Here is a 72,089-nt window from a genome sequence, read left to right as displayed (position 1 = left end):
TCGCCGCGCACTGTCTCCTATCTGCAACGTAGTTATTCCAAGGACATTTATTTCTCATCAGAGCCTGATCTCTCCTGGCCACCCGTTCGTATATAGATCTATTTAATAATATTTTCAGTTATAAAAGATTAACATTCAATTGCTTTATTTTTAGGGGTTATTATTAGAGCATTCCTACAGTGTAAAGTGATCTATGTAAAGTTTTAATTAGATGAGTTTATATTGAAGTTCTCAGAGAGTGTAAAACGTGGACTCTTATTTTTATTAGATTTATTTTGAATCTTAATACAATTATTAAGTACTCAATTTTTGTCATTGTTTACAAACATATATAATTTCAAGTTCAGGTTTAAAAATCCACTGGAGAATCTGATATTTTATTGTTTTAATAATAAAAGAACATAATCGATTATTTAATTAATTCCTTTGTTTACATTTGTTGATATTTGTGTTGTCCCAACCGATTACTTTTTATTTTTGGAGGTTAAACACGAAAGAATATGTATTAATATACTGGGTAGTTTAAAATCCTCCACATTGGTGACCCCGACGTGATCGGTTGAAAGACACACATATCTAATATTGTAAACTAGGTTCAACTGTATATCATCTGTACATTATCTGTATATTATCTGTGTAATATCTAGTCTCCTCTAGTCATGGCTCTGCCACAACAAACCAATGAGACGACTGCAGTCGTACAGCCTGCAGTAAGCTATGTATCAGTTAAGCTGCCACCTTTTTGGCCAGCTGATCCAATCGTTTGGTTCGGTCAAGCTGAGGCTCAGTTTGCGACCCGCAATATTACTAGCGATCAGACGAAGTATCACCACATAGTTTCGGCTCTCCAGCCGGAGATAGCAGTGGAGGTGCGTGACCTCATTATCAATCCCCCTGTTGAAAAGCCATACGCCACTCTTAAGGCTGAATTAATCAAACGCACAACTGCATCAGAACAGAGGAGAGTACAGCTCCTTCTCAGTGATGAAGAGTTAGGAGACAAGAAGCCGTCTCAGCTCCTACGCCGAATGCGCCAACTGCTAGGAGAACGTCACCTCGAGGAAGGCATTTTCAAGGAGCTTTTCCTACAACGCTTACCTCCGAACGTACGAGTTGTCTTGGCGGCATCAGTTGACGCAGTTTCTGTTGACGCTTTGTCGAATCTAGCTGACCGCATCATGGACGTGCACATTCCTCAAGTCGCCGCGACGGCACCTGTGACTCATGAGGAGCCTATGGCAGTCAACATCAGCAACAACGTAAACCTTGAAGCTAAGGTAAACGCATTAGTTTCAGCAGTTGACAGACTTCAGGTTCAGCTAGAAGGACGCTCACGCTCAACATCACGAGGAGCAAAGTCAGGGCGTAATCGTAGCCCAAGTCGAGAGCGCAGTCAGAACCAGGACCGCAAGTCAGTCGGAGACTTGTGCTGGTATCATTATCACTTCGGCGCCCAAGCAAAGCGATGCAATCAACCTTGTAAATTCCCAGTGATCGACAAATCTTCCCCGGCGGGAAACGCGAATCCCAGCCAGTAGACGCGGCAATACCAGCTGGGAACACCGCCTGCCGCCTGTTCTATGTCAAGGACTATTCCTCACAGACGAGATTCCTAGTGGATACCGGAGCAACTGTGAGTGTACTTCCTGCTTCTGAAAAGGATCGCAAATCCCTTTCTCATTACACTCTACAGGCGGCGAATAAATCTACTATCAGAACTTATGGACAAAGATCTCTCACCCTCAACCTAGGCCTTCGGCGAACTTTTCGGTGGATCTTTGTTGTAGCAGACGTAACCACACCACTGCTAGGAGCTGACTTCTTGCATCATTTTGGACTGACAGTGGATGTTCGTGCACGGCAACTCAGGGACTCAACGACACAATTGACTGTTGCTGCTATAGGTCCAGTTACCTCGCCTGGCACTCATCTCACGTTGAGCCCGGTTGAACCGACGAATCCATACGAGGAGATCCTGACTGAATTCGCCGACATCACTCGTCCGCTATACAAGGACGTACCCATCAAGCATGACGTGACACATCATATCGTCACCAAGGGCCCACCATGCGTTGCTCGCCCTCGTCGACTAGCTGATGATCGACTCAAAATAGCCAAGGATGAGTTTCAGCACATGCTGGATCTCGGCATTATTGAGCCGTCTGATAGCTCATGGTCCTCCCCTCTGCACATGGTCCCAAAGAAGTCAGGAGACTGGCGCCCTTGTGGAGACTACCGTGCCTTGAATCGCGTTACAGTGCCTGACAGGTATCCAATACCACATTTGCAAGACTTTGCAATTAACTTGGTCGGAAAAAGGATCTTTTCAAAGATCGACCTGGTCAGAGCTTACCACCAGATTCCGATTGATCCGGCAGATGTACCAAAAACTGCCATCACTACTCCGTTCGGACTCTTCCACTTCAAGCGGATGCCATTTGGCCTACGTAATGCAGCACAAACCTTTCAAAGGTTTATCGACCGTGTCACAAGGGATCTCTACCTTTCGTCTATGCATATATTGACGACCTCTTGATCGCTAGCGAGACACCAGACCAGCACCGTGAACACTTGCGGCAACTCTTTGCACGCTTACAAGAGTATGGTGTGGTCATAAACCCTAAGAAATGCGAGTTTGGCAAGCCTGAACTTCACTTCCTGGGCCATCATCTTGACTGCCATGGTTGTCGCCCTCTGCCAGAGAAGGTGAATGCAATCAAGGACTTCCCTCAGCCTACCTCGTTGAAGCAGCTGCGTACCTTCCTTGGTATGTTCAACTTCTACCGACGTTTTGTCCCGCATTGTGCTGACGTCCTTGCACCTCTGACTGATTTACTCCGCAAGCATCCTCGACGCTCTTCTAAGCAAATGCCTTGGACTCAGGAGTGTACTTCTGCATTCAGCAAGGTCAAAGAGGCACTCGCTAATGCAACGATGTTAGTACACCCTTCATCAGATCGACCAAGCGCTATCATGGTCGATGCTTCTGACGCCGCTGTTGGGGCAGTGCTCCAACAGAACTTCGATGGGCAGTGGAGACCACTAGCCTTCTTCTCCAAGAGACTCCAACCCACTGAGGTTAGGTACAGCACATTCGGTCGTGAACTACTTGCTGTCTACTTGTCGATCAAACACTTTCGTCATTTTCTGGAAGGACGCGAGTTTACGGTCTACACGGATCACAAGCCTCTGGTTTACGCCCTTCATTCAAAGCCTGATCGACACTCACCCAGAGAGATTCGTCACTTGGACTTTATCTCGCAATTCACGAGCGATATTCGGCACATCAAAGGTCAAGACAATGTGGTTGCCGATGCTCTCTCACGCATCCCAATCATGGCCCTGCATACTTCCCAGGACATCGATCTCGACAAAATTGCAAAGGATCAACAAGATGACGCAGAACTGCAGTCGCTTCTGAACGACACTTCATCCTTGCAATTGGAAAAAGTTCCCCTGTCCTCTGGAGCTGGTCACATCTGGTGTGATGTCACTTCTGGACAACCACGTCCGTACATACCTCAACAACATAGACGGGCAGTCTTTGAATCAATCCACGGACTATCCCACCCAGGCATCAACGCCACACAGAAGCTCATTGCCACGCGTTATGTCTGGCCTTGGATCAACAAAGACGTCCGCACATGGGCGCGCACATGCGTTCAGTGCCAACGAGCAAAGGTTCACAGGCATACCAGAGCACCTCTTGGCACTTTTGCTACCCCTGATGCACGCTTTGCCCACATCCATATCGATCTAGTTGGACCCCTGCCTCCTTCGCAAGGTTTTACTTACCTACTGACAGTAGTAGATCGATTCACCCGTTGGCCAGAAGCATTTCCCCTCAAGGACATCTCTGCAGAAACAGTCGCCAAGGTCCTCGTTGGAGAATGGATCTCCCGTTTTGGAACGCCTTCATCCATTACCCACGACCGCGGACGACAATTCGAATCTGTGTTGTTCAAGACATTGTCCGACCTGATAGGCAGTACCTCAGTACGTACTACTGCGTATCATCCGCAGTCCAATGGACTTGTTGAACGATTGCACAGGCAGATCAAAGCCTCTCTCAAGGCTCAGCCTGAACCTCACCGCTGGAATGAGTATCTTCCCCTCATTCTCCTGGGCATACGTGCCACAGTTAAGGAGGATGTCGGATCAACACCAGCTGAGCTAGTTTACGGAACCACGCTCAGGCTACCTGGACAAATGGTCAATCCAAGTTCAACAAAGGAACCCCTGGACGCCACAGACTATGTACATAGGCTCAGGCATCACATGACCACACTGTCGCCGTCTGACACACGCCGACAAACTACCAAGACCTTTTTTGTCCCGAAAGCCTTGGAAGAATGTACATATGTATTTGTACGTCAAGACCATGTACAAAAACCCCTTCAACCACCCTATGCCGGTCCCTTCCAGGTCAAGCATCGCACTTCCAAATACTTCGTCATTGATCAGCTCGGTAAAAGAGCTACTGTGAGTGTTGACCGCCTGAAACCGGCATTCATTGAGAATCCTTCGGGATCGAAGGAAAAGTCCCAGCAGAAGCCTAGGGAGACTACTAAAGTCTCTGCTTCTCCTGCGTCAACCTCTACGGAAAAAGGGAAAACTCCCACTCCACCTCCTCCCAAATCTCCAGTTCGGGTCACTCGATCTGGCCGACATGTGCATTTCCCAAAGCGTTTTGTTTCTTTTGCAAGATAATTTTTTTTGTTTCAGATTTAAGCACATGCTACTATTTCTTTTAATTCGTCATTCCTGGCTTTTCAGCAAGTCATGACTAGGAGGGGGCTAATGTAGCATGTTCTTATTTTTGTCCGTGATTTAGCCACAGGTATTATGACGTATGTACCTGTATTTAAGTTTTATGCGCATTCTATTATTAAGTAATAATGAGCGCTGCGCTATTTGAGGCGTGCCTCTTTGTGCGTTGTCTGAGCGCATCGCGCTCAAGTTTTAGTATTGTTATGTCGTTGCTAAGACGTGAGATTCTATTAACGCATTGTCTTGCGGACATTTTTTTTAAAGCAAGAGATAGATATCTTGTTTCATATACACACACTCACTTACTTACTTACTTACTTACTGGTCAATATTCAAGGCAGGAGATGATCCTATAATTTCCCGATATTTTTATTTATTGCGGAGAGAGCTTGCCACCGTTTTTCCTTCAGAGACACTTACATTTCGGACTTTGTTGTTCATCATCGCGCGATTTCTTTGATCTGTCTGGCAACATCTCATCTCATCTCATCTCTTCTGCAACATCTCATCTCACCTCACCTCATCTGATATCATCTCATCTCATCTAATCTCATCTCATCGTTTCCTGACTATTTCTGAACTCTCCCTCATCACTACCTTGTTTTCCTTGGAACTGTTACATCACTATCGATATTTCAACTGTTGCATCGCTACCTGTTGCATCGTTACCGGATCGCTACCGTTTATCGCCGCGCACTGTCTCCTATCTGCAACGTAGTTATTCCAAGGACATTTATTTCTCATCAGAGCCTGATCTCTCCTGGCCACCCGTTCGTATATAGATCTATTTAATAATATTTTCAGTTATAAAAGATTAACATTCAATTGCTTTATTTTTAGGGGTTATTATTAGAGCATTCCTACAGTGTAAAGTGATCTATGTAAAGTTTTAATTAGATGAGTTTATATTGAAGTTCTCAGAGAGTGTAAAACGTGGACTCTTATTTTTATTAGATTTATTTTGAATCTTAATACAATTATTAAGTACTCAATTTTTGTCATTGTTTACAAACATATATAATTTCAAGTTCAGGTTTAAAAATCCACTGGAGAATCTGATATTTTATTGTTTTAATAATAAAAGAACATAATCGATTATTTAATTAATTCCTTTGTTTACATTTGTTGATATTTGTGTTGTCCCAACCGATTACTTTTTATTTTTGGAGGTTAAACACGAAAGAATATGTATTAATATACTGGGTAGTTTAAAATCCTCCACAAGTTCATTGTGGGAGATATTTTAGATTTTACAGTGGTTGACAATCATGTGCATCTGATTTTCAGTTAATAGATTGAAAATTGTAGGCCTACTAAAAATGAGTGGGGGAACGATTTGGAATATCGAGACATGATAATATGTTTTTTTTTTTCTTGAGAAAACGTGTTATTTTATCAAGGAACAAGTTCACATAAACAAATTACATGACAGTAAATGAGCTAATATCAGGCCTATAGTATGACTTCAAACAATGTGACAGAATAGCGCCACAGTTCATATAATTCCGAAGGTTCGTTAGTAGGCACGCATTCACCGTCTTTACATTTTCGGAATAACGAACCTTTGGAATAATAATTTTGGTCATGCACCGTCCAAGCAGGAATTTGATTTATTTGTGCAAGAAAACGAATTACATACCGATTATCACTGATCATGGTGTCATCCTTTAATCCAAGTTATACTATTATGGCTATTTTTCGATTGTTTGTTTGATTATCAATAATGTTTATGCCATAACGTAACGTATAATGATGATGATAATGATAAAACAGCATAATTTATACAACGCCATTTATCCTACCTGTGTTTGTTTGTTTGTTTGATAGATACTTTATTTTCTGCAAATCAATACATAAATTACATAATCATGAACATGGGAAACATACAAAGTATATTTGAAACAGAGTCGTTTGACTTGCATAAACAACGATATAAAAGGAAATTAATGATATATACAGTATGCATGTCTATGCAGCAGGGATTACAATAACAACAAGAAGCGATAATGCAGAGGGCCGTGTGTATAATAGGTGTTTAAAGGCGCCCAGCTCCCACATGATCATGGGTGTATCTCATTCCCTTGAAGCATGTGTCTCCCTGCTATACAGTGCGGCGGGGATTCTTCCTCTCCAGTGGCGGATCCAGGGAGGACCGCAACCGGCGCACCCCCCCCCCCTTTATTTTTTTTTTGAAACAAAAGAAATAAAAAGAAAAAAAATGGGGAGGGGTGCGTACGCCCCCCTTTAATTTTGTAAACGCCCCCCCCCCCCCCTCTTTACGGAATTCCTGGATCCCCCTGCTCTCTCTGTACTATGCTGACAGAGAGTGAGAGGAAGCATTTTTGATCAAAATAAAATGCCTCCTAAAGCTCCCCTTCATACAGTGTATACGTTGAGTACACTGTAGGGCCTCAGAAAGTGGATGCTTCTGAACTATCGTTATCCCCTCGGCCTCCATATTTGCAAACAATGTTTTTTCTTTTCTTCTATTTCCTTCATCTTCTACGTTTTTTTCTTTTTCTCCCTCGTTTATTTTGAAATAGAATTATTGCAAAAAGTTGAAGAGCGCACTTCAAGACACTCACTCGAATTTCTGAATTTTCGCGAATTGGCACTTCCACTGGCATTCAACGCACATTGAAGACAGTCAAGACATTCGCGCAAGTTTCATGTACTTTTGTTGATATTATTACCATTATCATAGTCGTTGCTAACAAGAAAAGACAGTTAATTGAAAGCCGGCAAGCACCCATCGCGCCCTTTCTGCATCTTTGATTAATAGTGCATCTGCAAGGGGAGGGGGGGGGGGAGGATGGCTTTAGATGAATGATTGATTCTATCATAGTCAAGGCGAAGCAACGCTACCCATCTTTTCGGTTCAAACCGACAAAATGAACAGCAGTGAATAAAGTGGTGACAGAAGCCATGAAAATACCTGAAATCTTATCTACCAGTCACGTCCAATACATGGAAGAAGAAGAAAAAATTGAAATGGGGTAACAAATGATTATTTTTGTTGTCGTCGAATCGAATGTTTGCGCTAAAGTGATATTGTATTGTATTCTAGATTCATCGTCAATCATCGTTATTCATCGGGCAAATGGATTCTTCTCGCTTTCTGAATCAAGTCTGAAAAAAAAATCAGCAGGAATATCAAACATTCTTTACCCGTAGGCAAAATATTCATAATGGTATGTCTGAACCTTACGTTTGGCCTCATTTAGTCTTTCCTATTGTGTTTACTGCCCTCATACGATCAATGTTGCAATACTCGGCGCACCTTCGATCAACACAACTCGTTCGTTGGATCGTTGGGCCTGAGCTTTTGTGTCGCTAGCTTGTGTGTGTCTGTTCAAGGAGCTTCCGAAGCTCTTTGGTCTTGGTTCTACGTGATACGTGAATGGGGAGAATCCAAGGCGAAGGGATCGACTCGACTAGCTAGACCAACTAACGGCGCAGTCTGTGTGTAGTAGAAAAAGTTCTAGTGTTATAGAGCCAGCAGCCAGTCGGTGAAGTAAAGGTTTCTGCGATCAAGGTACAATTGTACATTTCTTGCTTGGAACGGAAAGGAAAGATGGCGGCGAAACTTTGCCTCTGCTTCTGCTTCCTAATCAGCATATGCTTGGGTAAGTTTACTTAGATAGAAGCCATTTGCCTCGTGAGTCTGTGGATGCATGGTCTGATTCTGAGTAACGCTATTAAAAGAGACCTAATCTAGTCACTAGTAGTAGGGTGTCTGGTAGATTTTTGCAACTGGAGAAATACAAGTCATTTCACACTAAAACATACATATCCATAATGTCCATAGTTTACATAATACATGTGCAAAATTTCTTTCCATAATCATGAATAATAGTGAAGTTATGAGCAAATAAAAACAGGGTATTTTTCATCCTCACGCTGTCAAAACCTTGGCGAAAAAGTGGGTCGCGAGCGTAATGAAATTCACTGTCAAGCGCACTCCAGTGGGCGGTGCTATTCACTGCGTTCATCACATTCAAAGCGCGCGTGTTTCTAAGGCTAAGCGCGCATCCTTGTCAGCTAGCACACACCTACCCAGCCAGCTGTGTTACGTGCGAGGCCCGCTTCGATCCCGCGGCACGCACTTGTACTTGCACTCGCACGCGATTTGTACACACGGGTTTACGTACGAGACCGATGACCCATCATACATACAAACGTAGGTCTAACAGCGCGGCGGAGTAAAAGCGCACACAGTAGTAGTGCATGTGCGATATGTAGTACAGTGTACATGGAGACGCGCACATGTACCGGTACTCACGTTACGTACCGGCGGTGCGCTATAGCAGCTAGGTGCGGAGGCTGAACATCGTACCTATGCATGCAAAACCGACTCGACTGTATGGAGCTTTGCGTAAGTGCGCGCCGTAACCACGAGTCATGGCGTGTAACTACGTGTCTAGACTTGTAGGCCCCGCCTCGCTTAGTTCGCTGATGCTGTTACTATGCTGACAAGGGTATCTTAATCGCTATTTCGCGGGTTTATCCTGGGGAATAAGCGAAAAACCAATGCTATTTTTGGATTCAGCACCATTGAATCCTCCTACACTGGTATGGCCAGTTTCACAGTCGGACGGAACAGCCGAGTTATAGCGATGTTTAGGCTTAAATCTGAATTTAGGTAGCAATACGTCTTGATATCTAAACTCGGCGTAGGACAAGAAGAATGAGACCACCACAAGCTTTCATATGATACCAAATTTGTGGAGATTTGTTCCCGGGATAAACCCGCGAAAATGCCCGAAAGGTGATTTTAAGCCAAAATTGTGGGTCCACTTTTTGACCGAACGCGCGCCCTACGTTTGCCCATTGCCCAACACGCACTGAACGCATCTGGTAGTCGTAAGTTTATTTGAAAATGCTAGCGCTTTTGCATTCAAAATGTGACTTTCGTGATATCATTTAGTATCGAAGATAATATGGTAGATTTCTCTTATTGTAAAAAATGTTTTGAAGTAGTTTTATGTTCTGTAGATGCATGTAGACCTAGAAAATCTAGTTCAAAGATGACTTGTGAACTCGCGACTTTTGCGTGAATTTCGAAGGGGATGACAAAGCGCATCGCGCTACCGACGCCCTACTAGTAGTAGTATGGTTGGGTGTTCATAATACCGGACACCTAACGTTTTTTCTATCAATAGAAACGTGAAAAATCTCACAATTTGACTGAAATTTTACTCACGTGTGGAGAAAATACTCCGGATTCACAAGCGCGCACTAAAAATGCGATCTGAGGTACGCGCTCTTAGATGGCGTCTTCGAACGCGTGGGGTGTCATTTTTTCCGCACTCAGTTGCCCTGCTCATTTCAACCGACCACCCTGACAATGCGTATAAAGGGCACTTAAATGCGTTTTTTCGACAGGCCGCTGTTTTTTTCTAGCCGTCATTTTTTCCCCGATAACATTTGAATATATTTTGAATCCTTCGATATTACTTTTGAAGGACTGTTTGATGAATTTGACTTGATTTTCATTAGGAAACTTTTCATCGTAATTGAAATAAATTAGATGAGTCGGTTTGTTGTTTCACATTCATTTCTCGTTTCTGCATCAACTCGTACGGTCGTAGCGGGCGACAAAATGTTTGTGTCATGTATATGTGTAACGTGTGTGCACGATTGTACAAGCGGCGGTGACAATTTTGCGGTCAAAATCGTCAAATTTATTACGGAAGGATACTCTACATCTAACAACGAGTCAGCAAAGGTAGGCCTAGTTACATGTAGTTACACGATAAACCTTACTCGATTTTGCTAAATTTCGGTAATTTAGAGGGAATACTTAGTTGTTTTCGCCACATTTTACTCGGTAGCGTAGCCCAGTGAAGAATCGAACACCGTTGCGCGTAGTCCCATGCGTACATTTTCTTTCTGTACGCGCAATGCCATTATAATGCGCGGCCGGTCGTTATGGACCCGGTCGGTAGGTTGGACACCTACCATACTAGCGTTAGTAGTAGTAACAGTAAAGTTTACTGTCTGAACTTGACTACTGTAGTCTGTAGTATCGCCGGCCGGCCATGATCGTTTGCACGACATGAATAAAACTTGCCTCGCTGGGATAGAGTCTATAATTTTACCCAACCTAGGCTATACAGTAATTTACACGAGGAGGTTGGGTTGTACTTGTACTTTTTGTAGTCCTTTGGGCGATTGTGCACTTTACGGCCCTAGGCCCTATATTTACATCGGTGCGAGATTTTACCCTAATCGAGCAGTGATGCGTGCGAATTCGAGTTCCTACAGTATCAGGCACCGCGGGTCGACAGCAAAACAAAACAAAACTAGACCTACATGTAGAGATTGTAATTTGTCATCATTGACAAATTAAGGTGATCCGATTTTTTTTTAATCAATGATTCGAGTCGTGATCGCAATAAGCATGACCATACAGGTTTCATCTCTGTTTAGAGACGTTGGCCGTGTGATGTTTGGATTCTCATTTAGAAAAGGGAGTCATATCTGCCATCTTTGGTACAAAATTCTGTATACACTAGACTAGATAACGAAGATACAGCAACAAATACATATGACCTTTGACCCACCTTTACACTCCCAAGATGGCATCTGAGGAAAAAGTGGTTATTTTGTGAAATGATTCTTGCGACATCGTCTATATTACGTGTGCAAAATATGGGAAAGATAGGACAGGTATTCGCCAAGATACAAGATGAAACATTTATGACCTTTGACCCTAATTTACATACCCAAGATGTTGTCCGATCAAGTAGTTGTTATTTTATGAAATAATGTACGTGACATGAACTAAACATGTGCTAAGTATGGAGGTGATAGGAGCTGTTTTTCTTGATTTATTGCGAAGAAAGTTGCAGAAAGAAAGAAATATCTCAATACATCGAAGATGAGCTTTAATTTCAACCAAGATTTTCGATGTGATTTCGACGTTGTATGAAAAAACGTAGGGCACTTGACAATAGCGCAAAGTCTCAGCTACAACATATCAAAATATGGGAGAAATTCACTGAAGGGTAAGTGAGGTAGTGCTCGATAAAGGCAATCATGTCCATTTTCACATGATCTAGAGAAATCCCCTCCCATAGACATAACATGTCATAACGAAGATAAAGAAAGAAGTACAATGTACATATGATCTTTGACCCCACTTTGCACAGACAAGATGGCATCTGAGCAAAAAGTGGTTATTTTGTGAAATGATCCTTGTTATATAGTCTTTGTGTGTGCAAAATATGGGAAAGATAGAACATGTATTCACCAAGATACAGGATGAAACATTTATGACCTTTGACCCCAATTTACATGTACCCAAGATGGCGTCTCATCAAGTACTGTAGTTGTTATTTTGTGAAATGATGTACGTGACATGAACTAAACATGTGCAAAATATGGTGATGATAGGGCTTGTTTTTCTTGAGTTATTGCAAAGAAAGTTGCAGAAAGAAAGAACTATTTCAATACATCGAAGATAAGCTTTAATTTCAACCAAGTTTTTTGACGTGATGCTGACATCGTATGAAAAAACGGAGGGAACATTACGATAGCCCAAAATCTCAGCTACAACATATTAAAATCTGGGAGAAATTCACCAAAGCATAAGTGAGCTAATGCTCGATAAAGATAGTCATGTCAATTTTCATTTCCAGAAAAACTGCACTCCCATAGAGATAACACGTAAACTGGTCAAATTTGACAAGATTAATCCATTTTTACGAGGTGATACCGTCATCCAATCAAAAATTTGTAATTCTATGTTTGAAAGAACATTAAATAAGCTACAACATACTGAAATCTGGGGAAAAATCGGCAACGGATTAGTGAGATATGCTCGAGTGAAGTTGAAATTTGATGACGTCATTTTGAAAATTTACTTTTTTTACTTTATTAAGAAATTTGATATCTTTTATTCATTTTGCCAGCATTGCCAACATATGAAATGACATGTACAACTCATCAGCTTTTCGAATATGTAAAGAAATTGGGGGGTCACCGTCCATCCTGACGAGTAAAATTGGATTTAAATTTGGCAGTTTTTTGGCATAGTTGCACTGTATATCGCCATTGACGCGCGCGCGGAATTTCAACTTTTACGGGCCCGTATGACGTCATATTGAGTCGGATTGACTTATAACGTGGTAGAAATATTCCTTGACATTTCATACATCCGATCCGTGTGAAAAAACGGGAAATTTCAATTGCATATGAGCTGTATGTGCGAATATGTGCGCGCGCGTACGCGTCCGTCCAATTTTTTCAATTTTTCAAAAAATGCTCCAAATGATCTGAAACATGTGCAAAAAAAATTTGAGCTCGATTGGAGCATGTCAACATTTTAACGTGCACGTACGCGCATGGTTTAAGTGTAAACTGAAATTTGAGAAAATGTGTAGAATGCGCGTAATTTGAACTATATGTGACGTAAATTTCATTGAAAAATTCCATTCCAAATTAATGAGATATTAATGAAAATGTGTTTTCATATAATGACGTCATGGTGACGTCACGGTCCACTGATCACAATGATTTTTACAAAATCTGTCGTCTTTGTGACATGATACATATGGTATAATTTTGAAATTGATAGGCAGAGGACTTTCTGAGCTAATCTCTGCACAACTTTTGTCCAGAAATAAAGAATCAGTACAGATACAGAAGGTGATCCGAAGGATACTCGGATCACACTAAGTACATCACCATGTTCTTATAATCTGAAATAATTTAATTCAGATACTCAACTATAAGTCATTCAGATCAGACTGGGTGCTGGGATGAATAGGATCTAGGGACATCATGATGTCATTTACTATATGCCAAATATTTTGCTAGGTTTTTGTTTTCGCGAATGTCGCGAGTCAGCTGCTATTCGCGAAATTAAAAACACACAAAAATGTCGACTCCAATGCCGATATGATGTGATGTACGCGTATAGTATACATTTCTTCGTTCAGTACAAGACTCCATGATCGCGAATTTAACCACTCGCAAAATTGTCGGTACCGGGGTAAGTCCCAATTCGAGAAAATTTAGACTCGCGAAATATATGGTGTATACAGTATACTAAACAGTAACACTGCCACTGGTATACTGTAAATAGGGACCTTCAAACATTCTTTTTGATTAGAAGTCTAGTTAAGTAGAACATGATGAATTGGATTCTAATAAATGATATCAAATGATAATAATAATAATTGTACTAATAATAATGATAATAATAATGATAATGATGATAATAATAATAATACAGTGCTGTACTCTCCGCATAATCAGGTAGGCTCGGGCAAAGCATTTCTTACCCGATTATAGCGGAGTACTCGATTAACAGAAGAACACGTCTCATTCACAATTGACACACACAATGTGTATTTACATGCATTGTACACTGCACCAAACACGTACACTATTGTATCTTCTTAATACGTGTGCGCGCATGCTTGCATGGCACAATATACATTGTACCTTACTTACACTTGCTCAGGCACGAGCAATGATTTACACTCTTTTTATGGACAAATATGTCTTCAGTAAACTTTGTCGTTTGACTATAGGCTCCTCGCTAAAACGCAGGCGTTTTCCGAAATGAACACGTCTGTTTACATGCACTAGTCATGTAGAACGTCGGATTACTTTTCGAGAAGTGACTGGGGAAAAGCAAAATTATGGAGCTGGTGCATGGCCTTATTTTCTTTGCAAATTTCTCGTATTGTGGATGTTGTTGCGGAGCGAGGGAGGAGCGCAAGTGTGTTCAACTCCTGTCTGTCTATGCAATTGTGAGTGCCAGCTACATGTGTAATGTTCGTTTTCGTGTTGCAAGTTGGTATGTGTACATGTGTTTTTATGTTTAATCACTCCCAAAATGATCGATCTTGTTTGCAAATTAAGCAGAGAATGCGATTAGCCGTGGAAAATTTGACATGCATGATTTTTTAAAATGTTATATCTGCGATAAAATGTGGGCTGAAATCAGATTAGAAGAAAATTATTTACCCATTTATGCGGAGAGGCAACCCAATTATCAGGTAATTTTAATGTGCATTGGAACTGACTCTGACATTACTACCCAATTAAACGGAGTACCCGATTAAGCGATACCCGATTACGCGGAGAGTACTGTAGTAATAATAATAATAATAATAATAATAATAATATTAATAATAATAATAATAATAATGATAATAATAATGATAATAATAATAATAATAATAGTAATAATAATAGTAATATAATAATAATAAATTAATGATAATAATGGTGGTGATGGTGTGGTGGGGAAATAACGTGTTGCGTTAACCAGTCATCTCGTGTTAATCTTGATGCAGGATGGGCGCAAGTCATTCAGCCTTTTCCCACCGTGCAGACGGTCGAGAATGGTGACCGTATTTCGCTGGACTGCGTGGTCCGCGGCACCACTTCGGACGCCGACGTGGAGTGGAAACATGACGGCAGGAGCGAAGAGGTGGAGCTCATCTCCCTGGGCGACCGGCTGATACGAGACCACAATGGGGCTTATCAGCTGGACAGGACGGGCTCTGGGGACGAGTATACCTGGTCGCTTACAATCAGATCGTTCAACGGCATCCGCGATTCCGGGATCTGGATTTGCACTCACATTAGGGAGGGCAATGAGGTTTCGCAAAGAACAGAACTTCTTGTACCAGGTACATAGTGTATAGTCGCTATGAGTATTACTAGCCTTCCTTCATAAGGAGCCCCATTCTGTAAAAGTGGATATTTTCGCGCGACTAATATTTCGCGCGCGGTGCGGTAAGAAGAGTTTCGTGTGTTTATAATTCCGCGGTATCAAGACATCGACTACAGGAACATATGGCAAGCAAAAATATTCGCGTGCTTTTATTTTCGCGCTAGTATCTGATTGCGCGAAATGCGCGAAAATTTCAGCACCGCGAAAATTTCCACTTTTACAGTAATACTGATTAAATCAACAAACACATCAGTTTCCTAATTCAGCCATTTCAAAGCCAGTTTTCATCATTCATTAAACTTTGAATTCCTCTTAACATGCTCTTAAATATTTCATAAGCTATTTCTCATTATCTTACAAAAAGTTTAAATGCTGAAGCCCCATCTCAACCAAAACTATACCATCCCTACAAGCTGAAAATGAACCTTCTCTATTGACACATTCTATCTACAAACGTGTATGACTCATTTCAACTTTCAGAGCAGTAGCATAATCCTTTCAAAAGATCTTAGAGTTAAAAGTGAAGAGTGTGTAGAGGTTTTCTTAGTTCTAAATGAAAAGGGGCCTCTAAGATATAAATCACATTATTCTACAAAATAGTTTTCTAAAAATGGCTAAAATCATTATTTCCCATTTGTTGCATGTTCCCAATCTCGAGAATAATGTTGAAGAAGAATTGCTCTTTCAGAAAATATGATAAACTCAAGATTGACATTGGTTGACCCATTTTACCAATTGGGAGTCCTCACGATAAAGGGTGTGTGACATTCGATTAAAGTTTTGTGCTGCATAGTTACAATGTACATGCAATACAACAAATATTGTCATGTCTGTCATTTTAATATAATGTACTCGGTTACACCTGACAGTCCAACAGGAGTTATAATTTCCCCTCAAGACAATAATCTCTTGGGGAAAATAAAACTCCCATTGGCATGTCATGTGCTATATTACACCTGAACTACCATATCTCTGTAATACACTGTATTCTACAGAAAATTCTGTCGACATCATTTTCTCACGTATGTGTGCACTACATGATGTCATTCAGATACTAAGGCAAAATTTAGATTTCTGAAAATGGATCATTGTGATATATGTTTCATATGGTTCCATGACATTTGCCACTGCGACAATTGCTCCCACGAAATATCTGCATGCTAAGGCAATCATAAATTCTACCCACAAACATTTCCTTAACGCTTATCCAAATTCTCACATGAAACTAAGCCTAAAAATGTTATCTTGACCCTGGGTGCTGTTCGTTGTTCCGAAGGTTCGCTATTCCCAAGGTTCGTTATTCCGAAGGGTCGTTAATCCGAAACACGCAAATTCCCTATACCTAGAGGTTCGTTAATCCAAAAAAGAAAAAGGGCTTGTTAATCTAAAAATTTGTGGCGTTATTCCGAAGGTTCGTTACTCCGAAGATTGGTTAATCCGGAAATGAAATTCGGAACAATGAACCTTTGTATAACGAACCTTCTGAATAGCGAGCTGTAACCTTGACCCTAACCCTAAGTCCTTGTAGAAGACAAGACCAGAGCAATTATTGCAGGAGCAATGTCCTGTCTCTGTTTCATTTATGACACGTTGGTTTATAAAATCACCTGCACATTTCATCACCTGCTTTCCGATAGCTGTTCCTGTCATCACGCACTTTACTGGCGATCTCAACCCGATCGAGGGCAGCGACGTGCGGCTGGAGTGCGTCGCCGACGGCAACCCCCTGCCCAGCGTGGTCTGGTCGCGCTCCTACCCCGAGACGTACCTCGAGCTGTCGGGCGGGGTGCGAAAGGGCTTTGTGCGGGCGATGCACAACAACACCCTGATGCTAAACCAGATCAGCCGCACCCAGAGGGGCGAGTACACGTGTATTGCCAACAGCAATGCGGCCACCTCCAGCTCTAGCTCCAGTTCCAGCTCCAGCACCATCCAGATTCGCACCATGTATCTGCAGATGCCCTGTGAGTATGCAGCTTTCTTGGAGGAATGCATCAGCAATGTGTCTACCACATATTTAAAAGATGCATTCCATATGACATCTTTACCTACCAGCATTTGTGTGTTCATCATGGGGTTGCTAAATGTAAGTACAGTCAACCTCACCTATGCCATCCTTGCACGCTGTAAGTTAAAAGATCGGCTAAATAAAAAAAAAAAAAAAAGCTTCCCCAGAGGATATGAACTTGTGTTCCTTCTGTTGTGCATCTGAATGAACCTGTTGAAGACAGACTGACTTTGCTACATGTATTACACACATTTCCCGTAGACACTTGCCTTGAGTATTCTCTGGACTCGTCTTCATTGGGTTAATTTAAGCTAAAAGGATATTCCCCAAAGGCTTTTGGATTCGACTAAAGTGAGGTTGACTGCATACTTCCCAACAATTTCATTTGAGAAAGCGGTAGAATCCAGGATGCCTATATGCGAGCAGCGCTAGCTTGAATGCTAATGAAATCTTACAAAAGCGATAGTCTACCGCCAAATGCGGTAGAGTTGGCAAGTATGCGACTGTAAGCTGGCAGTGTTTTGACATTGGAATTTTTTCAGTGTCTCTGAATGCTCCTCCTCTTCATTTCTTGATTGTTTCTCCTCCACTCCCTCCTCATCATTACCTCCGCCTTCGCCAAGGGAGGAGGTCGTGCTTTCATTACCGTTGATTTGTGTGTTCGTTTGTTTGTCCACGTGTGCAAAATAACTCAAAAAGTAGTTAACGGATTTGAATTAATCTTGCAGGAAATGTTTAGAATGATACAGGGTTAACAGATGATCAAATTTTGGTAGTGATCCAAGAATTTTGGGGGGAATTTTTGAGGGATTTTTGATATTTTGGCAGGTAGGGCCAATGAACTTGGGAGTTCGGGCTGCGCGTATATGACGCTTGCATGCGTGAACCAAATTGCGTGCTCTAATTTCTGCCAGGGCGAGGTGTGCCGTGCAGCTGAGGGTTTATGACGTAACAAAGACTTCTATATTGGGAAATTGGGCGACTTGCAGCATACAATGCTATAAGTACGTATGGGTGGAAATCACTGATATCTCTACGGAAGAACAAGATCAGTGGTGGAAATGACCTGCATGCTTGGCGGAGGTCTGCGCTCTCAGAGTGCTTTTCTACTTCTTTTTTTTTTTCACTCTTTTGGTCTTTACAGCATTGCTGTGTCCTTTTTTGTATTGCTTGCCTGGCAGGCTTGTATAAGAGCCAGTAACCAGTGAAGAGATTCAGTAATGATGTGATTTGATCATGGGTTAGTGTGATTGTGAAAATGGTGATGAAGATGTGAGAGCCAAGTTAAAAAGATTCACATTACTTTCCTTCCCCCCCCCCCCCCCACACCTCTGTCCAGATGCTCCCGAGGTGAAGGCCACACTTCCCAGGGTCTATGTGACTGAGGATCACAACGCTGTCCTGGCCTGCACCAGCCAGGCCTACCCAGCGACGTCGTCGACCTCGGATGTGGTGTGGCTCAAGAACGGCGGGGACGTCAGGTCAGGATTTGACTCCCTCTCAATTTTAAGTGAAATATTTTTAATTCAGTCCCTCTAATATGATCACAATGTGTAGTCTCAGGGGGGATGTAATAAGTACTGAACTCTTTGCGTGCCACATTCGCACACCAGCTCGGTTGAAGACTTGCCAGATTTCCATAATTTGCTCAAACACGCAACTGCCCACTAACAAATCAATTTATCGCATTTTGCTATGGTACTTGTACAATGGAAAGTGTCACAAACATAGCTTTGTCATAAAATGTGCGTCCTGACTATGCATGCAATTTCCTCACAACTTTGCTGTACTTCACTTTTAGCATAAATGCTTCAATGAAAGGCACATGTCTTTGAAAGCCAAAATGTTTTGTGAAAGTGCTCATGCATTCCTGTCTCAGAATAATTGGCACATGGGTTTGACACTGTGGAACACAAAGTTCTAGATACATATTCTTCATCCTACTGAACCTACATTGTGGTGTCCTGTACCCTTTCCTAAGTTTGCAACATTGTACAGTATTTCTGTGATATAAACATATCAGGAACAAGGACTGTAAATTATGTATATGATTTGCAATCTCCATTTCTGAAGAATAAAGTTAGAAATGTTAAGTAGCAATTGAATGAAAGTTAAAAGTGTCAGGCAAATATCTTTTACCAATGTGCGATCCATTGCATGCATACCATTTCTTTGTGTTTGTCTGTATACTCATTAAACTTGCTATGATTGGTTTAATGTGCTGCAGGGGCAACTCCGGCCATGACGTGCGCATGCAGCGCCACCGTAGGGACACTCGTGACGAGCTCTACTACTCCACGCTGACCATTTCCCGCGTCAGCCGAACCCACGCCGGCACTTACTCCTGTCAGTTCACAAACAGCGGCGGCACAGCCTCGGCCTCCGTCGTTTTGTCAGGTAAGTCTCCTCGGCAGCTGCTCACACATTTTGCATTTACTGTATAGGCCGAATATTTGGCGAGGTTTTTATTTTCGCAAGGCAGATGCTATTCGCGCATTAAAGACATGCAAAAATAATGACTCTGATCCTGATATGAATGTGACATACACATATTTTTCCCTTCAGTACAGTGCTCCACTATTGCAAAATTAACCACTCGCGAAATCGTCTGGAAGTCCCGATTTGCGAAAATTTAGACTCGCTAAATGTATGGAATATACAGTATGTTGTAACTCAGCGCTGCACACTAGCACTGGTCCGGTGGTCTCGGACCAGTAAAAAATCACTGTTGGACTAGTAATATTTTTTTGAACGGAACAAGTAAAAAATGGAAAAACTGGGTACATATTGGTTTGACAGACAGGTTGGACCAGAAGAAAAAATGGGTTAGTGTGCAGCCCTGTGTAACTACATGTCACCCTCAAGACAGGAGAGATTCCCCCCCCCCCCCCCAACACATTTTGAGTGCCAAATTGCTGAAATAAAGCAGAGAAAGTTTGTTTTTTTAATGAATTGAAAAACTGATGAAAAGTGACAGATTTGTACATTTGTGTTGACTTATATAAGTGTGCTTCTTCTTCTTCTTGCGTATGAGTCAGCTATGCAATTTCGGTCAGGCGTTGCGGCCAGCTCACTGTATCTGGGTCGGGGTTGGTCAGGTTGATGGTGGTGCTTTCTGGTGGGCTGAGGGTAGAGCAGTTGTGGATTACATGGTGTGCAATCTGGTCGGGGTGTCCACAGATACAAGCTGCCAATGAGTGCAGTCCCCAGCGTTTCATGTTATGATTGAAACGCCCAACACCAGTGTGCTGCTTCTATAGATGAGAACTTGACAACAGTTACAAAGTTTGTATTCTGATGTTTGCATGATTTTCCTGTTATATTAATCTTTTCCCGACATCCAGGACTCTTATAAATCCATCTGATGATGATCTTGTAGCATTCTTGTATGCATTCATGTGTAGGCGTGGCTCTCGTTACAAATGTAGAAGTTTCATCATAGTGGGGAAAAATGCATATGAAAATATGCAAATACAATGTAATCATTTTGTGAGCCTAATTCTGACTTCATTGCATATAAGCTTTGTTCTGAATGTGCTCGTTACAATAGAACCGAGTCCACTGTATTGTCTATTCCATGCGATGTAATTCTCCAACAAACGCAATAACACACTGTCTTTTTATTTTACCCCACACCCTTTTTTACCCCACAGTGGAGCCTGAACTCGACCACAGTAAGTACTTTTCTTTTCATACCATCAGGGAATATTGGAGGGGTTCTCTTGTGGTTCAAGGGTATCGAGGCTAAACCTGGAATATTGATGGCTGTTGTATTTCTGCCAGCTATTAATAAAATTTAGTAATTAGTTAAGTAATTGCAGCACATGACTGCTGATTGGGATTTTGTGAAATTATGCTTTATTTATATTTGTTTTCTTAAATCTTACATACTACTGTCTGCTTCTATGTAAAACAGCCCACTTTTAGTAGTTTTCATTGGAGAATGACCAACACCCTGTGTACAGACATTTCAGTTTCAATTTATTCACTTCATAAAATCACATTCAAAATATTGACATAGATGTGTGAGTCAAAGGAGGAAATCACGCAAAAGCTTAAATCACGTTTGCAGCCGTGTACTTACACCCCTCTGTGGCAGACACAGTTAGGACTTTTGATGTATCAGGCGTGGTCATGGTAATGAACTGGCTGACAATGTATGGTATGCCAACCTTGTGAAAAGTACCCACCTCCCCCCAGTGATTAGAAACAGTAGATGGTGTACCAGACCAGAAGAGATAAGTAGAGAAAGGTGGATATTTACATGATTACTGGATATCCATAGACTTTAAGGGGTCTCTCCTGGAGACTTCTGTCAGTTGTACTGAAGATGAATAGATATGTATGGAATAGATAAATGATAATAAATGGGGAACAAACAAATAAATGGGGATACTATCATAAGATGGAAATTTACACAGTATTTTCTTCTTTCTTTCTTTCTTTCTCTATTTATTTCTTTATATTTATTTATTTTTTATATCAGACCAATTGTAATGAGCTCCCCTTGTTTCGGATTTTGTGACTGAGAATATTTTTGTTCTCATTTCATTTTTCCCTAAATCTTCATTCGTTCTTTTTTTTTTTTCTATTTGAGCAGAGCACAGGCAAAATATTCCTTTTTTGTAGTATTTTGCTCATTGACAATTTTAAACAAATATTGCCCCTCGTAAAATAGAGATGACTGTATTAAGAGATGGTATATAGATAAAAAGTTAAGGTTTGTCTCTACAGATTTTAATGTTAGGCAATACATGTATGTTCTACATCGAAATGAATAGAAATTGTTAGCATATGGATGGTTTATTATACATTTTGCTGACATACTGAACCACAAAGTGAAAGTCATAGTGGGTATAAACAATTTTCTTAAAGCTGTGCATACATATTGTTTTTCTTTTTCAGACTTCGGTGCCAAGGAGGAACTGTAGAGCCTGGATTGGACCTAATGGGTTTTTTTTTTTCTGCTAGTCTTTCATCAAGCCAGCTTTCCTTTAATGACACAAGTGCTGAGGTGGCAGAACATGCTTATTGGTGGAGGATGTTTATATCCAAGCAGATAGAAATGCAAAGAATGACTGGAATGAAAGAAAATTGATATCAGGCACCCCCAAATATGTCAGAATTGGCTTTTGGAGGTGATAGTGAAGCTGTATTCTTGTCTATTGCTCCTGTGAAGTGAACAATGCATAAGATTCTGGCCACAAATTGTCCTCTGTTGCTGTAAAATTATATGTCACTTACATGTGGTAAAAATATCAAGTGATCCTTTGGTCAGTGACAGCGTGACAAATTAGCTTTCCCTGTCCACTCATTCTCTGTGTTTAGAATGTTTGTTTATTTGTTTGTTTGTTTTTTATCAAAGAGATTCAATTTAGAATATCCCTCCCTCCACCAGCCCCCCCCCCCCAAAAAAAAAGAAAGAAAGAAAGAAAGATGGAAATCTATGGTGCTGCGATTAATTGATGACTGTCTTTTAGCAAAATGGTCGGAGCATTATTAAGTTTTGATCATGCTCTAACATATTTGTTTTGAAAGTTAGCTTCAATGAGCATATAATGATCAGTGGTCCTTCATATTCGTCTTTGTGTTTGCCAGATGTGCCCTCTCTATTCGAAGAGATGCCCTTTACATGAGAGTCTCTCCCTTACGTTTTTAACTCAGGTGCTTTAACCCTTTCAGAACCACCGACTCCAAATCCTACTGACTCTGTTTGCAAACATGTCACCCACAGGGCAGAAAGAGTTAAACGAATAGTTGAAGAGTTTGATCACAAAATGGATTAAGCTCCATTGTTAAACATTTTGAAGTACATGTAAGTCTCCCATCAAATAGAGAGAAAAAAAAATGAGATTCTTTCCAGGATTGAGATGGGGGACAGTAGGGTTTGGTTGTCAGTTTCAAAGTGATTACTGTGTGTTTTACTGTGGACAAACAAATAATCTAGTGAAATATGATTGAACTAGATATGTTGTACAGTTGAACCTCTCTTATCCGGCCTCCCTTTATCCGGATCTCTCTATTATATGGACGCAATCTCGCCGTGATTTTTTTAAAAAATAATTACAGGAGGAAAGGGAGATTCCCAACTCCTTGAGAACTCCTACACAAACACACATGAATTACATATACTTGATACATTTCTTGATAGTTATTTAGGTAAATAATGCCAAGAATTTATAAAAGAAAATGATTTCATTCTTGCAAACACGAACCTCTATTTTGGGGTCTGTTACTGAGTGTAACAACGAAAAGGTTGCAGTATACACATTACTACATGTGGTACTACAATGGGCTACTGTACATGTGTATGTATATTATGTACATATGTATAAAGCATTGAGTCTCCCGTATCCGGCCAAATCCCTTATCCGGATGAGCCCCGGTCCCGACTTGTCCGGATACGAGAGGTTCAACTGTATTTCATTTCTTCTTTTTTTATGGTAACATAAAAGTGCAGTAGATGATTGAGTTGCTCAAATTTTTAAGCACATTGAATACCCCACAATTTTTCACAATTTTATTCAAGGCAGGACATGTGGCCTGGCATTATTTATGTAGAGGCTGTAGAAGGCATGATTTGAATGTTAGGCTGAATCTTTTTCATTGGATGATGTTTTTGTTAGTATTTTGAGAGGCTACGTGTATACGATGTTTGCATGTTTTTTGCCAAACTCGCTGGTTTAGGCTGAAATGACATGCCTGCTTGAACGTGGAGATGACTTTTTCACTTTGCTGTTTTATTATGCATAAGTTTGCCAAATTGAGTAACATTTGACTTGGATAAAGGCGTTTCCGTTTCATATTATTGCTGCATAGCGCATTCCCTGTGACTCACAGCTACTGTCTTTCAACATTCATATTAATCAGTACTGCATATTTTTCACCTTTTTTCCCCACGATATGTGTGGAGGTTCTTGTATTCAGAGGCTTGGGCCATTCATGCAAAGAATTAAGTACTGTGTTGACTTTTCATCATCTCTCATATTGTGATGAAGATGCGTGTAATGTTCAACGATGATTTGTGCAAGGAAAATCTGAACTGATATTTTATTCCCCGTAGTGATGTCGAACTAGTAAACCAAGATATAGTGTTTCGTGGTTACTCAAGAGATGGATACAAGTGCCTGTTAAGATACTTAGATTTTTTTTTTCTTTTGCATAAAAATGAGATAAATGATGATTGAAATATAAGCTTTAATGATATGTTGCCAAATTTTTATACTATATGAACAATGTGAATAGAAAGCCAGTATGTGGTAAATTTTATGAACGTAAGTCAAAGGAGATGAAAATATTTTGTAAGATGATCAAAATGGTTTCTACTAAATGAAAACTAGGGTACAGTATTTATATTCTCGGAGCATGTAACTATAAACGTGTTGCAGTATTTTCTATAGACATTTTTACAATGAATGCCAATGAAAGCATTTGTTTTTAATGTTTACAGGAAAGATGAAATTAATTGTAGAAGAAACAAATTCATTGTATTGATTGAAAGGCTGTAATATTTGAATTCATAGGTTAATCTGTGTCATCCTTCAGACCAACTTGTAGGGCTTTGTACGTAGTGTCAGAATATGTATAACAGCTTTACCAAGTTGATATGATATAATGTATTAATACTGTATGCTGTACGTATGGATTGATGTTTGAGTTACTGCTGTGCGGTAATGTGTACAAATAAGACACAAAGCTGCTATTTGGACAGGGTATAGTTTATTCTACTCCAGTGAACCCACTTTGGACAAGATTGTCAGGACAGTAAGAAATTTTTTGCTGTAACAGAATCTTGTAAAAATGGACAAAGTAAATACATGTTATGGATACAGTACTCTCCGCATAATCGGGTAGGCTCGGGCAGAGCGTTTCTTACCCGATTAAGCGGAGTACCCGATTAACAGAAGAACACGTCTCATTCACATTGGACACACACAATGTGTATGTACATGCATTGTACACTGCACCAAATACCTACACTGTATGCTTAACACGCATGCTTGTAAGGCTCATTCAGAGCGCAAGTGAAGTGTGTTCAACTCCTGTCTGTCTGTGTAATTGTGAGTGCCAGCTACATGTGTAATATTTGTTTATGTGTGGCAAGTGGGTACTGGTACATGTGTTTTCATTTTTAATCACTCCCCAAATGATCGTCTTCTTTGCTTAAGCAGAGAATGCCATTAGCCGTGGAAAATTGACATTCATGATTTCTTAAAGTGTCATATCTGCGATAAAACGTGGGTAGAAATTAGATTAGAAGAAAATTATTTACCCATTTATGCGAAGAGGCAACCCGATTATCAGGTAATTTTAATGTGCATTGGAACTGATTTTGACATTACTACCCAATTAAACGGAGTACCCGTTTAAGCGATACCCGATTACGCGGAGAGTACTGTATTATGATGGTTTTACACGGAGAAATTGTCTTGTACTAACAAAATTGTGTACAATTGTATCTGTGTTTTGAACAGTGAGGTTTGCCATAGTTGGTCCCATGGTCCATGTTTTGAGGAGTTTCTGTTACACTGTATACTGATATAAGCCATGGACTGAATGGTACCGTACGCACTAAGTATTAGTAATTTGTATGCATAGTCATTTAAAAATTCAAGTTTTTTAAACACGAAGGTTGACACAAACTTCAGATTTTTATTACAGTGTGTCATGATAGTTTGGTATAAATTGTGTAGCTTTAAAAGCACTACTCACAAACTCTTTCATCCTAAGCCTTACCGTCTTTGTATTCTAGCGGACATTCACTATTACCGTAAACACAGTTACAATACATGCATATGTAATGACAACAGCTTTTCATGAAAAACATTGTATATATGTGTAGTTGCATTCAGTCTGGCTTTAGTCATTGTATGGCTTGCCACAGATAAGTCTTAATACACACTTAGAATTATCTTGAAAGTTTTGAATCATCGTCATTATAAAGGTACACTTGTGTGCACATAATCTGGATTTGATGTGTATATATTCGAAGCATAAGAAAAAGCAATGTGCTGCATACTCCAAAGTTTACTATGTACTTTGCATTCATGTATTCAAGTGGTTTTAGTGGGCGTACCTATTTTCGTACTCTTTGCAATAAAGTACTAGCAATCCTGTGCAAAAAAAAAAGTTGTGTGTGTTCTGTTTTGTTTTTGTTTTTTTGTTTTTTAAGCTCTGTGTGGTATGACGTGATGGATGATTTATTTGTGTGAAAATCATGGTTAAAAACAACTAAATATTTAGATTAAGACTGGACCACTTCCACGTCAGATTCGACAAGTAAAATAAAGCTTAAAGGGATTGTACAGTTATGGTTGAGACCTAATTTCAAGTTACTAACATTTTTGGTGAGATAATGAGAAACCTCTTATAAAATGTGAAAGAGCATGTAGTTCTATGAGGAATTCAACGTTTATTTGATGAAAATTGGTTTTGAAATGGCTGAGATATCAAAAAGAGCGATTCTAATAAAGTGTGGGACCCACACTTTATTACGATCGCTTTGTTTTACTTTGTTTTTGGATGTTTCAGTCATTCCAAACCCGATTTTCGTCAAATAAACTTTGAATTCCTCTTAAAATGGCATGTTCTGTACTATATCATAAGTGTTTTCTTGGTATCTCGCAAAAAGTTAAAAACCCAATTCTCATCTCTACCAAAACTGTACTATCCCTTTAATCAGATAAACAGAATTGTAGAGGTTTGCTCAAAATGGAATCAAAAATTGAAAGAGAAATAGTAATTAGACTTTTCTGTGATTTTTCATAATTGGTACAACTGTAATATCAATGTCACCCATATGCATTCTTACCACATGAAAAGCTTGTTCGCAAAAACCAATAAGTCCATTTTTGAAGATTTTGAAGTACGGTCTCTGTCATAAAGTACAAAATAATACCTTTTAAATGATATATTGGTCACTACATATAAAGGTACATTTTTGAAGTTATGGTCAAAAGAAGCAAAAATTTTCTTATTGTCTTTATTTTTTTTTTCAAATATCTCCATTCGGTAAATATGCACTTATCGGTTTTTGCGAACAAACTCTTCACATATTCAAATTGGTGCAGGTGAATGATAAAGTATGGCCATGGAAGTCTATTCATAAATCCTTAAGTTCCTTCATTTTTTTTTTTTAAATCAAGGATAAAATATTTCCTTCACAGATTTCTGTTTCTATCTCTCTATCCTACCTATCTACTAGTATTTATCTATCTAATCTATCTATCTATCTATCTGTCTATCTATCTATCTATCTATCTATCTATCTATCTGTCTGTCTATCTATCTATCTATCTATCTATCTATCTATCTATCTATCTATCTATATCTGTCTGTCTCTCTATTTACCTCACTATATATATCTTTGTGTGTATGTCTCTCCCTCTGTCAATCTATTTCATATTCTCTATCTGTCTATCTATATCTATATCTACTCTCTATTCCTATCTCCACGGTAAGCCACTATCTGTGTGTCTTTCTCTCCCTCTCTTTCTATTCATCTATCTATCTAGGCCTACTTAACTATCTATCCATTTATTTTCACATCTATAGTTATCTATCAATCAATTTTTGTATTTATCTGTCACCATTATATCTTTTTATCATCTGCCTATATATTCATATCTATCTATATCTGTCTATTCATCTATCTTTATATCTATATATTTACGTATCTTTCTACATACCTATATGTTTATCTATCTACCTACCTACCTATCGATCTATCTATCTATCTATCTATCTATCTATCTATCTATCTATCGATCTATCTATCTATCTATCTATCTATCCATCTATCTATCTATCTATCTATCTATCTATCTATCTATCTATCTATCTATCTATCTATCTATCTATCTATCTATCTGTCTGTCTGTCTGTCTGTCTGTTTATCTATCTATTCATCTACTATCTCCATGATATTTTACCAGAGTACATGTCCGCAGAAAACATTCAATGTACCTTTCAATAGGGGGCGCTAAAGCACTGATGTGAGCACACGGCTCATACTAGCCCCAAAGAGAGGCTTCGAGACTCTTTGACTTGTACCATGGCGTATTTGCTGATGCACACACCCGAGCTGGCTGCACTGGTATCATAATAGGCACACAGTGCTGTACTGAACGAAATTAGGAAGTGGTGGTGGTAGCAGTATAAGCAATACGTGTACGTGCTTGGGAAGAGCTGAGAACTGGCACAAGTACTTGCGACCACTGATATTGTTTTGAACAATTCTGTTGATTACAACGAGATCCACTACGAAGATGTCACTGCCTGTAAAGCTAGTGTCGTTGGTCCTACTGACAGCTAGTAAGTATCTTGTACAGTAGTTTTCTGTGTGATTTGATTGGAATGATGTGTCGCGTGAGCTGGAGGGCGAGGGGCCAGAACAATGCTCACAAAGGGTGACTGGTGTCGCATTGTATACGCCAGGCCAGGTCGTTGCGCGGGGTTTTCAACGGTGCTGTTTGAGCATGTTTGCCCGGAAGGAGCGGCGTACTGCTTAGACGGCGTATGGTGTGTGTACATACGGACATCAAGCGAGATGAGGGAATATACACATTATATGCCACTATCTTGTACATGTACTACTACAGAACTTTTCGTTCAGTCAAGCAAAATCACTTATTACTGTTTCAAGAAACTGTTCAAAGCCATCTTAACTGCTAGCAGTTGGTACAGTATTATTTGTTATACAGTTTAGTGAAAGAGTTTTTGATGGATCCTCCCTTCAGTTCACTTGAACCTTCTATGTCATTCTCTTCTTACTCTCATTTCAAAGGACAGTAAAGTTTGTAGTCTCGTTCTCTGTTATTTCATAGCCTCACAATGCTGTGAGATGGATAAGAGATGCCACGCCGAATAGATGACCCTCTTTTGTAATCTCATGTCGGAAACGTCTCGTCATTAGTGACTGCTTCCAGTTTGTAACTGTATACATCTTTCTGCCTGTCAGATAACATAAAAACAAATCATTGTTTTTCTTTTTAATGAAAAGAATTTTTTTTTTACTTCAATTGTTCCGCAGCTCGACCAGACGCTGTGCAAAGCTTGGCGTCCCGCCGTGCGCATGCGGCTGTCGCGACTTCTTTACATCGATAGGGCTGTTTGTAATATGCGCGCATTTATTATGTTGAATGCTAATTCCTTCTTTCTTGTTTTCATGCCTGCTGCAAGAGCTATGTATAGATCAAGAGCTTATATGATGTCTTTTGGGGAAAAGAATTCATGTAAAATCAATTATTGTAGAGTAACTAGCAATAAAACAACAACAACAACAACAACAACAACAACAACAACAACTACAGCAACATCTACAACAACAACAACGAACAATACCCACAGAAAGAAAGCACCATCAAACATGACCACGGACCTCTTATTGTTTTCACGATAATATTTCTATGGTTCTGTAAATCCTCATAAATTGTCTTCCCATTTAACACGTGCATTCGTTTTGAGATTATAACAAGCACTGATTGGCCGAACAAATAACAAACAACAACCGAACAAACAGTTGAATAGTCAACTTTGTGTAAAAAATTTACGTAGTCTCCAATTTGTCTAATTTGCATGCAGGCCTATTACAACCAAACCTCTTTATAAAACGATCTCAAGATATCTTCTGTTTGTTCTAGTAACATTGGTCAATATCTTTATTATGTTCGTTTGTTTGTGTATTTATTCTCCATTTCACATTAAAAGATACGCAAACAATTCATGTTAATTAGACATGAATCAAACAAAGAATAGAAAATGGATGGATTGCCCATTTCAAATTCATTTTTTTTTTTTTTTTAAACCATGATTCTGTTCCTTCATGATCGCATAGGTATAGTGTAGATTTAGAAATCAATTTCAATCACGTCTGGCTTCATGCGAAGTATTCCGTTAAATGCTTTGATTCAAAATTTAGTCTTGGAGCTGCCACCACCAAATGGAATGTCTCAATTTATTGTCTGTTTAAAAGAACCGACATTCGCTGGCACCGAGTTAGTGCACTGTATGTCAAATGCGTATACAGAATTCAGCGTGTCACAATCATGTATACATTTTGAAGAAAACCGTCCTAATACAGCCAACCATATAAGTAGGTACGTGTGTGACCACATTGCCGACATTATTATTATTGTTGGCCTACATGATTATTATTCCTCTGTATAATGCTGCAAACATTGAATATGAATTAAACTCGCATGAACCTCTCGGTGAACCCTGGCATTCTGTGCCACCAATATCCGGCGGGTATATACGGCGTAGTCATTGAGGAACAGATCGCATAACGGGTTCTTTGACTCTGGATTTCGTGTCATTTGAAGCGGTAGTCGATGCTGAGTCGTTTGGGGTGACTCCTTTGGGCCTCTGGAAATGGTTTCCAGCGAAGGGGACATTATGCATGTAATAACACTACCTCACACTAAGGCCGGGCATACCGTCATTATGGGCTAGCTATAATGGAGTTAATCACCATTGAATCTACCATCGAACCTTCTATCAGAACTTAATTTGTCCCGCGTTTGACTCTTGGCAGTCCGTCGCTAAGTCGTGTTGCAGTGAAACAAGAGTTTCTTAAAGAATTTAATATTTTACGCGCGAAATAAAAATATAAGTAATCAGTATACACGTCAAACTCCGGTATTGAATCGGTATACAGAAATTGTACTTCTATTCGATTAAAAGCTATTTTTTAAAAAATACTGTTTGATTTTCTGTTTTCTTTTTATGGATTTATAATTTGACATAACTTTGAGAAGACACAGTAGGGCACGATGCAACCGTATTGTAAGATTTTATGATAGTTACGTATGAGTGAAAACCTTTGCATTTCTGTTCATAACTCTTTCAAAACTGTTTCTTATAACGCTGATTGATACCAATTCTATTATGATTGTTATCGACATCTAAAAATCTAAAAATACTTCGTCTTGCTCCTAAACCCTGTCACTGGAGAAACCTTTGATATCTCGATGAAAGATGCGACTAAGTGTTTCCATTTTTAGCATGATGTATTCATATTCATTGTGGAGCCTCTTTTGTATTACTACTCTTTGCATTTCCGGATGGCCGACATCAGAAATTCTTGGTACAGGGTGTATACAGGCCCGCTGATATAAAATGGTGGTTTATAGTTTCGTCTCCCTTTTGCCATCACCTATTTCACAATGAACCTCTTTACTCAATACGCATTCAAATTAAGTACGGGTACATTATTTCTTTCAGAGAACTTAAGTTACCTATAGCTATTCAGTATTCGCACCTTCCTATTACAGTACCTGGAATTCAAATTAGCAAATTTGCGTTGGTTGAAGCTATGTCGGGCAATCCTCAGGCAAGCTTTCAGGTTGTCAGGAAACAAGTTTTGTCACAACATTATGAATAAGATTGAAATAAAATTACGCTTGTAAACTGGTGTTTTATACGATAAAAGCCATCCGATTTTCCACAAGTACACTGTGATGAAGTTACGCTTGTAAACTGGTGTGTTATACGATAAAAGTCATCCGATTTTCCACAAGTACACTGTGATGAAGGCCCCTATCACGTTGGAATTTAAAACCATCTTTGTTGTGCTCGATGCAGACTTGTGCACACGTGGACTTTGGTCGCGACACGCTAGATTCCGAATTGCAGGTGTTACTGTTGTAGAGGGGATGGCAGGGGACAGAGAGAAACTCGTAGCTTCGTAAGTCGCTTGATATTTCGAGCGGTTCGAAGCCCATTGAATTCGGGCATAGAAATTATAGGTCGAAAGGCTTTGTTATTGGCAGACATGAATTGTATTCCTATTGTCGAGTCTCAATTTTAATAATCTCATCCGAAAACGTGTCAAAGTTCACGCTACCAAAAGGTGCTAGAAAAATGAACATGCAGTTTATTTCTGCAACGAGGTTTGGTAGAAAAAAGAATAGAACAACAAGACAAATCGGCGCAGTCTCCTTTTTCTATACTTGAAGAAATTTTAGGGAGGGCAAACAAATTTTGCTTCCCCGAGTAAATCGTGTGATGCTTCTGGTGTTACACACTACATGTAGAATACATCTAGGTCTACAGATTAAAAGTAAACTGTCCGGGGATATGCTCTGATTTCTGGATCTTATGTGAACAGTTTGTTCATTCTTTTAGCCACGAAGGATTGTGGAAATGTCAAAGGGACTTTATGTGCAGGCAAAATCACCATACTCATATTATTTCACATGTTTCAGCTCTTAGCCGCGGGGATTTCCTGCCCTGCATTAGATCATTAAACCATCCGCAAATCGTCGTGAATTTTGTGTCTATGATTATCATCTTTCTGTGTGAGTAGATGGATGTGTTCGTTTGTGTGTATGTGTTTGTACATTGAAATATTGTGCGTTTATATGCTAAGTGCGTTTGTATATTTGCGTCAGTGTGTATGTGTTATCTATGCTTAGAAATATGTGTGGAAGGGGGGGGGGGGAGGTTGTCTCGAAGGTAACAGGCCTACTGATGCTCGAAATTGCATGCACACGTGCTAAAGCTATCAGAACAACAACAAAAACAGCAAAATCTTCATCGTCGAACCATAACGTCTGTCTATTCCGATTTATTGAAACTCATGTACGCGGAAATGCAGTCTTGTTAGCGTCCCTACTGGCCGAGGAATATCGAAGGAAATGATATAGAAACTTTGATGTCTCTCTGCGCTCGGCAATTCTGCTCGAAAGCAATTTGAGCACTAATATATCACCATCGTGTAATCCCAGCACCGAATGCCCATGTAAATGTCAGAGACAGTCTGTTGGACGTTTGAGCTGCACGCATAATATACGAGTTACATAGAGAGAGTCAGGAATATATCATTGTTAACCTTATGAAATCTGACGAACTTCAGTCTTTGCTGGGGCAGTCTTTTACTTGCAATGTTGCTTAGGCAGATATCCGCTGCAGTACTGGGTAAATATCTCTTCTTCAGAGTGTGCCTATATCTTAGGTAGTAAACCTTAATCAAATCTTTTTATTTGTATTAATGTGTGTTTGTGTATGTCTGTACTATAAGGGATGGAGGTTGGTTGGATTGAGAAGGGGGTCTCATTTAAAAAAGAGGCGTACTCTAAATATGCACAATGAACGCACAAAAGCTATTCTCAGACCCTTGAACTTTGCAAAGCGACGCAGAGGCTTGCATTTGGCGGCAACAGCGTTCCTCGTGGCGCGGAATGAGTGTGTGTATCAATAATACAGTTGCACTATTCTTTGGGGGCAAGGTAGGGCCTATAATGGTTATGAATACATTACTGCTCTTCGTGGGTGCGTAATGTTACTATACTATCTCTTGATTGATTTGATTGATTCAGTGTTCATAGAGGAATATCTCACTTATGTATACCTGCATTATATCACCGTTATATTAGTAGACCGTGTTAGTGTAATTGCTAACCCTTGAGACGCTGTATTACAGGCATGCGTGGGATTGTGTATTAGTGGCCCTGCTTCTTGGGGCTTAGACTGTTACAGCAATTACTGGCTCGTAAGTTTACCGAGTATAGCGGTCCTTGTCGGCTTAGTACATTCACTTGCCCAATGATTCAACGCCATTACCAGACTTTTGTAAGCTGTGTTGATGGCTGGTCCCACTTACTTAGTGCACATACTTGCCCCATGTACGACGAGAATGTGCAAGTATTTCGTGGTGCACCTGGCTCAGTAAATTTCACGAGCCCGTCACCGTTCAGCTAGTGTACTCTTGCTACTAGCCCGAAAAGCACGGTATAGTTTTGTGACATGCAGTTGCGGATCCCAATTGATGTTTAAGTAGCCAAGCAATGAATTAAATTTTGCTATGATGTTTGTGGCCAATGTAGGATGTCTACGGTAAATACGTCTTTCCTTGAATCGAACATTAGCCGTATGATATGGCGTAACGCATCGATGCGGATGCTGCTTCAGGCCCGTAACTATGGGGGGGGGGGGGGGGTGTTAAGCGGGACACCCCCCCCCCCCCGTTTGCTCCTTGGAATCGCTCGGGATGTGTATAAAACGGAATTGAGAATAAACTTGAACTATTCATAACCCCCATAAAAAATCCTATAGTTACGCGGGACTGGCTGGATACCATACCTTCCAGTCCCCTTTCTTTACTTGTCATTGCTCAGTTCAGTGCCTTCGTCGCGAGATGGAGTGTTTAGTGTAGATACATCATCAGGTTTAGTATGGAGGCAAGCTACATGTAATGTAGTCATGGGTTGAGGTGAGAAGAGGGGGGGGGGGGGGGCGAGGTCGCAAAAAGGAGCAGACTGGTTCACGCGCTACTCAAGCAGCTGGAAAGGGTTCAATACCCGAAATGAAAGGAATCTTCCTTTGAACTTAAATCTATTCTATGCTTGATTCGGTAGGGCGGGACGCGAAGTGAGTAATGTATTCAATTTCGGCTGCACTAGGTACTATAAGGGAGTTCATGGTTAATTAGTGCATGTCTCATTGTTGACCCCTACACCACAGACTTTGAAATAACATGGACATGTGCTGTGATCAAGAATTCCTTCTTGAAGCATGTCATCTTGAGAAAGTGCATGGAGAGATTATGCTAAACAGTACCTGTTGATGAATGACTTACACATGTACGTTCTAATTTAGTCTGAAACACATAGGCCTACATTGTACTGACATAATTCAGATTCTCATAGTTGCTCGAGACTTCTTTACGTTTTAAAGTCAGTGGCAATTACACAGACAATCTCATTTGACCTTTGTTCTGCACATGCGCAAATCACAACCGTGAACTCTCTTATTACACAGGAGGTAGATTAGGAAGGGACGGGAGAGACGGGAGACACGCGACGGACAGACACTAATGTATAAACTGTACAATCACACACACACACACACACACACACACACACACACTGATACTCACTTCCATCGAAATGATACCAAATCAGCGGGTCAATGTGGTATCAACTTGACAACAGAACAATGCTGGTTCCTTTATAGCATTTATGCTCTTGGCAATTTAAATCAACAAAGCTTGTACTTTAGACACACATTCAATTTGTCAATGCAAGAAATGGATGGAAGAAGTACAGCGAAAATATCAACAAATAAAATAAATTAGGCCCTATATCTTATAGCTGAAATTAAGCACCTATACACATTTTTTATTTCAATAATCTTTATTCATTAGCATTCAAATACAAATGTAATATTATGAGCCGATAGCGCTGTACAAAGTAACAACAATCACGCATTTTTACACGACTAACAAAAGTGTTTATACCCTTTCTGTGCAATACTTATTTTCACAGAAATAAAAATCAAAACTTGATATTTAACACCTGGCATTCTAGACCATATATGCACGCACACATACACACACTCACAGACACACAGACGCGTACCTGTTTTCTAAAAATTTTTGTTTGTTTTAGTGAGGCCTCATGATTAATCGATCATCAACGTAACTATTGAGGTTTTGTTCTGAGGGGGGGGGGGGTTGGAAGGGGGAGGGGAATGGGGTAGGGTAGTAAGAGGGAGAATGGACGGGGGTATAGGGTGGTGGGGGGGGGTTGTGTTTTTTTTATTTTTAACAATAAACTTCAATCAATGGATATTGATATTTTAAGTTGGATTGAATGAATGTTGAAAAGAAATTATTTTTGAGTTAGTGATTTAGTTAATAAAATGTGTAATGTAATGAAGGAATAAAATTAAAAAGAGAATGAGAGATCAGTAGTGTAAAATAGAAAAGAAGAGATGTGTATATGGATTGTGTATATGGATTGTGGAAAAAAAATGTATCAGAGGGTATCAAAAGGTATCAAATTGATGTTAAGTTTCCGTATAAATTTTGTATCCATTGACGAAAATGAATATGAAATTAGTCCAGAGAATTTTGTATAAATTTGTTTGTAGATTATGTTTCCCATTGATGAAGAATGAAATATCTTTTAAAACAAACAAACCAAAACTATGCAATGTAAGCACAAAACGGTTAAAAAAAATAGAGAGTTAGAAGAAAAAAAAAAGGAAGAGAGGAATTCTATTGCTGGTAGAAGAAAAACAAAAGGAGAGATGCTCAACCTTAATCTTCCCTAAATACAAAAACAACAAGCACAACAGACTTATATCGAAGAATACACCACGATATAAATATGGAGCTCTAATGAATTCTGACCTGTATGATAATGCAGTTATGATTATGTATTCGTGGTTAAGATATCGCTGACAGGTCTGTGGATTCAAACCGCGTAAACTAAGGAGACGAGAAGTGCCGAGTATCCGGACACTAATAATTATCATAAAACATACGTTCAGTTCCTGACTGCAGTGTTTTCATACGTCGATTGGGACTGAGGCGGTATTTTGGGAGAGGGTAGAAAAACAAAGCGATTGATCTTTCGATCAGGTCGGTAGAGGCAATGCCGTCCGAAGCGGATCAAAAATATTCCGCATCGACGTCGGGCGCGTCATCGGTGACATTTGGCGATACAGAGGGCGACGTATTTTAGATAAATATTCCCCCCAAAACCGCAGATCCCTGCGTCAGGTTTCATGCAACTTTGAATCCTCGAGGGGGAATGGAAAAGTGATCGTGCGTATACTCCTCAGACGAAGTTAAAGGGAAACTCGACTTCTCGCTTTTAAAGGTGACGTTATCAAAACACTAAGTTAAAACGGAACAGTGAAATGAAATGAAGAGTAGGCAAACATAAATGAACTGCGAAGTGTCAGAGTTGCGATATCTATGAATTACCACTTATTTACCAGTGATGTCGCACACAATATGAAAATTATCGTGATGACGTCATGATCCCCACAACTAATCTCCCACTGGTCTATGTATGTGATTAGAAACACTTATTTTTTTTTTCTTTTTCGTTTTCCGTTTCCGTTATTCTTTAAGTTCGAAACATAATATACTGATATTGATTTGTCATCACAATTCTTGGATAATTTGATGGAACGACATGTTTGTGTCGTTAGATGGAATCTAATGGAGATTTGATTAGGGTTGTCGATTTGCAAGTTTAAAGCAGGACTCGCACCGCCGCCACGCTCCACGCCGTTCTAGCGGTGACGCGGAGTTCAGCTTCCAGACACGAGTGGATAACGCTGCCTGTTTTTACTATTTAAGCATCATCGTGCTCCGAGGCGTATATCACACCTGCTAGAGTGCTATGAACTTCCACGTTTTTGAGGCCCAGAACGATCAACCACAAAACTACACTCAACCCCTTAGCAAGTAGAAGATACATTACAAGGAAACATCGCATTACTTTAGCATTTATTGCGTCTATCTGCCATTCGTAGATCGATTTCCAACAGCACCCGCACGTAACAACAGCGGTATTCATGCTAAAAAGTTCGCGAAAATGTACTAAAACTGTTGTAATGGCAAAGCAATTTCACGTTTCGCATAGTGCGCACTCCCTATACAATATGCAGCCGCTTATCAACGTGAATAATGATGTAGATACAATGTGTATAGCTGTAGGGCCTACACACACATTGTCTATTCCAGGCTGTCAAACTCAGTATGTGCACGTTTGATTAATAACCTGTTGCTCACGGGAACACCTTGTGTGTTTCGTGTCATGTCACGTTCAAGTTCAACTTCAAGTTATTTTATTTAGCAATTTTGCAAATATGAAAATTGTACAAAACAGAAGCACATTTAATTGAACAAAAATGTAGTAGCTCAACAGGAATGCTGATTGCCTACATTTTGTAATATGAATTTTGGCTGTGATGACAGAACTACCAGTTAGGCCTACCTCATCTCTGAGTGAGTGGATTTTTGAGATGAACTTACTTAATCTTTCTCGTCCCCAAATCCCTCGTCCACTCTTATCACCTGCTTTCTCTCCTTTTCTCCATCTCTTTCTCTCTCTCTCTCACTCTCTCTCCGTTTACCCCCTCTATTTCTGTCTTTACGCTTCTTCCAAATGTCATCGGGTAAAAGGGGATGGATGCTGGCCACACTAAGAAAAATAGGTTCAACATTGCACCTTTTTTCCCACACTGGGAGCACCTTTACGGGTGCAACTTTGCACCTTTCGGACCACAAAGGTGCAAAGTTGCACTTTTAAAGGTGATATACTGGTCTAAAAGGTGCAAAGTTGCCCCTAATTTTCCTGAGTGTTATCAGAGTGTGGTAGTGGTGGGGGAACCAGTGGTGGTTGTTGTTGGGAGGGGGGGGGGGGGGGTTGAACCTACACTACAAGGGGTCAAAGCGACCATTATCTAGTGTCATATCTTCATATTTCTCTACCCGATTCCCTGGTATGTTCTGTTTGAACGTACATGTTCTTGTGCCAGTCTGTATCTCTCCGCAGTTCTGTTGCAATATATGGAGTATATAACCTGTCGCGGTCGGGTTCATATTTAACTCAAAGTAAACATCGTGGAGTGGCGTCCATATGCTTGATGACTAACTCGACCAAACAAATATCCCATCACATAAACACAGTCTGTAGACGGACCTCGGGGCATAAATGCATCGTAAAAATGTAGCGAGTCTCTCTCTCCTGTTTGAAAAAGATAGATGAAAAACGAAACAAAACCAAAAACAAAACACTGAGAGAAACGGAGGGGATATACGATGTGAAATGAATGCAACCATGCGGATAGTATTCCATATTGCATAATTCATTTTGCGCGAGGGACTTGTTAGGTTGTATAATAATGGATAGACATGCTGTGTATAAAAGCGTGTGTAGAATAGACCTGTTTGGTTTGACTGCTTCTTTTACGTGAATGTCTATTTCAATTATATAATGTGTGTGTGTGGGTGGGGGGGGGGGGGGGTGCTTCAGAATGTCTGACAATGGCTGATTTATGCACTGGCATAGGAATGAGCCAGACTCATTGCATAACCCATATGAATCATCTTTTCTTCGTACTATTTTTGAAGCTCTCATGTTAATAGCCGACACACTGTACAGTGTTTTAGAACCGAATATGTCTGTTGGAAAGGGACAACATGCGACTTGATAATTATGTAGGGTACATCTCAATCCGCATCACATTCATCGAGCTCTCAATTCAGCCTGTGCATTGGGGAAATGGGGCTTTGATAAAGATGCGATAACAGTAAACGATGGAGCTAACAGCGTGATGTCGAGTTTAAATGTATCGGATTGCAACCCAATTAGTGTCAATGGTAGGAAAACCAAAAATGATTGAAGAATCATTACGATACCTGTTTGCGCTAAAAATAGTGATAATGATAATCAAAATTTTTGACGATGATAACGATTACAAACCAGTGATTATGATAAATAATGATGACGATGAAAATGATGTTGGTGATAGTAATAGTCATCATGATAAATAATAGTAGTAGTAATAATGGTAATGATAATTAATGACAATGATGATGACGTTGATAATAATAATAATAATAATAATAATAATAATAATAATAATGATAATAATAATAATAATGATAATAATAATAATGCTAATGACAATAATGATAATTATGACAATAATATTAATATTGGTTATCACAAACACGATTGAATATAAGCAGTCATGATGTAAAATTGTTACAGTAATGATAAGTTTTACACTAAGGATAGTGATCATGTTGATAAATAGATTTTAGCAATGAGAACGAAAATAGTGTGCAGACCAAGAAGGCAAATTATATCATGCTATCTATGGGGTGTCCACCATTTTGCTCCTCCGTTGTGACAATCATAAAAAAGCCGACTTTCAAGGGCAGTATCCATCCATGCACTAGTGATTATAAAACCTGGCAGTAATGCTCTCATCTTTCTCGACAATGAAATCATTTTCTTTTTCTGTATTTTTCGCTCTCTCTCTCACTCCAGTGGATGGATATATTACAAATTCTTTTTTGCTCCCGCGTGATTACGTCGGCAAGAGCTAATCGCTAGCTTTCCAGACGTGCCCTTGTTATGATCTGCTGTGATAGATTGGTCCAGTTCTTTTCCCCTTCGAATCCATTTGCACTGATGACAACGCTAATAATATTCTGCTGCCCGCGAGCGTAATGTACCCTCATTTAAAATCCACGCGAATAAAGAATCTTTCCCGCCAAGAGAATTCTCCTTTCCTTTATCATATCTCGAATATCGAGCGCGTGTGGTTCGATGCGTCGCCCAATTATTATTATTTTTTTTTTTGCCTCCCATCTTTCTTTCTTTTTATGCATGAATGTCGAGTGAAATGAAGAGGCGAGCTTGAAAACTTAGAAGGTCACATCGGGTACATCTCGGAAGAAGTGGTTTTTTATTCACTCCGACAAGGGTCCCAAGCTGTCCTGAGCCTCGCCGAAATCTCGTTAGGAGCGGAATTTACTTACACCAATCACGGCAATGCCGTCTGAGATTGGCGGGGAGGAGGAGGGGGAGGAGGAGGTAATGGAAGAGGGGAAAGATCAAACAGATGGAGGAGGAGGAGAAGAAGAAGGTGGAGGAGGAGGAGGAAGTAATGGGAGAGAGGAAAGATCAAACAGATGGAGGAGAAAGAGGAGGAGGAGGAGAAGAAGAAGGTGGAGGAGGAGGAGGAAGAAATGGAGAGAGGAAAGATCAAACAGATGGAGGAGGATGAGGATGAGAAGGAGAAGGAGGAGGAGGAGGTAATGGAAGAGGGGAAAGATCAAACAGATGGAGGAGGAGAAGAAGGTGGTGGAGGAGGAGGAGGTAATGGAAGAGAGGAAAGATCAAAAGATGGAGGAGGAGAAGGAGGTAATAGAAGAGAGGAAAGATCAAAAAGAGGAGGAGGAGGAGGAAGACGTGGCGGCGGAGGTGGAGGGATAGGGGAAGAACATTTTGCTATATCAGGAAGATGAAAAGTCGCTCAAGGAGAATGAGATGAAGGCGGTATAGAGAAAGGAAAAAGGAAGATGAAGGTGATAAGAAGGAGCGAGGAGAGAGGGGGAGGCGGAGGGGAGGATGAAGAGGAGGAGGTGCAAGATGAGGAAGTGGATGTAAAGAAGGTGGAGGATAAGGGGAAGGCGTATGAGAAGAAGTAGTAGTAGTAGTAGAAGAAGAAGAAGAAGGAGAAATAATAGAAAGGTTAGCGGATTAATGTTGCTGTATGGAAGAGACTGAAAGGTGGAATAAGGAGCAGGACATGAGGAGACATGAGAAAGGGGAGGAGACTAAGAAAGAAAGAAAAGAAGATGATGATGAAGAGGAGCAATAGAACGTAATTAGGAATGTGGAGAAGACTGCTGAACAGGAGAAGATGATATGGGTAAAAAGAGGAGCAGATAAAAGTATGGGAGAGAGAAAGAGATTGAGAGATTGAATGAGAGAGGGGAGGATAAAAATGAGGAGTTGAATTAGAAAAAAAAAGAGAGAAGTGATATAGGATAAGATGAGTATGAAGAGGAGGATGGAAAGGAAAGAATTGAGGAAGAGTTGAGGAGATGGAGGCAGAGGAGGAAGAAGTGAAGATGACACATGCAGATGAAGATGAATTAAGAGTACTATATAGGAGCATGGTAGTAGTTCCATGATAGGAGTAAGACAACTTGGTGAGGAATAGGAAGAAGTAAAGGAATGAGGATGAAGATCATTGGAAGAGGAGGATGAGGATGAGGGCAGGGGGTGAGGTGATGGAGTACCAGTAAACGAGGAGGAGAACTGAATCAACCATGGAAGGGGGAACAAGAGAACCAAGGAGGACAGGGGGAGATGTACAAAGGAGAGAAAGGGTTAAAGGGATCGTATAGTTTTGGTTGAGACCTAATTTCAGGTTTCTAACATTTTTTGGGGGGGGTGAGATAATGAGAAATCTCTTATGAAATATGAAAGAGCATGTAATTCCATGAGGAATTCAACGTTTATTTGATGAAAATTGGTTTTGAAATGGCTGAGATATCCAAAAATAGAGCGATTCTAATAAAGTGTGGGACCCGCGTCTTTTATTAGGATCGCTTTCTTATACTTTGTTTTTGGATGTTTCAGTCTTTCCAAACCCTATTTTTATCAAATAAACTTTGAATTCCTCTTAAAATAGTATGCTCTGTACTATTTCATAAGTGTTTTCTTGGTATCTCGCAAAAAGTTAAAAGCCCAATTCTCATCTCCCGTGCACAAACACTGTACCATCCCTTTAATGAAAGTGAGGAATTAAGTTCTGGAGGGGGGGGGGGGGGGGGGGATAATACCGGGGAAGATGAAAATGTATTCTGGGAGATGCCATCTCGTGTTGGCGATGACAATAAGTCTCCGGACCAGAAAAGTGCGTTTGGCTTACAGCGGCTTTAGTGATACTGCTTTGAATTCATCAACATTCTCTTCAGGATGAGGGTGTAGTCATAAAAAAGAGAAGAAAATGCTCTCTTAACGTGACCAGCGGATGATGGCTATCCTATTTTTTTTGGGGGGGGTCGATATGCGAGATAACATGGGTTCCATTTTCTAATTATATACATTGCAGACATGAAATGGCATTACCAACACGTTTAGATCATGGTTTACTCTCAAATAATGTTTGACATGAGTTTTTGTTATGCTGCTGTATAATGCATGATGCGAAGAAGCATTTTTTTTTATTGCAATGCGAAATCGTTAGTCTCTATCTGAGTCTTGTAGATATATTCCCGGAAGCCGGAAGGCAAGACGTTCCAGAGATAGTTATTAGTGTTCTGTCGTGTTTTTTTTTTAATGAATGAAAGAGATGATGACTATCACTAAATGTGTGTGTGTGTGTGTGTGTGTGTGTGTGTGTGTGTGTGTGTGTGTGTGTTTGTGTGTGTGTGTTTGTGTGTAAGAGAGATTAGCACCGTTCATATCGTATGTATCGTGCATATCACAATCACATTTACCATCATTGAAAACGGACATAATTGATTTTGACAATCAATATATCATTCTTACAATCAAAGTCGTATGTGGTAATGTTTAATGACACCATTGTATGATACAAATGCTCTATTGACTGCTGCAAATGGCGGTTATAATCGCTTTTAATCATCAGAGATTTCAGAGATGTTTTAAAATGAACCGGTTACGTCGCATTTTTTTTTTATGATAACAGGTACATGGCATCTCGGTCACCGTGAGACTGTGGAAAAGAAAGGTCTTGAAGATAGCCTAGTCACTAAATAGTCGCATGTACCCAGCAGATTGGGCGAGACAGAGTTGTCGCGTGGCCGGAAATGCAATAGGAAATGGTGGAAATGAAGGCAAATACGTTGGGTTGGGCGGCGGAGGTATAGAACTAGCACTCAGAGGAAAGAAGATTTGATGTCTGTGCTTGATATCTCTTCCATTTGGTTCATTTCAATATGACGGCAGATCAAAGTGACTTCTCTAAATTACCATTGGACTGCGAAGCTCGTCGCCATTTCGGCAGTACCGTTGACTACAACTCTCTTTAACCCAGCCTTACAGGTTTTGAATCCATCCAATCATAGAATTTGCTGATTTGACTCGAAATACCATTCGTATAACACGGGAGAAATCAAACGTTCATTTGATTTGTTACGACGTCGTGAGGCACCGAACGTCAAGATGATAATATAAAAAATATCATATGTGGCTATTTTTTAGCAAGCATGATCCCAATTTTAGAATCCACAAATGGTATTCCGTGGAATGTACTAAATTGGCCCTACCTATAACTATGTGCAAAAACAACAACAAAACAATGAATATGAAATCCACTTGCCTTGTCATATGGAACACGTTACCTGAAAATTGTTCATTGGCTTCGAGCGCCTCTTTTTATTATGGTCAGGTAAATGTCACATGTGAAACACTCGTTCTAAAAGACGAACTATCAATAAGCCATATATGGCTTATTGATAGTTCAATATATATGACATTTTATGTCATATATGACATTTGTCGACCGATCCCAGACTTAATCTGTACTGAAGCTGAATCCTAGATTTCCTTGAAATGATCTCATATATCGTTAAATACATCCACACTTGAAATAAATGGAATCAGGTGTGTGACAATATAAATGTGTAGGTCTACATCGTGATTGCACATATTTATTATATACATGTACAATATTGTACACAAACGTCAATAGCTTAGATTATCTTTGTTGGATCATTGCATAGTGTAAAGACTGCCCATGTTTGTTTACAACAATCACGTTCATTTATGTGTGAATGCTTTTGTTTTGTTAATAGCTTTTTTTTTTTTTTTTGCACGGAGAAATGTAGCCTACTGCCCTACATATTTCTGGATACAAATGCTTTGCTTTCTATTAATCTCTCGTATATATTTGGATGCTATCTTCAGGCGTACTCTTGGCCCGCGCTACGACAGATATTCCAACCATCACGGTCTTTCGGGGCGACTCGGTCGAAGCCCCGTGCAGCTTCGAGGGCGCCGTCACCTCCATCGCCTGGAAGAAAGGCCCCGACCTGGCGACGGCGACCACGGTCGCGTCATTCGAAGGCGGCGTCGTCACCGGCAGCGACAACGATCGCATCACGATGCAGCCCGACCACTCGCTTGTGATCGATAACGTCGCTGTGTCCGACGAAGGGAGCTACTTCTGTCAAGTAGATCTAATATCCTTGGACGAACTCGTCATCGACGTCGACATCATAGTCGCAGGTGATCAACTTTGAATAACGTTTTATTAGAGCATTCGCCAGTGTCTGACAGGGTCGGGACTGCAGTAAAAAGAAACTGTTCGCCGCGTTCGAGTAAACTCCTGTAAAACGTATAGCAATCTAATAATGCGAACAGTGCTCCCTTTTGTGAGAACTCGATACATGTATTTCTCACTATTTCTATAAAAAATATAATCAAAGTAAACGGATGGTACAGTTTCGGTTGAAATGGGGCTTCAGGTTTCCAACTCTTTTTGATGATTATTAATTTTGTTGAGATAATGAGAAACCTCTTATGAAACATAAAAAAAAACACATTACTCTTAGAGGAATTCAAAGTTTATTCGATGAAAATTGGTTTTGAAATGACTGAGATATTGCATCCAAAACAAAGTGATCATAATAAAAAGTGAAACCCACCTTTCATTAAGACGGATTTGATTTTGTTTTGTTTTGTTTTGTTTTTTTTTTTTTGGGGGGGGGGGGATATCTCAGCCATTGCAAAACCGATTTCCATCAAATAAACTTTGAATTCCTCTTATAATAAATTGTATTCTTTTTAACAATTATTCCTAAAATGGTTTCCAATCCAAGTATCTCTCAAAAAGTTCAGAGCTAAATCCACATCTCAACCAATACTACACCATCCCTTTAGGGGATTATGCCATCATATCGATAAATATGTTCCGTTTGCTTAACCATTAATATTTATATAATATTGGATGGCCTTGAGATTAATACAAGGAAATATTGGACGAGCTATGCACAAATATTGGACGAGTCGAAGACGAGTCCAATATTTTGCTTAGCGAGTCCAATATTTCCTTGTATTAATCGAAAATAGGACATTCAATATCATCATTATTATCCTACAGAGGATTTTAGCAAAGAATGTTTTCACTTTGGCCTACCCTTTCTGTCTCCGACTCCGAGTGCTGTTCCTACTGTGTAGTGATCCCGACATGGGGTATGGAAAATGTACACTCTTCAGTGCAAGTTAATCCACTTCAGTCTCTGATAAAACAGTGATCTATGTATCCAAGGTAGCCGTCATGTTACTGCTAGACCGAGATCTAGCTAATTTAGACCAGAATTAGATGTATTTGTATCCGAGATCTGAGAAACAATTCACGTCACATCTACCGTAGATCGTGAAAGATCGAATTAGGCTACTACTACCACAACTAGTCCTACTGTGCTGTATATAACGTACTTGTACACACGTACGTACATGTACAGTAACTGTAATATGCATATCGCGCATGCAAATGCAAGCGCAGCGGCGGCGGCCGGCTACATTATATCGCGCGCGGGCTATCTAGTTTAGCGCTGAGCATGCAGAGCTGCAGATCAATCGTCGCCTTGCGCCTGCATGCACAAAAAAATGCAACTTGTTTTCATCAAACCTAAATTTAACTTCCTGTTATGAAAGTGATATTTTGAAAAATTGTGTGAAAAACAATTTCAACTTATTGATATATGAAATTTGTTTGTATAAACACAGAATTTTAGAAGAAACGATATTCTAGTTAATTCGTGATTGACCAATCACAGACGTTTTTACTTCTTATTTCAGGTCATCTCGTATATATCTCAACCAATCACGGTGCAGTTTATAAAAACTTTGGGGAATCCCCCTCTTGCCCTCCAATATTTTAAATATTGGTCGCCTCGGCAAAAAATATTGGTCGAGTTCAACAAACTTTTTAAGTGGGTTGGAGGTTATGAGGTGCGTCGACAAAATAACACTTGTATTTGGGCTCTAAAAATCCTCTAAGGATAATAATGTCTAATATCTAACATCATTAAACATTAGTATACAAATAGTGAATGGTCACGAGTGCAATGGTACGAGATTTCGCACGAGGTGAAAGATAGAGGCGCTCTATTCAACGAGGCGAAGCCGAGTTGAATAGTGCGCCTCATCTTTCACCGAGTGCGAAATCTCGTTCCATTGCACGAGTAAAGACCATACACTATTCGATTTATACAACGTCCAAGTAGATCTTTTTGGTCTAAGTAGGCCTAGAAGTATATATATGTATGAAAAATATAGCCATACTTACATGTGGATCCACTGCGATTCTCTTTCTGGCTTGTGCAATCAGTGTAGATACAGTAATCACAGCTATACTAGCGCTCATACACGTACACTAGCACTACGTAGGAATACGTACGCGCATGCATGTACCGCACACGTACACTGCGCTAGCTGCATGCGATCCTCAATATGCAACACACAGTACACGCAGTACCGTACAATTTCTCGAGCCGTGGAATAGAACGAAAAAATCGAACCAAGTTGCACGCAAAAATAGAACCAAAATTGCACGGCGCGTTGAATGGAGTACTTATTGAATATCACGTCACCAACAATCCTCCAATCAAATTACAAGGATCTACTTGGACGTTGTATAATATATGCAATGATTATTATTCAGCGATTCATCAATTCTTCCTCATAATTAATTGTGTCGTTGTCTTTCTTTTGTAGTGTCTCCCGAAGAGCCGTATCCTACACTCACGATCTCCACGCCAAACCCTCTCCCATCCACCAACTCTTCCTGCCAGCTCACCGTAGCACCAAACGCTCCCGTCGAACTCTCTTGCCGAGCGATTAACTTCAGGCCGTCGATTCGGCTGGAATGGCGCATAGGCGGCGAGAGGGTCGCCGGATCCGAGCTGAAGTTTTCGGACAACAGCGACGGGACAATGAACGTGTACGGTGACCACGAATTCCCCATGGGCACTTCCAGAGTGACCGTGGAATGCGCGGCCGTAGGGGAGGCCGTTCCAGATGGGAGCGGAGTCACGGCAATGCTGGTATGCCCTGGGGAGGGTTCGCAGGGTGAGTCTTTACACCACAGTGATGTTAAAGGAACTCTTATTATTATAATGGAAAATGTATCTTGACTTGTGTTGATTCCTGATACTCTCAAACATCACATGTGGCCAAAAGAATGTATGTGTCATAGTATGGTCTATAATATTTATAAACTATTTTTCTTCAGATTATTGATAAACACACACACGAAAAGCCTTCCACAACAAGATTCTGTCAATGCATCATCTGCCAATCATTTCTTCTTTTTTTGTAGTCACACCCAAGTAATAAGGAGAAAATAGTAGAAATATTATCATAAAATGCGTGTATGGGGTACATAATAATTTAAATAGTATTTGTGTATGTTTGGGATGATCAGGGTTTAATGAATCAATCCAAGTCAAAGTACTTATGCGTTGCATAATGATTCCTGCAGGGGCGTTTCCAGGAATTCCATTAAAAAAAAAGGGGGGCGGGGCTGGGGTGGGAGGGTGCTACGCACTAACTCCCTTTTTGTTTACTTCTTTTATTTTAACAAAAAATAAGGGGGGGGGGGTGGCGCCCGATGCGCCCCCGCCTGGATCCGCCACTGTGACCTGTTAACTGGTACAAAGTAGGTCGTACAACTCTGTAGCGGTGGTCAACGCACAGCGGGAGGATTGTAATGAAATTATTACGTGTACAACAAGGGCTCGGAAACCACAATCAATGTATAGATTTTGACGGGGATGGCGCTATGTTGAATTTTCCACGAGGTGCGAGCAGCCATCATTGCTACCAGGGAACCGTTTGTGAGGAAACATTCTTCCATTTCACTGTTCTGGTTATCTAAATAATTTACCTATTAATGTTTAGACTTCATTTGAGTTTTGTTTCTCGATGTTCATCGCTGAAATCAGAAAATGCAGCTTTGATTTCTTGAACCGTCCTCTCATCTACAGGTGGAGGAACAAACACAACAATGGTAGTCATAATCGTAATCGCCGTCCTCATCTTCGTCGTCGTCGTCGTCGGTCTGGTCGTGTGGATTCGTTCATGTAAGTAGATGACTGTCGACCCAGTTGACAAAATTTCACGACAGTATGAAACAGAATGCAGAATAATTTGTGCTGTGCGCGTATTAAACGCAGTTTTGCCATAAGCATCCCATTGTTATTGTTGGTATGTCGATTTTGCCACGTTTCGCAAAATAAAATGCGCGGTTGCGTGTTGGGCCTCTTACACAGTCCTCATTGTTATCACTCAAATTTGGAAGTAGATTGGAATCACCTCGGCCTATGTAAACTCAGCCATATTTTGTGGCTTAGATTTTTGTTCTTTACGTGGTGTTATCGCGAGGATATTTTCAGTAAGCCTTACAGACGCATTCTTTTTAATGCACTCGGCTAGAGATGTTAACTGTCCTGTCGATCATTGCTATGACCATTGAAATACATGTGTCTCATTTTGGTTCATTTTATATCTTTCATTTCAGGCTTGTTCCGATACTGCGGCATACAGATTGTGACGTAACATGATTAATACTACGTGTTTCTTTTTTGTTTCAGTGCTGAAAGACACCATGGTACGATCCAACTATTCGAAAACGGTCAGCGCAGACGGTAAGAACAGATTTTACAAACGTTGAAGAAATACAGAAGTACTTGTCGAGATACATATGCAGATTGCTAGACAAGAATACAAGATGTAGGGTAGAGAATAAGATCTCAGATAATTTTTGTGGATTAGATTCGACACTTTTATGGATGTAAAATCATGAATCTTCTGCAAAATAGGAAAGTCTATTATTTTGCCGTCAGACATGTAACTCCGTATTAAAGTATAAGTTCCATGGAATTCATTTTGATAAGGAAATGTTGTTATGAACAATCGGGAAATGCATATACATGTACAACAATATTTGTGATTGTGTGAATTTGTACCATGTGACATTCATTTATATCGTTATAGTTCACGGTTGTGTACTATACTTTCTTGCATGGAGAGTCCCATGCTTAACAAATTAGGAATGAGCTAAATACTTAGCCTAGACAAACCAATCTTATAAATACACATTATTTGCTATAACAAATGATACACTCTCTTTCATGCACTATTCTAACCAATATACACTGGATGCGTAATTAATCCTTCTAAATATTCTAAGTCACATTGACCTTCGGTATCTGTGAAATCAAACTGCACTAATTGGGCTAATTATGCGCAAGTGATGCGTGTGATCAAGTTTGGTGTATAGTCAGGGTCATGTACTGTGTTATATGATACATATTAGAGAGAGATAGATAGATGAATACATGTATACTCTTATATAGGAAGAGCAAAACGAGCTAAATCCATTCCTGTTAAGTTGAGATACAATGTATTTGTTATTAAAGCCGCTAATAAGAACAGAAAATAAGAAAATACGCTATTTTTCAATCATAACTGCTAGAATATTCCTTGTTGCAAGTGAGGTATTACTGGAAAGGTTAAATGTCCTGTTTACCTTTTGGAACAGTGATTTTAAACATTAAACATTAAATGCATATGTGTAGGCCTGTTGTACCACAAAACATCCTATCATATAAAATTGTCGTGATAAAGCCTAGAATATAAGGAAATATCTGTATTTTTCTCCATAAACCATAACTGTTGACGGTTAAGTCTGGAAATATTTTTATTATAACTATTGTTCGCAGTTTGTAACAATACTTAACATCAATTTTACCGATTCAAATTTTTACAGTGGTTGTTTCTATAACTAACTCAAATTTAAGAACTATTTTAAAGCACTAATGCTGTCTTTTTTTTTTTTTTTCATCTGCAAATGGTAAATTATGCCTTTAGATTATGCTCTATCTGATGATGGACTTACTTTGAAATGTATGAAAATGGCGCTTGGACCAGTTTGCAATAAAATATTCTTTTTGTTACAGACGACACGCCGTCACGGTCGCGGATGTCTAATTTTTGTCACATCTGCTGTGCGGCATGTTGCCCGTGTCTGACGCCCAACGCTTCGTCACCGTACGCCGAGACTCGCGGCGGCAAGAAATCATCACGCAACAGGGACGAACCGGACAGAAAACCAAGAGCGCCCTCAGCGGGTAAAATGCAAATTTCCTTCAAACCCGTTTGACATTTTCTTCAAAACACAAGGGTCGATACTCCCCTCAAGTTTTCTTCCTTTTCCCATAGTTGAGGAAAAGATAAGAATAATAAGTAAATAAAGTAGCGGTCTAGTTGATGTAAAGCCACTTTTATGGGTATCTTTAAATCTTTTTTCTTAGGCTGTTTGGAGTAATTACAAAGGGACCGGTGTGCCTTGTCATTAAAGGGTGTGTACAGTTCTGGTTGAAGTGAGGATTTAGCTTTTAATGTTTTGCGAGATATTCAGAAACCACTCTATGAGATGTCAAAGAGCATGTAATTCTAAGGGGTATCAAAAGTTTATTCGATGGAAATCGGTTTTGAAATGGCTGAGATATCCAAAAACAACGTGAAACAAAGAGATCCTAATAAAAGGCATGGCCTATCGCCTTTTATTATTATCACTTTTCTGGATATCTCAGCCATTCGAAAACCAATTTTCATCAAATAAACGTTGAATCCTTCTTGAAATTGCATGCTCTTTCATTCATAAGAGGTTTCTCATTATCTCACGTATAGGAATGTTCAAAACATGAATACCCTCCTCAACCAGTACTGTACAGCCCATTGAACATGTTTTCTTTGAAAGAAGTGGAAAAAGCCACTCCCATTTTATTGTTGACTTTAATGAAAAAGGTTAAACAGATTGAACTGACTTGCAGAACTCAAGACTAGAAAGTTTGAGATTCTTAATAGGTCGATTATGTCTCCATTAATCAGCAGTGCTAATCATTTTCGCATAGGAGCACAGTTTCACCATAATATCCCTTCCCCCTTCTCATGCCCCTTTACAGGGGATCGCTGGACTGCCATGAACCCCTCCCCCTCTTTCCCTCCCCCTCTTCCCCTCCCCCTCTTCCCCCTCCCCCCTCCCCCCTCCCTTAGCACGGTGTGGTACTTTCTGTAATCGCATGAAGTGCATAGTAACATGTAGATGCCTACACTGGAGTACTAAGTACATCAATGGAACATAAATCTCACTTCTTCCTTTAATTTTGTGTTGTCGCCCTCAGCGTTGAAAGCGCGGATACAAAAGAACCGCAAGAAGCAAGAAAATGCAGCGGCGGCCAACGCGGACAAGACGACGGTACCGTCTGACAGAACACAGGAGGACGCCTCTATGCTCGGTAAGAAGCAAAGTCATTTTCTCATTCAGGACAATCTGATCTTCTTTGTCTTCTTCATCCCCTTCTTCTTCATCTCCTCCTCCTCATCCTCCTCCTCCTCCTCCCCTTCTTCTTCTTCTTCTTCTTCTTCTTCTTTTTCTTCTTCTTCTTCTTTTTCTTCTTCTTCTTCTTCTCCTGCATCGTACAAACATTACTAGTCACACATCGTTTTTCAAAATCCTTGATCGAAGATATCTCATTGTTGATTACGAGTTTCATCTCATGTTGACAAGGAAAATGCATGTGTTAGGCCTACAAAGAAATTTATGTCAGCTCATATCTTGAGACGGTTATGATGATATACCTCTGTTGTTTCACTAATTTGTTATTGGTCCTTGTAGAAGCAGCGTCCAACCCCGCACAGACTAACCAGAAGCCACCGGGCGCGCGACCCAAGACCAGACCAGCTGACGATGTCACGGTGCAAGTCAGGTGACAGAAAGCACAGACGCATAGTATATACACACAAGTACAGACACAAAAGTGCGCTGAGAAGCAGTTTTTACACAGGCACACACACCTCTACCTGCATTTTAACAGATACATGATAATTTTGTAGTGACCACTGTCGTGTGACATGTGATATATATTGTATGAAAACTATGAGTCGTCCATTCTCGCTTTTTGCCTTCAAGCCGTTTTCCCCATAGTATTAATTAGATAACCACTGTCCACCATATTGTAGGCAAATGAAGAAACAAAAGACAAAGAAAAAGTACAGTACAAGGTGGAAAGACACCTTTCGTAGCGTTACCGTTTTTCGCTCATTGTGCTTTGTTGGTAATTTTGCGAGTTTGTCATTATGTGGTTACGTTGTGACTGTTAGATCAGTAATGAGAAATTATCACTGCTTTTGAGTTCATTTAATTTGTTATTTTGGCATGAAAAACTTACAGATAAAGGAGCATCTCTTGATATCTTGTTTTATGTTGTTGCGTTTTTTAATATTTTTCTATTCATATATTATTATGTTATTGTTATTATTATCATTATTATTATTATTAGTATTATTAGTATTGTTACTAATTAATTAAATTATATATATATATATATATATATATATATATATATATATATTCTTTTTTTTTTTGCAGGGACCCACAAGATCCTCAGTCGGACAGATGGAATGAAGGAGCAGAAAAGGACGAGGCTGAAACCGGCTTTTGAAAATAAGGGGCGTGGCTTTCGAACGGAAGGCGTGGCTCCCGATCGAAAGAGGTGGTGCTCTCGATTTGCCTTGACACAGGAAGTTGCTTTCGGAGAAGCCACGGATCGATGCTGTATCGCTCATTGGCCGAATTTGACCTTTCGACTAACTGTCGATTTTCAGCAGGGGAAACCGACACGACGCATAGGTGTCTCGAATGATACACATCGCAAATCGTGAATTTCATGGTGTTGTTGGAAGCTTTTGTTTATGCACTCTCCATCATCACGTAGTGTATACTCCTTAACATGTTTTGATAATTACTTTCTGCAACAAGAGGATAAAAAGAGGGTACGTTGTAAAGTGACGTGACGAAAAGGGATGGTATGGCGTCAAGTAATTTAGAAACAGATAGTATGTTTTTTACCGTTGTACTTTTATTACCAGTTTCTATTCCAGTGATATACTTCGGTGTATTTTCTTTATCCTCCAAATGTAGTCTAGTGAATACAACATACGATTCACGCGCCAACATGTTAACCTGAGACGCACCTCCTAGTTTCTCGATGCTCGTTTCATCCACCAAGGACGTAATGTCATTGTGTTGGCCGCTGGTGCCAGTTGTTTGTTTATTTTTATGCCTGGTAAGCGTGAAATTCAAATTAAGAATATCATTTACAAAGACACAAAATTCCTTGAAAATTTATGAGCGGATTTTGATGAAATTTTCAGGAAAGTTCCATAGTAGATAGACGAAATAATCTGGCGATGACCACGAGGCGGATCTAGGTTTATATCTCTTTTGGACGTTCGTGTGACCCTGTCGTCATGGTGGAGGTTTGCGCTCTCCGAGTGCGTGTATTTTTTTTTACCGCTTAAAACTCCTACAATTCCATGAAAAATAGCATGTGTACTCAAAAGCTTTAGAATCTATTACAAGCCTACTTAGTTACTCTGGTCTTTCTGACGTGAACGTTGACGAAAATTCGTGATACCATGTAAAACAGGACCAAAAAGAGCAGTTCCATCCATGCCCACTAAAATGCTTTTTGTCGAGAACTGCATTCCGAAAGCAAAAACTCGACGCACATGTTAACATTATTGTTCAGCTTCAATGTATTCTTTACCTCGTGTTCATGTTTGTGTTCACCTCGTGTTATCTTGTAAGAAAAAACAAAGACAAAAACAAAAACAAACAAATAAAAACCTTGTGCATTCGGCAATAATGCTTCAGAAACCACTTCGTAATGTATTCACGTAAATATTTGCATGTAAATTATGATACTTATTCTGAACTGAATATTTGATATTGAGTATACTATGATGAGGTGTACGTGTATTTGTGTGAGCGTGCGTGTGTGTGTGTGTGCACGCTGTTTTCGAATGCGGAAAAGTTGATTAATCGCACTGTCATTTATGTTATTTTTCCTATTCAAGAACAGTACTTTTGACAGTCACTCGATGGATGTTGGATTCGTCACAAAAATCAGGCATCTAGATTTTTAAAAATAGATTTAGTCTGTAAAGCATATCATACAGTACCTGTACTCTGAGCGTAGAAGTGCCGTCTTTGTTTTCTGTATAATTTAATGCGATTGCATATGAATAACTGAGAAGTTACTGCCTGATATTCACATAATGAATTGTGTTAAATTGCGATTGGTCCCTTTAGTTCTCGATGTTGGAAACAAATTCGAGCCAGGTAGTGTGCCGTGTGCAAAAAGAAAGAAAAAGAAATCTTGGCAAACGCATATTGAAATCAAGACCCGGATGTTCTCCGAAGAGAGATGTAATTTTGCGTAGTTATTGTTTATGCACTAGCAAAGACAAAAAAAAAAAAAAAAGAAAGAGAGAAAAGAATAAATTAATATGAATATCTATGACTATTCATGAGTATATGAATATGAAGGAAATCTGAGCCGAGAGTGAAGGAAAAGACGAGCTTACAAGGCGACGAGGCGTGTATACATTTGTCGACTGTCTGTGTGTGTGTTTGTGTAAAATGTCAGTACTTCAGATAGATTTATGAATACAAACCACATTATCACAGTACTTCTATGAATTGACCTGTGTGTATGCTCGAAAGAGCAATTTGCTTCATGCTTAGTAAGTTAAAGATACATGTATTAAGTGTTACAAAGATTATATAGTGAGCTAGCATGAAATGATGCGTAACGTTGAAAGGGTGGTTTTTTTTTAGGCTACACGATTCCTCAAGTGAACGTACTTGTCAGCGATCTGATGAAGAAATAGAAATCAATGTTTTCTGTTAAGAACCACCTTGATAGTTATCAGCTGGACGGCAGTCTTCAAATACATGTATCACTTTGCTGTTTTCTTTTTTATGCACTGTCACTCTCTGTCCTAAAACACTTATAGCTATCCTAAGAATATTTTCAGCATTTTGAATCTCGTTGCATTGTGAAGAGTAACATTTGACTTATTAAGAATCATCCAGATTTGCTATATGAGACCGGCAGTTCTCTTTCTTCGTGTGTTTGTTGTTTTCCGTGAAAGCAGCAAACAAAATGTATTTACATACATAAATAAAGAACAACGTAATCTGACATCTTATTAAGTAGTTTGCAAGCCCAACTGAGATTTCCCATGGCATGGTAGTTTTAGCATAGAGAAATTTAGGCGTTATTTCTACTTTCCTTGCATTTTTCACCAGGCATTCAATTGTTAACTCTCTTGGAGGAGTCTGCGCCTTTGAATATTTCTACAACAATAGTATGGCGCTATACAAATACTGTGGATCATCATTGTGTGTGTGTGTGTGTGTGTCAGCGGACGACATGCATGCAGACATGCACGTCTGCCATGGAAGCGTTTTCATTACGTCATTGCGGAGCATTTATCGTGGGTCGCACGTATTCTTCCTTGTACCGCATTACCATGTATGACAAAATTCGTTAGCTACAATGCACATCATTGTGTTTGAAGAGCACTACTCAATCAGTAACAGCAATCTGTGTTTCATTGACAGTAGCCTACTTGTCTTTACGTTCACATTACGGACGGCTTCCTTGGGCTACATTATGGTGTGGGAAGGGTGGCCTGGCTCCGATGTATTATCTGAGAACCTCATAACGAATTGTGTACATGTCGACCGTTAAATATTGAGCGTATGCTTCGATGTACATACTGTATTCGCTGATTGGTGCTGTACGTGGTTTTCGATTGTGCCCCGGTGGACAGCGAATGAATCGGGCCCCCGTCAAGCATCCCCCTCATACCGGGGCCCTGTTTCATAAAGCTGTTCGTTAAGTTACGAACAACTTTCGAGCGACTGGTGATCAGTTCTTGTGCTGAATGATGGTAATTCTAACAAGCATAGCATATCAGAACTGATCACCAGTCGCTCGTAAGTTGTTCGTAACTTTACGAACAGCTCTATGAAAAAGGGCCTGGGTCTTTCAGTGTCAGCAAAGATTCAAGCATATGCTTTGTATGCAAGTCTCCCGTAAAGCCAGTTTATATACAACCAGTCATCACATGTACTACTTTAGTATTTGCCTAGATACTTTATTAAATTATCACCTGTCAATTTCTTGTCATTGTGTATTTACAGTAAAACCACAATATAAACAATGTGGACACTTTTTTATATGAAGACTGTCACATCGAAATTTGAATTAAAAAAACATTTCGCACAGAAAATATAACACGTGTACTTCTCCTTATTCAAACATTGATGTACCAAATGAAAGAAAGTTATTATTCAGAGGGGTGAAGGTTCAAGTGTGATTTTCTTCAATTTGTCTCCCTCTACAAATTAAATTTGTTAAGATCGCAATTGCTGATCTGTAAATTAACAAACATGTCGGAAAATGGTATACCACCTTTGAAAAGCAACGGGGTTTGTTAAGTGGAGTATTTCGTAATGCTGCATGCCGAAAAAAAAATCAAGTGCAGTAGATTGAGGATGATATTGCCTTTATCTGAAATGTAGACAATGATTGTTTTTCAATAGACCTTTGACCACATTTCAGTTTGAAAAAGCTTTATATTAGAAGCTACATAGAATTATTATGACTGAAATGCACCGAACCTCGGCGTATTGCAAGACGACAAATCGTGAAAGTCGAATCTATGAAAATGATTGTGAGCAGTCCAGAAATGTTCTCTTATTTTCTTCGGTATTTTGTTATCTTCGGTGTATAAGTCGACATTCCCCCAATTAAATTCGATTCTCCGGTTTTCAGAGAGGGAGAGAGATGGGGGTGGGGGGAGGGGGAGGGGGTACAGAGATGGAGGGGGGGGGGGGTACAGAGATGGAGAGGCAGTAAGAGGATGAGAGGGAGAGAGGTCAAAGGTTATATAGACAGATGCATGCATGTGCATTGTACGTGTACAATGATATCAAGATACTCTATTTATTTCAGTGCTGATCAAAATGACTTCTACGCGAGTCCAATAATATCACGGATATGTAATTCGATATATAAAAACAAAACAGACACTACATACAATATGCACGCTCAGTACCAGTATAATTATGTGCAGGTAGTTATCACCAGGTATGAATCTCCGGAAATTTATCTTCTCGAACAGAAACGGAACAAAAAATGAGAGGAATTATGCTTCAACACAGAAACCTTTGGTATTAGAGCTGTTGCACAAAAGAGCACAATGGAATTAGATTATCATAATGCCTGAGCCCTGATCCACAGGTAGATTAAATATATTGCTAATCACATAAAATTCTATGACCTGTAGAAATGATGAAAGTTACTGTTGGAAAAAGAAAACCACCAAACAATCTTCAGGCACAACTGCTTTAAAATCCTGCATCATTCATCTATAGAACGCCAATGAGTTGCACATAAATAATGCTGCATATCAGTGGCAGCATACTATTTTGGAGTGGCAGTTTGTACATAATTTTTAGAAAACGATGAAAAAGAAGTGAACTCATTCACCTACATTTCTATGTCGCATTATCAACAAAACGCAGACCATGCATTTACAATAGGCACTTTAACCATGTGCCGTATAGCAACAATACATACACATTCAATTCGTATGACAGTTTGTTCGACTTTAATGCGCAGAATTCGTAAATTACTGGCCGAAATTTCAGTACATACACCCACTGTTTAAACTAAATTCATTCCGTTGTAAAAACGAGGTAGCATTGTGTTGATTACACTATTTCAGGCCATCACAATAATCAAACTGAGATCAATTTTGTCCATACAGACTAAAAAATATTATAACCATAACGTCAACTGTGGTGTTTACTATTACATTGACAGCGCTCAGCGCTGAATCTGTGCATTGTTACAGAAAATAGGCAAGGTATACCACTATGATATTACACTACACACAATACTTTCAACTTTTGAGTCTAAACGTAGTTAAAATATCATGTTAATTCGCTGACTGGACTTAGACAGTCTCTTACTTATGTTTCTTTTCTTCTCATTCAGCACAAATATATCCACGTATGTATACACGAACTATAGATCTCACAGTATGAAATGATTTCATCATCAAAATGAAATTTACAATATATCGAGTTTACTAATTTCATACCGTATATGTTTTAATTTTCCATCTGTAAAACGGCTGGATAGTCCATTTTATTATTCAGCTACACTAGTTGGTCTCCCATGGAGTTCAGTTGTGAGCACTTGGAGCAGACCACTTCACCGGGTTATTATTCACTCTGCTCTTTTATATGACGCATGAATGAAGCAGGATCATTATTTTACGTGCGCACGTCGTGTCTCTGTCTCAAACACGGGGCCTCTATTTCCAATCCGAGGGAAAAGTTTCTTTATACTGCTCTATTACTGTTACGTTACAACTTGCGTAGAGAGTCCAAACTAGAGGGGAGGCATTTTTAATCATCTTCGACTGTAAAGGTAAAAAGCACAGCTTTAAAGTCCTAACCGATTTTCCTACAGTTTGCATAAAGTGTTTCACCCGTCTTTCCTCATTCGATGAATCCACGTTTGGGTAAATCTTCCTATACAACCTACAAGCAAACCTCGATACACGTTCTGCCACATTATTACACTGCTGTTGACGTTTTCATCGTAGATCATTGCTCAAGTTAACTACAAGTAGATAACTCTCACTGGAATTCTATTCATAGATTGACAGTAAAGCCAACCTGTGTCTGTATGAAATAATCTTTTAAACCTTCAATGTATACCGACATTATCATTTTGCGCATGTTCATTTTTTTTTTATTGACTCAAGTTTTACCAACTAGCGTCTTACAAAGTCGAACCTATATCAATCACTGTTTCGTGCACACCACAGAATCTACAAGCTTCAGACAATTCTAAACCTCACTAATGTGACATTTCCTAAATGTACTCCGGTGCAAAGTCATTACATTACAAAAATACAAAAACACACAATGCGAAACAAGATTAATTCAACTTCCGGCACAAATGAATGTTCTTGCGAAGAGCTGTGTCAATTTCCGCCACTCTTCTGACGACACGAAAGTCTTTAGTCACTCTTCTGTTTGGGTCTAAAGCAGATGCGTTTGCAGCACCGACAGCAACACCGACAGAGGAAGAATGCGACGACGACTACGGATGCGATCACGGCCAGCAGGAAGGCTGCGACGTCGATGAGGTGCCTCTGGACGAAGCTGAGCTCGAGAGAAGGATTCCGCATGTACTCGCCGCCATGTCGCATCACGTGGGTCACCCAGAATGCGGCGCGATCGCCGGGATGCATGTCGCGGCTGCGCAGGATCTCGGAATTGCGCTTCGCCACTTGCGCGAAGCTGAATGACAAATGATTCACAAACAAACGTAATATTATGACGTCACTTCCAATGGACCAGAAAATTCTTTCTGATGGAGACTGACAGAGCAGCTGTTAATAGTTATCGTGATGATAATAATTACTAGAAAGCTCGACATGACTATCATGCTCATTACCTTCAAAACGAGACGAAAAACCAATCTATTAGGCAACACTTTATTTACACTTTGATTATAGTGCTGGTTTTTACTTCATTTTATTTGGAGTACTGTTTAATTATTGTTATATTTTGTACATACCATAGAGACGAAAATGTAACATGTGCTAAAAAAGTAGAATTATTATCGTCATAATTTTACTACCACCGACTGGCAATGCTAATGCTACTACTACTACTACTACTCCTACTACTACTACTACAGCATCAATATATCATTATAATGATGATGATGACGATGATAATAATAATGATAATGATAATAATAATAATAATAATAATAGTAATAATAGTAGTAGTAATAATAATAATAATGATAATAATAATGATAATAATAATAATGATAATAATAACAATATTATTATTATCATTATCATTGTTATTATTATCATTTGATTTTAATAGTCCTATGATTTTCCTTTTTCATGATGTCGGTAATTCACCTGTCGTTGTTCAAGATCGTGTGGATTGCCGTGTGAAGTCGCTCCGTCGTCACTTCCGATTTGTCGACGGTGAGACCGAAGCCGCGGTGCACGGCGCGAGTCGCCGCGTCGACGGCGTCGCCGCCCAGCGGAATGATGATGACGGGCACCCCGTGAAACTGGGACTCGTAGAAGCCGTTGTTGCCCCCCTGGGAGATGAAGAGGCGAGTCTTCGGGTGTCCTGTAGGATGCCATATTTTGGGGAGAAGATAATATAAGAGATTGCATAAGTGCAAAAAAATTCCTTCATCTTTCTGTCTTGATAAATACACGAATGGACAAACAAATCGATCGATAAATCAATCAATCAATCAATCAATCAATCAATCAATCAATCAATCAATCAATCAATCAATCAACCAATCGATAAGAAGTAAATAAACAAAAGAAAGATGAATGGATGAGTAAATACGTAAGGGATGAATAAACACATAACTGAATAAATAAATCAATACATATATATGAATATTCAAATAGATAATAACCAAATAAATAAATGAATGAATAAGTAGACGGATAGATAAATGAAACGAATGAAAATGTAGTAGGTGACAACTTTATGTGGGACAAATACATGCATATCTAAATAGATGATGAAGACATAGTGGATGGTAAATGAAGCTGTGTGGATTTACCCAAGATGTCGTTCTGTGGTAACCATGGGAGCGTTTTCACGTTGCTAGGCAACTTAAAGGGAGGAGTCGTGCTCATCTGCCACAGAACTTTCTGGGGGAATTTCCCGAGAGCCTCGGCGAATGGCTGGAGCCAGCCGACCCGTATCTGATGGGCGTAGGTCCCGAGGGTGAACAGAATGACCCCGTGCTCTCCCGACGACTCCATAAAGTCCTCCAACTCCTGTATCCATGACAACAGAACTCCTGGTTAAGACTTTCACGCGGGTTGTCGTTGCCAATCCACGATTTACAGTTGTATATCTCTTCCCCATTATTAATAATATAAAGAAAATGATATATCCCTTGATTGCAATGACATAATCCCTGACACAAAATTACTTTTATTATTCTTATTACCAACATTGCAACATCATGATTGTTAATTTTGTCATTACATTTTGTATTATAATTAAAACTCACACCTGAATATCAAACATATTCAGAAGTCATAGACATATAAACAGGAGTTCTCAGTACATTATCATGTAAATAATACATATAATTCGTGTCGGCAAAATCTTTTAGTATACAGGTGGAGGAGACCGTTGTCAATAAGCAAATCGTTTGAATTGGACAACGGCCTCTAAACATTACGGCTTGGAACAATTCTACTTTTTTTTTAATTGAAGGAAAAGAACAAATACACATTAATAAATAACGCTAAACGTTTCAAGTATTTTGAAGATCATTTTGACCGAAAAGGACAAAACAAGGTGGATAATGAGTTTTATTTATGTACATTAATGTAATAGTGTGTGTATGTGTGTGTGGAGTGGGGGTGGGGTGGGAATACATTGTTCTCTGCTGAAACGTCTGTTTACCCTGCACTACATTCCCTTCCCACAACCCCGTCCCCCTGTGCCCTCATTTCCTTTTCTCATTCCACCCCAACCCTTACCCCTTTCGCCTCCTAACCTACCCCTTACCCTGTTCCCCTCTGAATCGACTGCCTTAACCCATTCCCCTCCAAATCCACCTCTTTAACCTTTCTTCTCCCAGTCCACACCATAGCATTACCCTTTAAAATCCCAAATCACACGCTTACCCTTTCCTAACCAAAGCAATTACCTTTCGAATCCACCCCTTGCTCTTTTCCCTTTCAACCTAACCTCTTACCCTCCAAATTTACACCCACTTAACTCGTCCAATTACATTCCCATGATCCAAGTGCGGAACATTGGAAACTAAAGATACTTTCACAAAATTTCATGATATAGTAAAAGACTATAAGGTCCTTTCCTTTCATCGGCCTCTGACGGAACGGCTTCTGGAAGTCATTCTATTTCGGAATTATGGATGTAATAAAATACCAGAAAAAATTTAGCAAAAACTTTCTCAGCCCCACATGGACTTCTTCACTCTGAGTTTCATTATATACGTTCCGAGATAAGCGTTCACCTCTGGCAACGCTCCGGCGGGTTTCGCCGTGATCCCGCCGATGGGAATGATATTCGGATACACAGCCGCTGGGTACTCGATCCCAAACTCGAAGTTGAAGAGGAAGAGCGACGGGTAGGTGGCGATGAGCTCCATGGCGGTGCCGGGCAGGTCCGGGCGGATGGCGAGGCGTTGGCGCAGCTCGTCGAAGGGACTGATGAAGAACGTGAGGATGATTTTGATGGCCTCATGAGCCAGCACGTTGACGACCCGCTGTGAACGACGAGGCGGAAGAAGGGGAGATAAGGAGGGGGGTGGGGGGGGGGGTGGGTGGAGGAAATATAAGGGTAATTGTATCCAAGCGGTAATTACCCCCAGAGGGCAATTAACCCCCCCCCCCCCCCGGCTAAATACTGGTTAGTGGTAAGGTTAGCGTAAAGATTAGGGTTAGGTTTAGGGTTAGGAGTTTGGGTTAGGGTTAGGATTAGGTTCAGGATTATGATTAGGATTAGGATTAGGATTAGGTTTTGGATTAGGATTAGGGTCAAGGGAAGGGTCCGGGGTAATTGCCCAGGGGGTAACTGCCCAGGGGGTTATTGCCCTAGACCCGTATCCACGAATAGAGGATGTATGTTGTGCTACATAAAGATAGTGACAAATAATGAAATAATCTTGGGTCTTGCTATTATTGTCAGTGTTCTTCATCATTACTCCAAAATCAAAACGGGCTTCATAGATGGTAAAAGAATGATTTTGGAGATGGCAGATGAACTATAATCAAAATGTAGTAACAACAGTCGAATCTTAATGTTGGGTTTCATTTCTGCAGCACTTTCCTTTTGATGCTTTCGTGTCATCATCAAACCATTGACCGTAACATTACGTTGTTACATGTTTCAGTTGGTTAATAAATATCAATCAAAGTTAACGACGACATTGATAATCATCATCTTGTCATTATCGACGGCATCTAGGTCTGGTCTCGTTGTGATCATGTTGATCAGATATTATTATGCTAGTCAGTAAAGGCTATAATCAATGGTCACACAACTATAGGGCTAACGATGGCGATGGTAATACATATACATCTATATTTGAAGGCATCATTCCTACCATCATGACTCTATATTGTCATCCTCTTTAAAAAGTGCCCACATGTCAAATCGCTCATACAACGCAACACTTATGTAAATACAATGTCTAAGTACAATATCTGTCATGTACACAGTCGTTACATGCATAGCTTAGTCTGAAAAAACAAACAAACAAACAAACAAAACAAACTAGCTGTGGTTCTTCTCATCTGGTGCAGTTGAACTTAGAGAACAAGACATGACAAGATTATAAATCAAACACTACTTTAAAAAAATCAGTCATTCACACAAACCTAGTTCCCTTTGAAAACGAAGTGAGCTCTTATAATATATACATAACGATCAATTAAATATCATATTGTAAGAATGAAGAGAGAAAAAGAAGAGTCAGCTATCAACAAGCTCTGCAAAATCATCAACGAAGACAAGCGGACGTTACTTACCTGAAAGAACGACATGTCCGGCCTGAAGCCCGTCATGCCCGTGGGCATGAGGGCGAGGTTGGTGGGGTTGCCGACCTGGGACCCAGCGAGATCGAGTGCAGCCATCGGGTTCGACATGATGGCCATCGTGTCTAGCTTCATCGCGAGGAAGAGACTGCACGTCCAGATCTGGTCGTAGACGACGGCGCTGAAGTTGCCGTGCTCGAGCCGGTGCATGACGTCGGGGTTCCTGACCAGCAGGTCCTCGCAGTCGTCGACGTTTCCCTGTCGCTGGGACATGGTGAGATTGTAGAAGAATCGCGCCCCCAACGGTTCTAGCGCGATCTGATGATCAAACAAACGCATGGGAGACAAAAAAAAAAAAACAACAAAACATAGAAAAGAAAACATAATATTTCAATAAGTACACACATTCAAATATACAGAAAAAAAGGATAAATTTGGTTTTGTGCATATACAATGGTCTCTGAGGCTGTCCCATTTTATTAGGTGATCCGAGTATCCTCTCGGATCACCTTCTGTATCTGTACTGATTCTTTGTTTTTCGTCTTCTTTTTTTTCTTCTTTCTCCTCAAAAGTTGTGCAGACGTAAACTCAGAAAGTCCTCTGCCTATCAATTTCAAACTCATGCCATGTATGTATCATGTCCTAAAGACAACAAATCTATTGTATCATTGTGATCAGTCGACCGTGACGTCACTATGACGTCATTATATGAAAACACATTCTCAATCATATCTCATTAATGGAATGGAATTTTTCGATGAAATTTACGTTACATATATACTTTAAATTATGCGCATTCTACTCATGTTCTCAAAATTCACATTTTTTCTTAGAACGTGCGCGTACGCGCGCGTTGAAATATTTGTAAGCTCAAATCGAGCTCAAATTTTTTTGCACACGTTTCAGACCATTTGGAGCATTTTTTGAAAAATTGAAAAAAAATTGGACGGACGCGTACGCGCGCGCACATATACGCACGCACAGCTCATATGCAATAGAAATTTCCCATTTTTTACATTTATCGGATGCCTGAAATGTCAAGGAATATTTTTACCAAGTTTCAAGTCAATCCGACTCAATATGACGTCATACGGGCCCGTCAAAGTTGAAATTCCGCGCGTGCGTCAATGGCGATATACAGTGCAACAATGCCAAAAAATTTACAATTTACAAAACAATTTTAAATCCGATTTTACTCGTCAGGATGGACGGTAATCCCCCATTTTCTTTACATATTCTGAAAGCTAATGAGTTGTACATGAAGAGTTTGTTCGCAAAAACCGATAAGTCCATTTTTGAATATTTTAAAGTACGGTGTCTGTCGTAAAGTACTAAATAACACCTTTTAAATGATATATTGGTCACTACGAAGTAAAGGTACATTATTGAAGTTATGGTCAAAAGAAGCAAAAATGTTCTTATTATTCTCTTTATTTTTCTTGACCTTTAATCGCAAATATCTCCATTTGGCAAATATGGACTTATCGGTTTTTGCGAACAAACTCTTCACATGTTATTTCATGGGTTGGCGAGGCTGGAAAAATGATGAAAAGATATCAAATTTCTTAATAAAGTAAAAAAAGTAAATTTTCAAAATGACGTCATCAAATTTCAAGTTCACTCAAGCGTATCTCACTTATTCTTTCGTTGATTATCGTCCAAATTTCGATATTTTGTGGCTTATTAAATTATGGTCTTTTAGTCATAAAATAACAACATTTTGATTGGATGACGGCATTACCTCGTAAAAAGGGATTGAAAGTAACATTGTCAAATTTCACCAGTTTACGTGTTATCTCTATGGGAGTGCAGTTTTTATGGAAATGAAAACTGACATGACTATCTTTATCGAGCACTAGCTCACTTATGTTTCGGTGAATTTCTCCCAGATTTTAGTATGTTGTAGCTGAGACTTTGGGCTATGAATGTGCCCTTCGTTTTTTCATACGGAGTCGGCATCACGTCCAAAAACTTGGTTGAAATTAAAGCTTATCTTCGATGTATTGAAATATTTCTTTCTTTCTGCAACTTTCTTTGCAATAACTCAAGAAAAACATACCCTATTACCACCATATTTTGCACATGTTTAGTTCATGTCAGGCACATTATTTCACAAAATAACAACTACTTGATCAGACACCACCTTGGGTATGTAAATTAGGGTCAAAGGTCATAAATGTTTCATCCTGTATCTTGGTGAATACATGTCCTATCTTTCCCATATTTTGCACACGTAAAGACCATGTTACAAGGATCATTTCACAAGATAATCATTTTTGGCTCAGAGGCCATCTTGTCTGTGCAATGTGGGGTCAAAGGTCATATGTACTTCTTCCTGTATCTTCGTTACGACGTGTTATCTCTATGGGAGGGAATTTTTCTAGATGTGAAAATTGACATGATTGTCTTTATCGACGACTAGCTCACTTACCCTTTGGTGAATTTCTTCCAGATTTTAGTATGTTGTAGCCAATCTAATACCCTTTAAGTTTTGTTCATCAAAGTTTTAATCGGATGATGTCTTCACCTCGTGAAAATGGATATAATGTAACCTTGTCAAATTTAACCAGTTTACGTGTTATCTGTATGGGAGGGAATTTTTCTGGAAATGAAAATTGACATGACGGTCTTTATCGAGCACTAGCTCACTTACTCTTCGGTGAATTTCTCCCAGATTTTAATATGTTGTAGCTGAGACTTTGGGCTATCGTCAATTTTCTCTCCATTTTTTCATACGACGCCGAGATCACGTCAAAAAACTTGGTTGAAATCAAACTTATCTTCGATGTATTGAGATATTTCTTTCTTTCTGCAACTTTCTTTGCAATAACTCAAGAAAAAAAAAAACCTCTATCATCCCCATATTTTGCACATGTTTAGTTCATATCACGTACATTATTTCATAAAATAACAACTACTTGATCAGACACCATCTTGGGTATGTAAATTAGGGTCAAAGGTCATAAATGTTTCAACCTGTATCTTAGTGAATACATGTCCTATCTTTCCCATATTTTGCACATGCAAAGACCATGTTACAAGAATCATTTCACAAAATAACCACTTTTTGCTCAGATGCCATCTGGCTATGCAAAGTTGGGTCAATGGTCAAATATACTTCATTCTGTATCTTCGTTATTGTGTATACCGAATTTGGTACCAAAGATGGCAGACCTGACTCTCTTTTCTAAATGAGAATCCAAATATCACACGGCCAATGTCTCTAAACACAGATGAAACCTATATGGTCATGCCTATTGCGATCAGGACTCGAATCATTGATTAAAAAAAAATCGGATCACCTAATTTGTCAGTCTTGACAAATTCCAAGTCTAGTTGTTTTTGTACTCCTTTTGTCTCTATCTCTTTAATAATTCAATTGATAAGCTACATGGAGAGGTTACAGACTACGGTAAGTAATTTGAATGGAGGGGGACCTTGAGAATGGTTTTTACCAATATGATTTTTTTTTACGTGTCGTAAAAACGTCATCAAAACGTCATTTCTTAACCAATATGTTGTCAAAAGACGTCAAAATATGGCGACATATTTTACGACATACCCTGATACAAAATATCTATGACGTTAATATGACGTCTTACATGATACGAAAAAGATGTACTGTGATGTCGATTGGGGTCGACAGGACTTTAAAAAGATATGACATAATTTGTACGAGTCTAATGTTTGCTTGTTTTTTTTTGTGGTATAAGGGACGTTATAAGGGCGTCAATTTCAACCAATAAGACGTCAAAAACGTCAAAATATGACGTCTTTTTCAGGACATTATTACGCTGTTACAAACTGTCGTCATAAAGACGTAAATATACATGAGCCTGACGTCTGAAATGACATAAAAAGACAAAAATATGATGCATTTTTTTTTTACTAGTCTTTGTTATCAGCTGCGTTAAACCTTCGAGAAAGTGCATTATTCAAGCCCTGACGTTGTGAGCATATTCCCATCACCGGAAGTCAGTCATTTGTTACGTCACCATCAGTTATTTAAAACAGCCCGAGCCCGAGGGGAGAAAACCAAATCAAACAAGATGAAGACAAAAAATGACAATGTTTATTGTGTTCACACAGGAATTCCATGTTTTGTAAGCTTAAATTTTGGCTCGCTCGTTGCGCTCGCTCGCCAAAATTCATATAAAGAGAAAAAAGAAGATAAGAACAAAACGTGATGATGACGTGGACAAAATGACAATGTATATTGTGTTCACACATGCCATCGTTAGAAGGCAAAATGTTACACGGAGCAGCGGCTGCAATTGTATTTCTTTCGTTCTGAAGCGATCGCCTATTGGATCGAACGAGGGCGCCAAAGGTGTCGAACATACGGGGGGGGGGGGGGGGCGCAAAAAACCAAATCAAACAAGATAAGAATAAAACGCGGAAATATACAAATTTCGGCTCACTCGCGCGTACTAATTTAGAGTATTTTTTTTTTTCGAGTCCTCAGTTTGTTGGTATAAATCGTTATCTATAAGGCCGTCACCATTAATTTTCTTGATTAGAATTGTAAGATCTAATAAGCAAAAAATGACAAGAATTCCATGTTTTGTAAACTGAAATACAGAAATTTTCGGCTCGCTCGCTAAAATTTCTCCAAAAAAAGGAGATAAGAACAAAACGTGATGATAGCGCGGAAAAATATACAAATTTTGGCTCACACGCGCGTACTAATTTGGAGTATTTTTTTCAAGTCCTCACTTTGTTGGTATAAATCGTTATCTATAGGGCCGTCACCATTAATGTTCTTGATTAGAATTGTAAGATTTAATAAGCAAAAAATGACAAGAATTCCATGTTTTGTAAAATGAAATATAAAAATTTTCGGCTCGCTCGCTGCGCTCGCTCGCCAAAATTTATCACACAAAAAAAGATAAGAACAAAACGTGATGATGACGCGGAAATATACAACATTTTTCGGCTCGCTCGCTGCGCTCGCTCGCCAAAATTTATCTAAATTTATTACATTTAAATCACCCTCAAAAAGACCCCTTTTAAGTGCTTGAAAAAGCATATCATGTAGACTTTTTTTAAAAAGTCCCTGCCGGGATGGGGTTGGGGTTGAACACTCTTTCAGAAATTAGGGGCGCAATTTTCGCGCTTGCCCCGGGCGCCGTTTTCCCTAGATACGCCACTGCATAACAGACATGCAGTGTATTACATTCGCACCTATTTCTCATATGGACTTCAAAGCAGGTCAAGGACTGCTACCGTTTTATCTTTAATGATATGCTACAAACTAACAGCCCTGTCGCTGCACGCAAGTGTCGCGCTTCGCACGGCACGGCGGCGTCTGGTCGGACTAGCTACAAACCTGAACAAATATAATGGACTATGAACGGAGGTCTTTCATTGATCCCATGCAGTATCACCGCCGCCACCTGACTACGTGCATCTTAATGAGTACATTCAGATGTTTCGACAATGGCTGCGTTTATCAACTTTCCCCAATTTAAACGACTTTCGAAAGCGCCGCTTGTTTTCGTCGGCTGCGTTTATCAACTTTCGATAGCCCTTTCCATAGCCCTTTCCATAGCCCTTTCGAGAGCCCTTTCCAAAGCCCTGACTGCCTGTACTATTAATGTGCCGCTTGTTTTCTAAGACGGGACGGCGAAAAGCAATTACCATCATAAAGACATATCTTTCTTTGAGAGTGACGAGTCATGATACAATGCCACATGAATCAATTGTCTTCCTATCTGTGAGGCAGCTCCAGTTTAGCACATACTTCAAATATTTCTGAGTAGCGGCATGAGACATGGGATCAAAGGGAATGAGACTGTTGTTACTCTATTTCTCAAACCTTGTTGGTGAGAGAAACACCTCCTTGTTCCAAGCATATGCGTGCATTACACACAGCTGTATGTATGCACCTGTGTACACGTACTCGAGTGCACTAATAACGTGGCGCGCGTCTTTTCAGTAACTGGAAACGCATGGTTGCGTAACCGCAGTAGGGCGACCTAAAGGGCTTTCAAAACAGCTTTGCGTTTATCAACTTCGAAAGGCTTTTACAAACAGGTTTCTGATAACCTGTTTAGGAAACCTGTCTGGATCGTCACAAATTTCGGGCTTTCGAAAAGGCTTTCCTAAAGGGCTTTCAAAACAGCTTTGCGTTTATCAACTCGTGAAAATTCCTTGAAAGCTGTTTGGATAACCTGTTTCTGCCGAGAAAGGAGAGTTGATAAACGCACCCTTTCGTAAAAGGCTTTCCTGAAGGGCTTTCAAAACAGCTTTGCGTTTATCAACTCGTAAAAATTCCTTGAAAGCTGTTTGGATAACCTGTTTCTGCCGAGAAAAGGAGTTGATAAACGCACCCAATGATGACTGTGTGAGTGTGCATCCTCATCACTGACACACGAATCCTTTCGCTCATTTCGGTCTTATTTGGCTGAGGTGCTTTTTCAGCCTCAACGGCCTTTGAATGAACAGCGATGATGGGGAGCAGCAAACCTCAAAACAAGTCAAAATAATATTTTGTGTCACAAAATTGGTGACTGAAGTGTACGCGTATGGAAACGCACGTAATGTTTCTTGATGGCAAGACGTACTTAGTACGTCATCTACGGTCACTGTCCATGTTTACTCTGAAACAACGTGCGGAAACTGAAAAATTAAATTACAAGTCACAATTAACGTGCAAAAGTATACATGTATTTGCTTTCTCTCGTAATACACGCACATTTCGTAAATGAAATTGCTTTACCGATTTTCCTATATACACTGCCACTGCACATGCATTTTCCTTGATTTAAGAGAGTTATCATCTTCTGCGCTTGATGTAAATTCAGATTTCTAGAGGCATTAGCCGTCTTGTTTTACCTGGTGCATAATGAGATCAAGCAGGAAAGCATATTATTTAAAACGTCTTTGCGATACTTTGACAGAAACAGGTGTATGAATACAATGAGCGATGAACGTCCATGTGTAGTAGGTCCATGCATGCTGCAAAGATAACATCTGTATAGGTGGTAACTATACACAGCCCAGTCGCTGTACATGGTACGTCGCATAGCGTAACAGCGTCTGGTCGGGCTTTATAGGTGGTAACTATAACATGTTGTGTATTATGTGCTTTATACGTTATTTTGATACCTTAGAATATCCCTTGTGACGCTCGCGTACAGCTTCCGGCGGGACAGAGTGGTTGAATATGATAAAATTCAGCTCCCGGTCGTCCGGGTTCTCTGCTCTATAAGCATATGCGTTGGAAAGTAGTACGGTCACGTTATGTCCATGTTTAGCGAGGTACTTCCCAATCGTTTTCCCGACGAAGTAGTGCGAGCCTTCTCCCACGCTGCACGATATCAGCACATTTTCCGCAAAGACTGAAGTGCACCCGATGAGCAGTACACAGAAACATACAGTCGGGACTGGGGTACGTTTCAGCAGAAGCATCATCATTGGCGATCTGAAGAGTAATCTTACAGGAAGAGGCGTGGCCGTAGTGTAGTCACAATTCAAGTTTACATGCGAGAGCTAATGCAGTTCGTGTTATTCAAGTGATATGCATTTCACGTGATAGGGTAAATGCTATTATTCAAGTTAACGACGAAATGATCATCATGTACGCGAACGCTGAGCGACGTCGTAACTAGCAGAAACACTAGCGCTCATCGCCTTCATTTACATGTCGTCGGTGATTATCAAAGATCGCACGTACACGGAATACGGTGCATACTGCATGTACAATTCATATGGAAGCAGAAATCTGTAGGTGATGTGCAGCGCTATAAATATAGTATCAAAGGGCAGAACCCGCGGAACTGTTTGATGTTCACGCCAG

At 39.8% G+C, this 72,089-nt stretch overlaps 3 protein-coding genes across 3 annotated transcripts; 2 read left to right on the top strand and 1 right to left on the bottom strand.

Moving 5' to 3' along the window:
* The first annotated feature begins 659 nt into the window (after positions 1 to 659).
* Positions 660 to 22,465, top strand: LOC139736389 (uncharacterized). Its single transcript, XM_071647144.1, has 9 exons — positions 660 to 1,411; positions 1,492 to 2,268; positions 2,544 to 4,663; positions 15,084 to 15,422; positions 17,104 to 17,430; positions 18,814 to 18,955; positions 19,702 to 19,871; positions 21,128 to 21,148; positions 22,380 to 22,465. Exons 1-9 carry the CDS (start codon positions 660 to 662, stop codon positions 22,403 to 22,405), a joined length of 4,674 nt encoding a protein of 1,557 aa, XP_071503245.1. The 3' UTR covers positions 22,406 to 22,465.
* Positions 22,466 to 43,529: 21,064 nt separating this feature from the next.
* On the top strand, positions 43,530 to 52,549 carry LOC139736388 (uncharacterized). The gene is made up of 8 exons (XM_071647143.1): positions 43,530 to 43,629; positions 44,675 to 44,995; positions 47,489 to 47,842; positions 48,760 to 48,855; positions 49,366 to 49,419; positions 50,734 to 50,904; positions 51,961 to 52,074; positions 52,455 to 52,549. The coding sequence occupies exons 1-8, from the start codon at positions 43,530 to 43,532 to the stop codon at positions 52,547 to 52,549; spliced, it is 1,305 nt and encodes a 434-aa protein (XP_071503244.1).
* A 6,912-nt stretch (positions 52,550 to 59,461) lies between these two features.
* LOC139736403 (UDP-glucuronosyltransferase 1-2-like) lies at positions 59,462 to 71,878 on the bottom strand. The gene is made up of 6 exons (XM_071647154.1): positions 71,399 to 71,878; positions 64,283 to 64,606; positions 62,767 to 63,018; positions 61,330 to 61,549; positions 60,656 to 60,875; positions 59,462 to 60,014 (listed from the first exon to the last, which is right to left on the bottom strand). The coding sequence occupies exons 1-6, from the start codon at positions 71,705 to 71,707 to the stop codon at positions 59,732 to 59,734; spliced, it is 1,608 nt and encodes a 535-aa protein (XP_071503255.1). The 5' UTR covers positions 71,708 to 71,878; the 3' UTR covers positions 59,462 to 59,731.
* Between the last annotated feature and the right edge of the window lie 211 nt (positions 71,879 to 72,089).

The sequence above is a fragment of the Diadema antillarum genome, unplaced genomic scaffold, assembly GCF_040938485.1.
Source record: "Diadema antillarum isolate AM-2024a unplaced genomic scaffold, OU_Dant_1.0 seq00000643_RagTag, whole genome shotgun sequence".
NCBI classification, from domain to species: Eukaryota; Metazoa; Echinodermata; class Echinoidea; order Diadematoida; family Diadematidae; genus Diadema; species Diadema antillarum.
The sequence above is the reverse complement of the archived record's forward strand: the minus strand, read 5'-3'. Positions and strand labels throughout refer to the sequence as shown.

Bases quoted from the DNA above. Each gene is read 5' to 3' on its own strand.
- LOC139736388 (XM_071647143.1), top strand. From the start codon at position 43,530: ATGTACCCAGCAGATTGGGCGAGACAGAGTTGTCGCGTGGCCGGAAAT. The intron at 49,420-50,733 runs GTAAGAACAGAT...TTTTTGTTACAG, and splicing joins GAAAACGGTCAGCGCAGACG to ACGACACGCCGTCACGGTCG. The intron at 50,905-51,960 runs GTAAAATGCAAA...TGTCGCCCTCAG, and splicing joins ACCAAGAGCGCCCTCAGCGG to CGTTGAAAGCGCGGATACAA.
- LOC139736389 (XM_071647144.1), top strand. From the start codon at position 660: ATGGCTCTGCCACAACAAACCAATGAGACGACTGCAGTCGTACAGCCT. The intron at 15,423-17,103 runs GTACATAGTGTA...GCTTTCCGATAG, and splicing joins AACAGAACTTCTTGTACCAG to CTGTTCCTGTCATCACGCAC. The intron at 17,431-18,813 runs GTGAGTATGCAG...ACCTCTGTCCAG, and splicing joins CATGTATCTGCAGATGCCCT to ATGCTCCCGAGGTGAAGGCC.
- LOC139736403 (XM_071647154.1), bottom strand. From the start codon at position 71,707: ATGATGATGCTTCTGCTGAAACGTACCCCAGTCCCGACTGTATGTTTC. The intron at 63,019-64,282 runs GTAAGTAACGTC...CGTCGTTCACAG, and splicing joins CGGACATGTCGTTCTTTCAG to CGGGTCGTCAACGTGCTGGC. The intron at 61,550-62,766 runs GTGAACGCTTAT...TCATGGATACAG, and splicing joins CCGCCGGAGCGTTGCCAGAG to GAGTTGGAGGACTTTATGGA.